Here is a 60,948-nt window from a genome sequence, read left to right on the forward strand (position 1 = left end):
GACAAGTTTCTGCGGCTATACCAGCGAGCCAGATTTAGCTCCACACAGATCAATAAAGTATTCATACAGTACGGGGGCGAGGATTGGCATAAAAGGGCTTTTTGACATATCGTTGCAGTGCCGAGTGCCTGGAATATCAATGAGGAGAAACAGTGGAAAACACCCAACAGACGAGATTAGAATGCATGATAGTGAAATGACGCTGGGGATGAAGCTCCCTCATGTTTCTCTACTAAGGTTTGTGTAAAGTAATGAATTCACTGTCATCCAGAAATTTAAAATTCATCATCAAACAGAATTTTTATACATTTTTAATGTTGTGCTTTGGAGCAGCTCGGTCCATTACAAAGAGAAATGAATCGTTTAATGGCATTCATTAGAAGTGGGGATGAACTGTACTGTGAAATAAGTTTGTTTTAGACATTAAGTGACGGTCAATTACTCTCAAAGCCAGTTAACCCAAATCCACAAAATCCTTCTGTCATTTGGAGAATTAGTTGCGTGATAGTAAAGCATCTTAAAAAAGAGTTGGGCATGTTTATCAATCCACATAAAAATATATTGTCACTTAAGTTTACAGATGGTTGGTTTAGATAAAGCGGGATTTGGTTCTTAAGCCACAATAAGAATTACAGCAGTCTTGAATTGCCGAGATCATTCTCAACATTCTATTTCGTCTTTATTCACAAAAGTGTATTTCCACTCAGCATTTAGCCTTTTTTATCAAAGAACATAATAGAGAAAAAAAATCCCTCCTGTGGCCCTTATACTCTTCCATACAAAATCACCAACATATTTTAAGCAAAAACATAGAAATGCAGCTTAGTACCACCATGCCATACTGTATATAAAGGGGACAATATCCTGCAAATGTGGCTCCTCTGTGGATGAAACAGCACCTGTGAGCTCGGTGCTAACCTACTTAGGAACGTTCTTGTTTGTGGTTGAGCTGTTTTTCAAAGTGTCGAATGGCACCCAGAGATGCATCGCTCCTGCATTAGTGCTGCAGGATTTTTCCAAGCTTTATCTCCTGGGAGAAAATCATTACCAGCAGCTAACAGCAGCAGTGGAAAGAAAAACCGATAGGCAAGGCAAGACAACTTAACCTGCAGTAATGTGATAGATTTAACAGGGTCAGACTGATAGCTGAAATTATACCTTTGAGGCAGTGGTGCATGATGCCATCTTTGGTAACTATTGTAGCTTCTTGTCCTTGAAGGCCACCGTAGCTTATGTACATTTTTGTATTGATTATTTGTATCAACTGTGTGTGTGTGTGTGTGTGTGTGTGTGTGTGTGTTCTGACCTAGTGCAACATTGTGGTGTATTTGATATGTTTTAATTGTGTTTGGACAACAATGGAGCTCACAGGCCTGATTATTTTTAGTAGATATAGTGACTGTTGGTTTTGTAAGAAATACACAATATTGAAATACAGCTTTACCAAATGTGCAGTGTCCAGCCTGGATAAAAGCAGCAGCTAACTGATGCATAATTTAGTTTTTGTTGCTGAAGACTATTACTGCAACGTGCTTCCATCGACAAACAGTAAAGTGACTGCAGTGTGTGTGTGTGTGTGTGTGTAATGTGTGTGTGTTTGTGTGTGTAATGTGTATGTGTGTGTGGAGGGGTGTATGTATGCGTGACCTCTTTTGTGAGCTTTGATTTTCAAAGTGAATCTGCAGTAACGGTGTGTGTGTGTGCGTGTGTGTGTTTGTGTGTGTGTGTGTGTGCATGTGTGCGTACGTGAGTGTGTGTGTGTGTGTGTGTGTGTGTATGTGGGTGGGTGCATGCGTGCGTGCATGTGTGCATACGTGAGTGTATGTGTGTGTGTTTGTGTGTGTGCGTGATGTAAAATACATCTTTTAACCCATCAGATCTCCCTCTTCAAATCAATAGCAAGCTGATGTAACCAACTCATCAGTCAAACAGTATTCATATTTCCACCAGTATGCATGGTACATACAGAGTGATAAGTTAAGCACAGGGTACACATTCATAACGCTGCCTCTCTGTGTCTCTTTAAGGATGTCGATCGTCAGCATCGTTGCCAGGGAGATCTTGGACTCCCGGGGAAACCCCACAGTGGAAGTGGACCTTCGCACAGAGAAAGGTGACTGCCTCAGAGCCTGTCTGAAAATAACAACAACTTAATGTTTACCAACCAAGGACGTTGTCTGCTCACATTCATCATGTCAGAAATTTGCCGAGAAGCGTTAAGAAAGCTTGGCAGCGCAACAGCATCTTCTGCTGTAATTTTAAATTGTTTGTGACATCAAACAACCTTCATTTGACCTCTGTCCAGATCAATCAATTCTCAGTGAAGGCAGGTTTGGAGGCTTCTTGTATAGGCATGTACGCTATAAACATGCTTTCATAACCCCACTGAGATAAAAAAAACAAAAAAACAATGCATATATGGTAACTTATAATTCTAAATAAATATATCTATCATTTATGAATTTGGCTACTGTAAATTCTAGTACTTTCTGACATTGTTGATAGGATTATTGAATAATATTGTATTTGAAAATATACAGAAAAAAACCCTCCATTACATAGCCAGTTGCTGGGAAAAATCAAAAGGTTGGATGTGTGTACTTATGAAACTGTCTTTCTGTCTTGTCTGTGTGTGTGTCTGTGTGTGTGTCTGTCTGTCTGTCTGTCTGTGTGTGTCTGTGTGTGTCTGTCTGTCTGTCTGTCTGTCTGTCTGTCTGTCTGTCTGTCTGTCTGTCTGTCTGTCTGCCTGTGTCTCTCTGTCTGTCTGTCTGTCTGTCTGTCTGTCTGTCTGTCTGTCTGTCTGTATGTCTGTCTGTGTCTCTCTCTGTCTGTCTGTCTGTCTGTCTGTCTGTCAGGTCTGTTCAGGGCTGCAGTGCCCAGCGGAGCTTCCACAGGGATCTACGAGGCTCTGGAGCTCAGAGATGGAGACATGAGTCGCTACAAGGGAAAAGGTACAAAGACAGATCCACTGCTTTTATATTTACACTCATCAAAAAGTTAAAGCTACACTACGAAACATTTAACCACAAGGGGGCGATAATACTCCAGAACATTGACATATAAATAAAATGTGTTTAACTGCAGAGTTTGTATAAATTTGTGGCAAGAAAGTGTAATTATATATATATAATTTATTTATTTTTACATATGCTACCCGTATAAAGAAGCAAAGTGGTGTATTTTCCAAAGTTAAACTATTGGTTTGAGGTTAACTTAATTACACTTTAAGCATTTAGAAAAGTCCTTTGAGCTATATATGAGTTTGTATAAATTAATTGTGGCTTCTGCACAACAAGGTTAAGATGAAATATGAACACATCTCAAATGGAACTATCCATCTTTCTACTAGCTCACTGCTTTTTTCTCTCTCTTGTCTAGTTCTATTGTTCATTCTAAAGTTACTGCAGGATGTTTAATGCCCTGTCATTCTAACTCTTTAATGTGTCTTCTCTTCTAGGTGTTCTGAAGGCAGTTGGACACATCAACGACACCCTGGGTCCCGCCCTCATAGCCTCTGTAAGTCAAACTATCATTCAGACAGTCTAAAAAACAATAACCATATTTAATTCACAATGTCGGCTAACCATTGTAAAGTCTCAGCAAATTCAACAAAACGGCATTGTACAGCGGGTGACACTAAGCCGAGATTTAGTATATCCATGTGTAGTGAGGATGACCTGATCATATCTGGAGTGGTAGAATGCAACAGTGCAGTTTGGGTCATTTCCAGCATCTTGTATATCAGAGAGACCGTTCGATCTTGTAACAGTAGTCTGTGTGTGTGTGTGTGTGTGTGTGTGTGTGTGTGTGTGTGTGTGTGTGTGTGTGTGTGTGTGTGTGTGTGTGTGTGTGTGTGTGTGTGTGTGTGTGTGTGTGTAGGGCATCAGTGTGGTTGAGCAGGAGCAGTTGGACAACACGATGATCGAGATGGACGGAACTGAAAACAAATGTGAGTCAAAACAGAGAGTTGTGTGTTGACTGAAACCACACAGTCCGTTTTTACCAACCAGCAGCTTAAAGGTGGAGTCAGCGATTCTAGAGAACGCTTGTTGTCAAAATCACTTTGTGTCAAAATCAGTGAATATTTTCTCATGATGCGCTACCTGTCCATACTGCGTGTGTGCTGAAAATGTCTGGTGTTAAAGGGGCAGTGTGTAATATGACATCATCAAGAAAGTTCTAGAAAGTTCTAGAATGCAACACTCCCTGGGTAACCCCAACCCTTTTGAATAATAACAGAAGCTACAGTGGCCTTCAAGGACAAGAACAATTCTAAATTCTAAACAATGCACCTGATGACATTCCAAAAACATGGATGCCTCCATAAGACTTGCCTGCTCAATTTACAAAATGCAATATTAATATTTGTAATTCTCCGATCAGGAGGATAATTCAGATTATTGGCAGAGGTGATTTTACACCAATGAGGACATATTTATGAATGAGGATATTGATTTTAGCTAATACATTACTTAAAATGTTACACAGTGTACCTTTAAAAAATGGGCATGTTTACACCTGCCTAGGCTCTGTAAATATGCCCATTCACAGAGCCTAGGCTGTGTATTGACACCAGATTTTGTTCAGCGCACACACACACACTACGGACAGGTAGCGGAGCGTGAAGTGATATTCATTGATTTTAACAAAAGGGATTTTGATCACAAGCATTCTCCAGAATCGCTGATGTCACTGGCATTTGGAAAAAAAAACGTTACATCACTAAAGGCACATTTGTCACAAAAGTGGCAACTAGAGAAATTAATACAGACGGGAACAAGACAAATAGATTGCTGTTCCAAACAGGTTCTGGCACGCTTTCAGGCGCTTAATAAATAAAAGCTCTGCTCATTTATTTAGTAACAATCAAGCCAACTAATCATTCCAGGCAGCAAGGTAAACAGCTCTCGACGGACAGACGTAAAGGGAGAAATTGATTTTCAACACATCACAGGGGAAAGCTGTCAGACTAATCAGGGGCTGAATGTGTTGTGAACATTTAATGTAATTTGTTTTTCTGGCCGTGTAGACAGAGCTTGAGCTCGCTAGATCTTGGACATTATTAGCACAGCAGTGCAAGTAAATCATTAAAAGGTTTTGTCAAAACTCACTCATTTTAAAAGTTGAATAAAATTAGAATTGTAATAAAAACTAAGAGAACATACAAAAAAATAACAATACAAGTTAAAAACATTGGTAAGACATTTGGAAGGAACACTTAAGGTAAAAACTGACATGAATATTATAATATTGATATTATTCTTATTTACAGCTCAGTTCGGGGCCAACGCCATCCTGGGCGTTTCCCTAGCGATCTGTAAGGCCGGTGCGGCAGAGAAAGAAGTCCCCCTGTACCGCCACATAGCCGACCTGGCCGGAAACACAGAGCTGGTGCTGCCAGTTCCCGTAAGACACACAGTCACTGACTGATCTAATTTTTTATTTTTTTTTAAGATATTTTTTGGGCATTTTCTATGCTTTATTGATAGTGTAGGGACAGAGTTGAAATGGGGCAGAGAGGGGGGTGACATGCAGAGAACGACCGCGGGCTGGAATCGAACCCGGGTCCGCTGCTGGCCTCTTTTTTTTAAACATTAGAATACCACCTTTGTTGCATCAACTGTGAGACTTACAAACATTTGACCAAAAACCAAAAATAACAGCAAACAATTTTCAAACCACATATTTAAGATGTATAATTGTCTTCTACTCTTCAGGCCTTTAATGTGATCAATGGAGGTTCCCATGCCGGTAACAAACTGGCCATGCAGGAGTTCATGGTGCTTCCTGTAGGAGCCGAGTCTTTCAAGTAAGAACAATGACATACATCATTTATTTAGCATTTTTCTTCAAATTTAATATCTAAGATCTATGTATCCATCTATCTATCTATCTATCTATCTATCTATCTATCTATCTATCTATCTATCTATCTATCTATCTATCTATCTATCTATCTATCTATCCATCCATCTATCTATCTATCTATCTATCTATCTATCTATCTATCTATCTATCTATCTATCTATCGCACTTTAACTCTCTCACAGTTGAGGAAAGGGTCTAAGGGTGTAAGGGTCTAAGGGCAGGGTGTCATATGTGGAATGTAAGGCCCACTGAGGCAAATGTCTATTTCTGATAATGGGCCATAGAAATAAAACTGATTTGATTTGAAGCTGGTTTGTTGTTGTGTGCTCTCAGGGAGGCGTTGCGGATAGGAGCGGAGCTGTACCACACTCTGAAGGGCGTCATCCAGGAGAAGTACGGACAGGACGCCATCAACGTAGGGGACGAGGGAGGGTTCGCTCCCAACATCCTGGAGAATAGCGAGGGTAAGGAACCTATCTATCTATCTATCTATCTATCTATCTATCTATCTATCTATCTATCTATCTATCTATCTATCTATCTATCTATCTATCTATCTATCTATCTATCTATCTATTTTACCAAAATAAAACTAATGAAATACAAGCAGTAGTGCAAAGAAAAAAAATATATAAGATAAAATAAAAAAATAAAAAAAATAAAATCTCTCTCTCTCTCTGTCCTCAGCCCTGGAGCTGCTACAGACAGCCATAGAGAAAGCCGGTTTCACAGAGAAGGTTGTTGTTGGGATGGACGTAGCTGCCTCAGAGTTTTACCGTGAAGGGAAATACGACCTGGACTTCAAATCCCCACCGGACGCAGAGAGACACATCACCGGAGAGGAGCTGGCTGAAATCTACCAGGGCTTCGTCAACAACTACCCAGGTAGCCTACACTATACTGTAGGGGGAAAACTAGTGCTGTTTACTACAAGTGAAATTAAATGTGCTTCGAGGAACTATCAGTTTGTGTTTATTCTTGCACCCTGTTTGGACAAAAGCCGTAGTGTTTTTACTACGCCAGCTGTTGTTCCTGGGTGAGCGTACCATGACAAAGGCATAAAGAAAAACTATATAAAAATAGCATTCTTTGCACTGATGGTCTCGTTTGCTGTTACACGTCATTCATGATCATCAGAGCAAAAAATGAGACTGTTTCAGAAATATTCCAAAGTTCCTCGTAGCACCTTTAAAAGTAGAAATTTAAATCCATGGTATAGAGCGTAACTTCTGCTCCTAACTTCTGAATTCTGGGGCATCACCAGTTAGTGAAGCTCATAGGCTCCACTTTGTGTCAACTCGTTTGAGGATGGCTTGAATGTTACCGACATCTTTAATAAAAAGTTACGCACTATATTTTTAAATAAGTAAAAAAAAAAATGAAAAACTGCATTACCTGGTTTTATATATGTTGCTTTTATTTTTAATATTCAGCCAATGAGTAAAACACAATAACTAAATCTTAACTTTTTCCCCCCGTCTCCTGCGTTCTCCCCTTAGTGGTTTCCATTGAGGACCCGTTTGACCAGGATGACTGGGAGGCCTGGTCCCGCCTGACGGCCCAGGTTGGGATCCAGGTTGTGGGGGACGACCTCACCGTCACCAACCCAAAGCGGATAGAGAAGGCGGCAGAGGAGCGCGCCTGCAACTGCCTGCTGCTCAAAGTCAACCAGATCGGCTCCGTCACAGAGGCCATCCAGGCGTACGTCTGATCTCTTTACATGTCAAACAAAGGTTTTAAAGTGGCTACGAGGAAGTTTAGGTTTGTGGTAGTTATGGCAACACTACCACTTCTGTGGACAGAAGTGGTAGTGTTGTGACTGCTGTTCCTGGGTGAGCGTACCTAGAAGACATTAGTATAATTATATAAAATAAGTATGCATGCCAGGCCAGTAATTGGCGGTGAAACTTTGTAGGAGATAGCCCACAGATAGATAGATTGTGTAAACGAAAAGGCCAGAACGTAAAAACACTTTTGCGTACGATGTTTAAAACATTGCCTTATAAATGTCCACACAGCGAGGCTCAGCTGCCAAACTAACGGTCACTCACAGAGAAACACACACACACACACACACAGAAACACACACACACACACACACACACACACACACACACACACACACACACACACACGTCAGTCACATCGCTCGTTACCCGTCAGCTGTGTTGACCTTGTGCCAGAGACGAAGAGCGTCAAGCTGATTTACAGGCGATAAATGAAGGACATGAAGTCTTTAGAATGAAGATCAAACTGTCAACCAAACGTTTTGAAGCATCTGATAGTCACATACGTATATGGCATATTTGTTGATATCTTTGTGGAGGGAGTATGTGTGTGTGTGTGTGTGCGTGTGCGTGTGCGTGTGTGTGTGTGTGTGTGTGTGTGTGCGTGTGCGTGCGCGCGTGTCTGTACTTGTAAAGGCATCTTTGTGAGGACTGAAGCTTTTAACCACCGCTGTGAGGAAATTTTTGGAAAGTGAGGACATTTTGTCTGGTCTTCACTTCTTCAAAGGCCTGTTTGAGGGTCAGGATTTGGTTCAGGTTACAATTTGTTTTAGGTTAGGGTCAGTGTAAGGGTTGGGGTTAGGCATTAGTGATTTAGTTGTGATGGTCAAGGTTAGGGGCTAGGTTATAACTTTATACTGTATGTCATTGAGTGTCCTCACATAGATAGAAGTACAAGGATGCGCGTGTGCGTGCGTGCGTGTGTGCGTGTGTGTGTGTGTGTGTTATGAAGCCATCAATCACCACAGTGTCGCTGGTTCAGAGCGGCTGAAGGGAGAGGCGCGAAGCAGGAAATGATAGAAACGGAGCGGATGACAGTAAAGATGATGTATCGCTCCCGTCACATGTGTCGTCTATCTCATATATTCTGATATATTAAATCGAACGACAGCTTGTTAAATCTTTGTAATCCTCAAATTTGACCCCAGGCATCAACACTGTCTTGGGTTTAATGCTGCTGGAAGGTTAACGTGCCAGATGAGCATATAAATCACTATCTGATTCATTAACTAGAACAGGGTTGACCTTTAGGAGTCAAAAACGGGCTCTCACTCAATCTGCAGACTCACCACTCAACGTGATCTGTTCTGGTGTTAGAAATAGGTTCTGGAAGAGGGACGCGACCTTAGACAAAAATAATATTTATGCAGGACATCTATTCGACACCGCAGATTTTATCAGTAGCAATAATGTATTTACCTTCCTTTGGAGCAAACAAACAGATCTTGTGACTTGTGGTTTTATTCTGCGGTGTAGAATGCATGGGACAGAAGGCCTTAGTGTTACTGTGTAGCTCTGTTAAAATGAGCAATGAATTGTATTGCAATGCATTCACTTGCAAGTCATTTCTAATGTGATATACGTTTGTAGTATTTGGTTTGTCGTTTGGTTGACTTAGTTCTGATGATTACATTAAAGCCTCTGGAAACCTGGTCAAGTACAAATATAATATCAATATATGATATACAAGTTGGGTGTCTCAATAAGCTTTATACAAATATGAATGTTCATAAATATTTTAAAACCTACTTGCTGTTTTACTTGCTAGAATCTCAGCCATTGTTTTAATATAATGTTCGGGCAGAGAACTGCTGTGATTGGTTCAAAGAACTTAACGTGTCATAAGAACCACAGCATAGGCGCCTTATCTAAACCAAATGTCTGTAAACATTATCAAACTTAAATGACAACATCTTTCGTTATGTCTCCGTCTCTCAGCTGTAAACTGGCTCAGGCCAACGGTTGGGGCGTGATGGTCAGCCACCGCTCAGGAGAGACAGAGGACACCTTCATCGCCGACCTGGTGGTGGGACTGTGCACTGGACAGGTACACACACACACACACACACACACACACACACACACACACACACCTGTACATGCACACACACACACACACACACACACACACGGACACACACCTGTACATGCACGCGCACACACACACACACACACACCTGTACATGCACACGCACGCACATACACACAAACATGCACACACGCACGCACACACACACACACACACTTCAATTTAATCGTCACATTCCAGTATTCACTGCTATATTCTCTGGACAAAGTTTTGTTCTTGGTCATCATGTTTTGGCTTGTCTCTGTGTTGCAGATTAAGACTGGCGCCCCCTGCAGATCTGAGAGACTCGCCAAGTACAACCAGCTCATGAGGTCAGTGTCTAAGTGTCAATAAGGGGAGGGGGGGGCATTAAAGGTGGAGTCAGTGATTCTGCAGAATGCTTGTTGTCACTGTAGCTAGCAACAGTCTTGTTATAGAGCATAGGCTGTGTATTGACACTGGATTTTACTTTCAGCTCACACACAGTACGGACAGGTAGCGGGATCGTGAGGAGATATTCACTGATTTAGACAAGAAGCATTTTCCATAATCGCTGACTCCACAACTCGACCACGTGGGCTCTGAACATTTTGAACGTCAATAATTGTATTTCCTGCATTATGAGCTCACATTTTAAATTGTATTTCAACTTTCAACACTCCGACTTTTCTCTCAAAGTGCATTTTGAAAAAATAAACTTCCTCTTCTATGCTCTTTCTCTCCAATGGCCTAATACTGTCCTGTACTATATGTGGCAGTAACCATCCAACATGGCTCCCTAACGTGCCTACTCTGTCTTAGCGTAGAGCATCAGAGAAAGCTAATCGACGTGACAGTCGACAGCAGCGTCAGTGTCACCCCATGTGTCCAAGCCAGTCAGCACTAGGAACAGGGGAGTGTGTGTGTGTGTGTGTGTGTGTGTGTGTGTGTGTGGGACGGGCCCAGTCCTAATCTCATGGGACTGCTGAGGATATGCAGGAGAGGTGGAGGGTGGAGAGACTTAAAGGCATTAGCCAGCGCTAAACGCTAATCAGAGAAGTGAAGCACACACACACACGTGGACACACACACACCACATATACATTATACTGTCACTGTACAAGTCGTGAAACAAGGAAAGCTACGTAAGACTATTCTAATGATTGAGCATTACCATAAAGTACATCTCAGGGACAAGAGAGGCTGACATATGATTTGATATTGTGACTTGCTTGCCATCATTTTCTCTCAAAAAACATAATGATTCTCTCTTGCCGAGGATATTATACATGGCCGTATTCTGTTAGTACTTTTAAACCCTGTCGCACGGAAATTAATATTCTATCGACCAATCAACGTACTGCAGTATGTAGCTCTAACCTCTTGGGACCTTTTGGGACCACTTGGTACCCCAACCAAAGGGTGACAAAAATACGTAGGGTATGTTACCGTTGTTTTGGTCACCCTTCCTAACGTTTGACAGTGGAAACGTGAATAATTGCATGCGGTACCGTACCGATCCGAACTGAAGCACACAGTGAGAATGAGGCCAAAGGGACATTACAGTGCTGGGGATTAATCAATCTTTGTCATTGCAGAACATTTTTATTATTATTTTTTTTTTTTTACCTTTAAATATTTTTTTCCTCATTTCTTCCGTGTAGGATTGAGGAGGAGCTCGGGGACCAGGCTCGCTTTGCAGGCCATAACTTCAGGAACCCCAGCGCCCTGTGAAGAAGACACACACACACACACACACACACACACACACACACACACACACACACACACACACTGACAGAAAAACATGGAGCAAGCCATGTACCATGTAAGAACACACATTTATCATGTAAAAAAAAAAACACAAAAGACCCAAGCAAAAAAATTAAAATAATTAAATAAATAACTTATGCACTGGACTTATAGGTAGGGAGATAATGCTGTATGCACGCAACACACACACACACACACACACACACACACACACACACACACACACACACACACACACACACACACACACACACACACACACACACACACACACACACACACACACACACACACACACACACACACACACACACACACACACACACACACACACACACATAGAAAAAAAAGATGCAACACATGCTCACATTATGCATAAAATATGAAATTTATAAGCCAGACATGCACTGTTACAGTAGTCTTAAAGGAATAGTTAATGTACAGCCAGAAGTCAGACAGACCTGCAGAAATAAAGATTATTGTTGTAAAAAAGATAAGATAAGATAAATACGTAGAGATATAATAGACACATATGTAGACTGAAGCACGCAAATGAAAGAGATGAAAAAAATATCAGAAAACTTTAAACACCAAAAGAGGACGATACATTCGCAGAAAGATACACCTAAAAAAAAAAAAAAAAAACGTTTCAGGGATAGAGTGGGAAAAGAAACACACACACACAAATACCTGAACACTCACACACTCACCTGGACACTGAAGTACCTGCACTCAACCCACTTCTGTCCTCCAATGTCCCCTATTTTTGTCTCACTTTTCCTTCTTTTTTTCCGTGTCTATTTATTATGTTCCAAGTCCACTTTTTCTTCTGATGTGATTCTGATTGTTTGTCCGTTATGCTTGAAGTCCCGAATTTGTCCTAAAGAAAATAAAAACAAACAAGGGAAATGCCCCAGATCCCTTCGTTCCTTTGGTTCCCCCCCCCCCCTGAATGTCATTAGAATAGCTCTGTGTTATAAAAGAAAATATAGAATAAAAAATAAAAAACACTGAATGCTTGTCATTGAAAATAATGTGAAAATATGTGAAATAAAAAAAAGATGTTAATTTACAATTTCAATCACATTTGAAAGGCGTTTGTCTTTTGTGTGTCTTTGTGTTTCTTCTTTAGTTCAGTTTTTGTTATTTTTTCAAACTAATATACGTCATGAATATAAGGAATACGTTGAGAAAAATATTAAAAATGAAATCATGAGAATTAAAATCATAATTGTACGAGGATAAAGTAAATATATTATGAGAATCAAGCCGTAAATAAAATTCTCACAGAAAAAAAAATGTAATCGCAGTAAATTGATGGAATTTCTTAAAATGTTTTGAATCGCTATTGTAAGAAGTTAAAATCACAACATGTTAAGCCTGAAAGAGAGGAATATCTGTAAACTGCAACAAAATCTGTCAGACGAATGTAGTTGATAATACAGTACAATACTTACCTCTATATAATGGAGTAGAAGTATCAAGTTGCATTAACGGAAATACTCAAGTTGGACTGACTTTTTGTTGATTCTACAGGGCCCCCTTTGTACAACAGCAGCTATGGTGGTGCGTTTGTTTAGGAAGCGAGTGAAAGAGACGGCAGGATGCATAGCCATGAGGTCATTTATGTGACTGTCAGATGAGTTATGATAATGGTGAGGCAAAACACAAACTTAGATTCAGTACTGTTCATTAGCACGGGCTTTTCCAGTCTGCCTGCTGTAAATCGTTTGGTCTGAGTTGGCGGGGATAAAAATAGCGTTCTGTTAACTGATGGTCTCGTTTGCTATTACAGGTCATTTGTGATCATCAGAGAAAACATGAGACTGTTTCATAAACATTTAAAATTTCCTCGTAGCTACTTTAAAGTACAAATACCTTGAATGACGCGAAGACAAGGGATAAAACCAGCTGATTAAAATGAAACGTGCCAATAAACGCTGACGGAAACCTTTCAGTATTTATTTATTCAGTTCTTCCATTGGTCACACCCTCCTCCTCCAGTGTTAAACACACAGCAGCAAAGTGCAGTGCAAACTACATAAAGCTTCAGTGAACTTTAAGTGACATCTTCACAGTACAAGTTTCCGAAAAGCTAAGGGCCGTCATAAAGATATAGTTCATATATAATTTGTAGATATATACGTACATTCTGTCCGGAGTGTTTATTGTCAAGTGCCCTAAAGTAAGTCTGTTACCATGGTGAGATAGAGAGTCTATCATTAATACAACATTACAACACTGTTAATAATCTGTCTGAAAACACACAACAAACTGGGCTGACTGATCCTGTGCTGGAAATAATATCTGCCTTGGAGGACGCAAATTCTTTTCTTTGTTTAATTCACCCACACACATCAGCACAGTCAAAGAAACACAGGAAATTCATATGACTCATTCAGTAGCATATTCTCAGCTAAGTGATACACTCTGTGGACCAGTCAGCCCAGTTTAGAGACACGCATTGTGACGGTCTAAATAGCGTGGTGTTTTCGTGTGCATTGGTTCCTATGGAGACCTGTCTGTTATGCTTGTGCGTTGATGATGTCGACAAATTCCGGTTTGAGTGAAGCTCCGCCCACCAGGAAGCCGTCTACATCTCCCTGGGACGCCAGCTCTCTGCAGTTAGCTCCAGTCACTGAACCTACAGACAGAGAGAGAGAGAGAGGGGGATGGGGTTATGTGGTAAAATAAGCCTGAATTTGAACAAAACATGCAAATCAAATCAAAATCAAAATCAGTTTTATTTGTATAGCCCAATATCACAAATAGACATTTGCCTCAGTGGGCTTTACATTCCATACACCCTGCCCTTAGACCCTTAGCTCGGCTGAGAAAAAACTTTGTGTAAGAAACGAGTGAATTGAAAGGTGGAGTCAGTGATTCTGTGAATATCTCCTTATGATCTGCTACCTGTTCGTACTGTGTCTGCGAAGACAAAGACATCCAGTGTTAATACACAGCCTAGGCTCTGTAAACGGGCATGTTGCTAGCTACGGTGGGGCAGCCTTGTTTACATATACTTTGTTTACATACCAGTTTACAGAGCCTAGGCTGGGTATTAACATTAGATTTGTTTTGCACACACACACAGTACGTACAGGTAGCGGATCGTGAGGAGATATTCACTGATTTAAAAAGAACGGTGAAACTGCAGCGAAAGCAACAGATCTGCACTGACCTCCGTAGATGATGCGCACAGAGTCGGCCACGTCGTCTGAGATGTTGGCTCTGATCCACGCCCTCAGCTTCTCATGGACCTCCTGAGCCTGCACACACGCACACGCACACACACACAGAGAGCAAACACACACCCAAACACATACACACACGCGTTAAATTCCCTGCTCTGTCCACTCACACAGGTTCAGGTTAAAAATTCCCCTGAGGATTTGATAAATGATTTTAGGATGACATAAAGCATCCTAAAATCATTTTTCACACACACACAACTTTCATCTCCATTTTGTCAAAAAACTCTCTCTTATTGTTATAAAGACTATGCATACAATTTGCATTTGTGCTTCTTTCAGCTACAACCAGGTGAATTATGTGTCAAATTCAATAGTGTTGATGCTGATTGGAGTGAAGTGAGGAAATAGTTAAGGTTACCTGTTCAGGTGAGGCTGTCTTGCCTGTGCCGATGGCCCACACAGGTTCATATGCCAGCACCACTTTGCCCCAGTCCTTCACGTTCTCTGGAACAAAGAAAACCCCATAAAATGTATAAAACCAAAAAAGGAATTCCTGATTTTTAACACAATGAGAGAGGAATGTTTGCACCGAGCAGCTGAACACAATGAGGTCTATATACAGTAAGTGGACAGGGATATGACCTTACATTTATATCACTGCAGTTTACATGTTTTGGATGGTGTCGTATTATATCACGGTATGAAAAACTGCACAGAATGTCCACGTGTACAAAATTATTTATTTCTCAGCCTCTGTAGCAGATGGAAACATGAATCATGAGAAAGCTTAAATCATTGGCGTCAATGTGAAATCACTACCTTTGCCCTAAAGTATATTAAAAAAATGTAAAGATCAAAAAGCAAAGAAATTATGAAAAATTACTGTTAAGCTGTATATTCACAAATCATACCCTAGTTTGTTTTAACAAACAACTAAAAAGAAAAAGAAAATTAAAACTCATGTGACATGTCGTGTTGCATTTTGTCGGCCATGTGTTTTAAAACGATGTCATCATCCAAACAGCACAGACGTTGCATCCAGTCTAAACGGGTTAACACAGGAACACCACGACTGTGTCTCAAGAAATATCCCTAACAGCAGAGACCACTGACCTATTTACATTTTAAATCAGTCTGCAGTGCGCCCTACTGTGATACAGGAGTAGAAAACTGGCCAAAGCATCCAGAGATCATCAATATAACCTGAAATAGCTAACTGCAGAATGGTACTTGTTCTTCTCAGACTAAAAAGGGAAAAATATGAAGAGGTATGTATTTTGATATGTTGAGTCTTCATAGGTGTAAAAATAGAATCAGTGAATTCTCTTCATAATGTAAAATCAGCAGAAAGATGGTAAGAGTACACCGGAGGACCAAACCAGCCATACTGTATATATATGTATATGTATATATATATATATATATAGGGGAAGGTGGGGTGATTTGTGCATTTTGGAAGTTGCAAAACCCCTTGTTTCTAGAAAACCGTGGAAGAAATTGGAAATGTGACCACATATTTAAGAAGAGCCATCCATTTGACTCATCCTGTAAAGAAGGGAGACACAAGGAATAAGATATAAGCACATTTAAGCTCAAAAAACTGTGTTTTGCCTTTCAAAGTAAAATTTCCATGATCAAGGTTTTTTGATTATTGTGTCTGAACAATTATAGACACGTTTGAAAACATTTGACACATGTTTTAGTGCTTTGGTATGCTACACTTTGAGTCTATATAGTTAGCACAATGTCAACCCTAAATTGCTGCATCATGCCTATTATCCAAAATTCTGGGGATGGGGTGATTTGTGCGCAAGGGCCTGGGTGAGTTATAAGTAAGTAAGTAAGTAAAATGTATTTATAAAAGCACATTTAGGTAAACAATGAAGGTAAAATAACAATAACCAAAATAAAAGACGTAAAGCCCATACATCCACATAAACACAGATAGTAGTGCAGAGGTAAGTAAGTAGTGCAGAGGTTAATGGGGAGGAAACACCAGGGTGTACATATGGGTTTTGAGCCTTGATTTAAAGGCAGTAATGTAGGGGGAATCACATTTGTCAGGTGGCAGTTGGTTCCACAAGCACGGAGCAACTAGTGCAAAGTACATTTCTGAGAGTTGTGCCAGTGGCATGGCTGTATACGCTGGTCACCAAAAGAAAGTGATTGTCTACAGTAGCTCAGAAGAGAGTGACATCTCAATTCCACTTAACGACACCACTGATGAGAGTTCAGATGGCCAGAAAGATGATGATGGTGACTTTGTCATTGTGACACAATGACAAAGTCACCATCATCAAGACAAGACAACTTTTTTTCCGAAAGCTATATTTCTTAAACAGTTTATTCCAGATCCAAAGTTTTTATTGCCAGGGATGCACAACATCCTGAAATATATGTACATATTTGAGTTGGAGACTTAACTGTCAAGGCCTCACTTTAAAATCACTTTGAGTAAAAAGTTGCACAAATCACCCCACCTTCCCCTATATACATATATACATATATACATATATACATATATACATATATACACATACACATACATACATACATACATACATACATACATACATACATACATACATACATACATACATACATACATACATACATACATACATACATACATACATACATACATACATACATACATACATACATACATACATACATACATATATATATATATATATATATATATATATATATATATATATATATATATATAATAGCATACTGGAACATACATTTAAAAATGTTAATAAGAGAAAGACAAAATAAATCTAAAGAAAAAAATTATTCAGGGAAAATGTTATTAAATTATCAAAATATTTAAGTTTAAATTTAATGTCTTTTGTTTACCTGCAATAACCTGCGTCTGTGCATAGACCACTTCCTCCGTGGTGCCGGCCTCCCGCTCCTCCAGCTTCTCCCCGATACAGGCGATCACTCCCAGGTCACTCTCCAGGGCGTGGGCCACCTGGGAACCAACAACACAACAACAACACAACAACACACACACATATCAGTAGGGCTGTGGATCTATGGGAATGATTGGCACCACCACCTTACATATTTCCGCTCAATTATCATTTCCCTTCAGTAGTCAGTCTGGGCCTGCGGTATATTCTTAGGTTCTCTCCAGCCAGATTTTTGCCGGTCCAATCAGTGAACAGAGGGAGTTCCTTAGAAGCCATTGCATAACATAACGTCACGACCAAACATTATGCGATTGGTTGGCAGATCCAGAGTGGCACTGGGCAGATCCAATAGTAACTTTAACAGACACCTGCCTTCAAGTGAGTTAACGTTTGTCAATTGAGCGATTCCAGAACTTCTGTACAAATGAAAAGACGTACGATGATCTGGTAGGACCAGGCTATGGGAATCCCACAATTCCATAAGATTTGAGTCCGATTCTTGGTGTCACGATTCGATTCAAAATCCATTTTCTGGATTCAGTTCTAAGGAGGACTTTAGGGTCCACTCCAGTCCACTGTGTTCTATGAGGCGTTGTGGCAAATCATTAGCCTGGCTCCGCCCGCCTACCTACTTCCGCTCAATTTTCATTTCACTTCAGTGAAGTACGATGGTCTGGTAGCACCAGGCAAAGCTCTATCTTCATTTTATGTCTATTTTAATGTGAAGCCTGTAATGCATGGGATTTTAAGTCAACATTTGACAGTGGAATACTTATAGAACTTAAAAACGTCTTTTTTTTTAAATATCTATTTTTGCAATTTATGAATCAATTCAAAATCTCAGAATAGGAATTGCGAAATGTACGTTAAATCGATTTTTATCACCAGCCCTACAACTCAACTGCTGTGTGAGCGACATGTCGACACAACCGACCGAGAGAAGAAAACGCTGCTGGATTTATAGTGGAAGCTTTTAAATGTGGGGGAGGCAGGTGGAAGTAAAACAAGCCGCCAGAGGAGACAGAAGATATAAATCTGCTTTAGTGGTTAGTGCTTTTAAAACTGCTGCTGTGGAGCTTTGGCCAAGAAATCCAGCAGAACCTCAAATCAGGTTTAGTTTCATCAATACGCCACTAGAAAAGGGTTGTTTTTTTAGGGTAAATAATGTAGCTAAGTTTGCAGGAAATCCTGGATTGCATTTTTAGAGTCAAATGTTTTGTTGTTGGCAAAAACAATGAATATTTCCTCACAATTCGATAGCAACAGATTCATTTTCAGCACACAAGTACTTTGACACACACACACACACAAACACACCTTACCTTTTGGCCAATCAGCTCGTCACTTTCCCCAAAGACATGGCGCCGCTCAGAATGTCCCAGGAGCACCCACTCGACCCCGCAGTCCTTTATCATGGCCGGGCTGGACCAAAAGAAATGTTTTGGTAAATTATCATTACATTTTTTTTAGCCTTTATTTATACAGGTAATCTATTTTTTTATACTATTGTAATGTGTGAATAAAGACATGTTATGGAAGCAAAATACACAAATATCTCAAAATCGTCCACTGCTTGAGAAAACTGTCTTTTTGTTGTCATGTCCTGCCTTGACATGCATTTCCATTCAAATCCCTACAATGTATTTATCTTCAAGTCTCTTCAATGAGACAAAAGTTACCTTAACTTGCCTCTGCGACTGTCTATCTGCTAAATAATGAATGCTAGTGCTGAGCGAGTGGGTGAGCTACCTGATCTCCCCTGTGAACGCTCCCTTGGACACTTTGTAGCAGTTCTGAGCAGCGACACCGATCTTTGGGTCCAGACTCGACCGAGCTAAGTCCAGATAGATGGAGGGAGCAGAACACACCACCTCTGAAAACAAAATATATTATAGTTCAACTTGACTTTAATGTTATATCGTTCTACGTCTATTTGCACTATTACTATTTTAAAAATATATTTTCTTTAAAAAAAAGCTTGTTGTATATTTGCATTGTCTTTGTGTGTGTATTGTATATTTATTTATTTGACATCATTGTAAATGAGTCACCCTCAATTGATCTTTCCAGGATAAAGAAATTAAAAATTAAAGAAATACACATCACAGTATACATTTGTTTTAGACTATTAGTTGCTTTTACGTAGCCTACAAATAAACGGTAAATAAAGAAAATAAAAAAACAACAACATTGCCTATTCATACATTTTAAAGTAGCAGAAGACAGGAACGTCAGAGGCCTTTATGAAACTCATCACATGACTCCCAATGTCACGGTGTCATCAGCATCCTCCCTGTATATCTCTGTGTGTTTCCACGTCACACTTTATATGCCTGTGGGCTACTTTATTAGTTACTTTATTTTCCTTTGAATCAGACAGTAGCCTAGCCCAACAACCGAACACTGACGCTTTTAATCTGCGCGTTGTAAACCTCAGGCAAACCATATTTAAATCACTAAGTAGCCTACCGGTCTGGTCGTGAAGGCTGGCGGTGTTTAGTGTCGTAATCAGCTCCTCTAGACTTTCCTTGTTCCCGTTCATTTTCCAGTTTCCTCCAACGAAGAACCTGCGGCTCGCCATGGTTACTGTGGCCGACTTTAGGTGGCAGAGACCCGGGTAGGAGGAGAGATAGAGGTGGCTGCGGGTGATTGTGGTGGTATTAGGATCAGCTGATTAGAGATGACTGCAGCCGGTGTGTAAGCTGCTTCAGGTGCTGTCGGAAATGTCAGCACCCACAAACATCCCTTCTTTTCTTTCTTCCATTTCTTTATAATGGTAACTCGATGGAGCATTACCGCCACCTACTGTCGTTGTTACATTTTACTTCTTGTGATGAGTGCAGTGTTTTGTAGATAGGTGAAAATGTGTCTTACATTTTAATATCCAAGTCTTTAATTCCTTCACGTTCCTCCAAGCCATCACACACATCCCTTTGTTAAATCCTAATATGGTGTCTTCTACTAGGTGTAAGTCTCCTAACTATTAACCCAGTTTGTTTTATCAACTGAAAAAATACTCCACTGCTTGGCCCACTTGGCAAATTCTTTAAAGTATTAATATTAATATCCTGTACTCCATTCTGTCTCAGCTCATCATTCATGTGTTGTCTCTTCTTGACTGAATTGTGTACACTCCATTATTGCATGCACTATTGTTTCCTCTGTATGACAGTGTTCACATAATCCGGTTGGATGTTTTAATATTATGCTGAGTGTGCTATTTTCCTTTTCTTTTTCTTCTTCTTTTGTGGGTTGCAACCATTCCTGTTACTGGTGCATACAGCCACCAACTGTACTGGAGCATGCAATAAAAACCAATCCAAATTACTTTAGGTTTAATTATAACAACCTATTTAATCACAATTTAAAACATTAATAAAAAAAAACTATTCACCTAACCCTATTCAATAATTTGGCAGTAATATTTATGTACACAGTGTGTTCTGTGTGCTTCTGCTGATGTGTGCTGACTGACTTTACTATTGAACTTTCGTCCAGACTAATTTGTCCTACAAAGCTCAAGAGCTGCAATGACATCACATCGGCACATTTATACACGTTCATGTAGAAAACCATGAGTGTAACTCTGTCATATAGTATTCAACATGTTCAGAACCAAATCATGATCCAAAGTTCCAAACACACAACAATATATTGTAATGGTGGATTTCTTCTCTTACTGCACTCATGAACTAGCCTGGCACCGCCCGCCTACTTACTTCCGCTCAATTTTCATTTCACTTCAGTAGCCATGAAGTGAAGTAGGATGGTCTGGTTGGACCAGGCTACTCATGAACTATTAGCAATAGAAAATAGTAATAAATAATAAAAAGTAAGTAAGTCCATTCGAATGATCGAATACACTTTACGCCGGACACCACCCAGAGTAAACATTTAAATAAATTGTCTTTAGAGATTTTTTTATTAATTTATTTTTACTTATGGATAACTAGATATATAGATAGAAATACCTGCTTCTCCTTTGTCTTAGCATCCTTGGAAAGTTGTGTCCATCTGAACAGGTTAAGATCCTCACTAGCCAGTAATATAAACAGCAAACACACAAACACACTGACTCTGACATGGTGTCAATGCAGAATTCTATGTTTATTAGAAAGATTTTCAAGAAACATTTTTTGTCTTTTTACAGAGGAACTGCACACATGTGTAAAAGTCCTACAAAATGCAGCTGAACCGGAGGGAGTAGAATACAGTGTACAGGTCTTTACAGAGAGTCTCCCAGCCAGGCTCCACCCTTCAAATCCTTTTGTTCGATCCCGTATATCATCGGAGGGGAAACGGCAGTAGCCATCTTGGATAAAAGTCTGCTTGTTGTTAGTTTGGGACCCAAGATAGCAGCGTTACCACACACGCGCACGCACACACACACAAACACACACACACACACTCCATATACCGTACTATGGATATGTGCGACCCCAAAAAAAAAAGAAAAAAGAAAAAAAAACACTGTACAATAACTCTCCATCCTAAAGCATTACACTATAAAATACAAATAAATGTACATGTTAATATTTCATCTAAATAAGTGCAGGTCAATAAAAATAAATCTGTGATGCTACAGTCATATTTTCAATATCCAAGTCTTCCACTTTCTCTTTTTTCTTCTTGTCAAAAATCTATTTGTGTTTAATTGACATTCTCAATAACAGCTCCTCCTCTGCTCGGTAATCATGAATAACGTGCTATTCTTTTTTAATGTTTTTATTATTCTTTCCGTTAAATCGCCTGGACAACAATAGAACTCTGTATCTCTCTCTCTTTCGAGCACAGCGGGTGTGCAATTGTGCACTGTTATTTTTATTTTATTACCTGATGCCATTTATACAACGCGACTCACTCTCCTTGTCTCACATTTTGCATACGTGAAATGAGGAAGAGGTAGAGAGGGAGAGAGAGAGAGAGAAAGAGAGAAAGATCTGTGCACAAATAGCCTCCTAAACCAACTTGTCTCCCAGTTAATATTCCTTCCATATCTTCCATACCCTTTCCCTCCCTCCCTTCCCCTCCTCTTCCTCTGCCCCCTGCCCTTGTGCGGGACGCCTCAGTTCCACAGTTTGAGCATGCTGTCCCAGGAGCCTGTGCACACGCCCATACCGTCAGCGGGAACGCCAGTGCAGCTCACCCTGTTGTCGTGCCCGGACATCACGCCTGGGAATGAGAGAAAGAAAGAAAGAAAGAAAGAAAGAAAGAAAGAAAGAAAGAAAGAAAGAAAGAAAGAAAGAAAGAAAGAAAGAAAGAAAGAAAGAAAGAAAGAAAGAAAGAAAGAAAGAAAGAAAGAAAGAAAGAAAGAAAGAAAGAAAGAAAGAAAGAAGTTATTCACCCAATCACCAAAGTTTGCATCTGGTCTCAGTGGTGTTTCTTTTTTTAAGGGTACAGAGCGTAATATTGGGAGTATATTAGCGGCATCTAGTGGTTTCTGAGATTGCAATGCACCCTCCCTTTCGGAGAGTTTACAGAAGCTACGGTGGACTTCAAGGCCAAGAAAACTAGAGACTAAACTAGTGCCATACTGAGAAATACAGGGAGAGTTTTGTGGAGCTGATAGGCAACTTTGGGTGAACTCATTTGGCATCTACTTTAGATAGATAGATAGATAGATAGATAGATAGATAGATAGATAGATAGATAGATAGATAGATAGATAGATAGATAGATAGATAGATAGATAGATAGATAGATAGATAGATAGATAGATAGATAGATAGATAGATAGATAGATAGATAGATAGATAGATAGATAGATAGATAGATAGATAGATAGATAGATAGATGGATAGATAGATAGATAGATAGATAGATAGATAGATAGATAGATAGATAGATAGATAGATAGATAGATAGATAGATAGATAGATAGATAGATAGATAGATAGATAGATAGATAGATAGATAGATAGATAGATAGATAGATAGATAGATAGATAGATAGATAAACTGAACAACACTCACCGACTCTCTCGCCCTTCAGTGCGTCCCACACGTGGCAGTTGAAGTCGTCGTATCCGGCGAAGATAAGGCGCCCTGAGTTGGACAGAGCGAGAGACGTGACACCGGCAGCCAGCGTGTCGTCCTTGTAACCGATCACCTCCTGGTCGGCGCGCAGGTCAAACATCTTACAGTCGCTGTCGTCAGAGCCGGTGATCACTGCGTTGTCATTAGGGAAGAACTGAGGGCGAAATTTAAAGAGAGAAAAGAAATATGAAACGTTTTGTGTGGTGAGGATGATCGAAGCAAGAAAACAGAAATACACATCCAACGTGAATATGTGACAAAGATGGTATGAAACCAGCAACTTGCATTGATTCAACAAAAACGAAAAAAATGTCATCTCAGTTGCAGGCTGGAGCAAACATTATTCAAATGCAATTGGAAGGAAGACTCAAGTTCAAAAACCAGGTCAGAAATGTGTTTTAAAGACGGGGTTTGAAAAATGTAAAGGAAAAAGATCAACAGTAGATACCATAGCCATAGACCGAAGACAATTTAGGGGACCAAACATGTTGCTAAGTATTGAAAGTGCTTGCATGTCGCCCTCTTGCACACGTTTATAAAGTGCTGATAGCCCTGTGTGTGTGTGTGTGTGTGTGTGTGTGTGTGTGTGTGTGTCCCTGTTTGTGTGTGTGTGTGTGTGTGTGTGTGTGTGTGTGTGTGTGTGTGTGTGTGTGTGTGTGTGATGTGGGGGTCCTCACAGCGATGGCGTTGATGTCGCTGGTGTGTCCGGAGAAGGTCTGCTTGCACTGTCCGTCCCGGATGTCCCACAGCTTGGCCAGAGAGTCACAGGCTCCGGAGATGAAGGTGTTCATGGAGCTGTTCATGGCCAGGGACATGCAGTCTCCAATGTGGCTGGTGAAGATTGTCTTCTGCTTGCCAGTCTCCAAGTCCCACAGACAGCTGCAGAGGAGACAGAGACAATTTAACAAAAGCAGGGAAATACTCTCATATAGAAACGTGTGTGTGTGTGTGTGTGTGTGTGTGTGTGTGTGTGTGTGTGTGTGTGTGTGTGTGTGTGTTTGCTGTCGAAACCAGTGAATATCTCCTCACAATCCAATGTGTGTGACTGTGTGTGACTGTGTTTGTGTGAGTGACCGATAGCTGGACAGCTGAGCCTCTCTCTGTGGACATTTGAAAGGCAATGTTTTGGACCGGGATCTGATGTGACATGAAATGAGCCCATATGGTACACACTCTACCTGCTACAACACGGAGCTCCCCGGCTTTTCTAACAATGTTCTGCAGCTGAAGGCAAAATGCTCCATGATCAACTCACCAAGTGGTGTCACCAGAGGCTGTTAGGATCTCAGTGTCGCTAAGGAAACGGCAACAGGCCAGGTAACCTAGGTGAGATTAGGAGACAGAGTTTAATAATAAAAAGAATTCATTTTATTTATAACACTGACCTTACAGTTACAGGCAAAATACAGTTAAAACAGGCAAATATATGTCAAAACAAGTGAATTGCACATAAATAAATAAAAATTTTAAACAAAAGGCAATTTGCTAAAACCTGGTACAAAACATCTCTCCTTGCTCTAAACAAGGATCATGTTTCTTTTGTACATTGTCACTGTTAAAATAAAGTTACATTACATTACATTAGTGATGGCATTGAGTGTGTGAGTGTATATGCTCCTGACCTGTGTGTGCGTCCAGCTCCCTGAGTGTCTTGGGGCTGGCAGCCTTGATGTTGACCACTGTGCACATGTTGTCCAGACCTCCACTGGCCACCAGGCCTCCAGAGGGGGCAAACGCCACACTCATCACCCACGCTGACTTTAGTGGGACAGCATTCAACTGGGAACAGAGAGAACGATTAGTTTAGATTATTATTTACAACATCTAATATTGGGCCTCATCGAAAGGGCTGGGTGATATTGTGCCTAACAATTATACCAAAACATTTTTAAGGCTACTATCTTCACACAAAATATCTATCTTGATTATTTCATAATTGTCATAAGGGTCACCACTAAATGAACTCTGCAGTATAAATACAGTCTATACATAGGGTGTGATCTTACCTTGTTCCCTGTGTAGGTGTCCCAGATGAGAAGCTTACCATCCTGTGATGCACTGATCATTGACCTGAGTTGAAAGATGAATACAATCATCATTATAATTTATATATTTAACATAATATAGGTTTTATGCATTGTTATGAGTTAGCATGTTTTAAATGGTGCTGTGTACTTTCATGATATTGTTTCTAGAACATTTGTTTTAATTGTTATATTGTAATTCAACATAGCTATTAACAGAGGTTAATCCACACCCATGGAATGTTCTCCAGCCAATCAGAATAGAGTATTCACACAGACTATGGTATAAAGCCAATATAAGAACGTGTGCAGGACACACAAATAAAAATATGTTCTTATCAAACCAAAATAAGTGGCCTTGTACCATCTTGACAATAATTGAGTACTGTAATTCAGTGCATTTAATAACTCTTGTAAATGTTCATTGTTTTACATTGTCTGTTGATCAAATAAAGAGCGAAACAAACATAGAAAAAGTGTGTGGGGGGGGGGGGGGGGGGGAAGGATTTTAAACCTGATACGCAGTAGTGTACAGCCTCTGTTTCCTCACCTGGCGTCAGCTGACCAGTGCATGGAATAGATTTTGGCCAGGTGACCCTTGAGTGTCTTCCTGAGCTTGAGCTGCACGCGGCCCACTGTGTCCACTCCTCCCGATGCTGCTGTCATGCTGCCATCGTTCACAGCCTTACGAGCCGCCTAGTGGCCGCACGGGGAGTAGCACACAGGAGAGAAAACAGAAGATAAGATAAACTCCTCAGCATGGACTCTCTGTGATGTTTAAAAAGAAATTGTATTTAACCTTTGTTTTATTATTTTAAGTCCAATTTAGATTAAGAATCGCTTAAATATAAATATAAAATACATAACATGCCTCTGTGGAGGCTTTGAGTTGCCTTGTGTCTGAATTGTGCTCTATGAATAAACTTGCCTTGCCTTCAATTTACATAATTTCACCTGCTGCGGTCAGGTGGCCATAGAAACAGATTTTTCAGTTAAAGATTTTACCTTTGATAGTATTAAGATAAGTGTTAGCCTGCCACTGCTGGAAGTTATTTCACTGAAGTAGAATGGTGGTAGCCTACTATTTCTATTTCTAGCACTGTAACAGAGTACCAGTAGTAGTGGTGGTAGAGGTAGCATCCTCAACAGTAATTGTATTAGCTAACAAGATGAAGTGTAATCCACTTATTGACACTGAACAATGAAAATCATGTATTTCCACCTTTGTGTATGTTGGACTTTTCTTATAAAAAATGTAAAGTATTCCTTTGTCACCGTCATCTTCAATTTAACTGATCACAGTCACCCTGCATCTGCAAGTCATAATGTAATTATGAGCAGTTAAAAGCAGAGGTGAAATCAACATTTATAGCCTATTTTTAAAAGGAAATACGTGTGTGTGTGTGTGTGTGTGTGTGTGTGTGTGTGTGTGTGTGTGTGTGTGTGTGTGTGTGTGTGTGTGTGTGTGTGTGTGTGTGTGTGTGTGTTTTTACAGCTATAGTAATGTTTGTGGTAATCGGGCCTTGTGATTTACTGCTCACCTCAATCTGTGTACGGAGGCCATCGCACTCCTTTTTCAGGGCATCAATTTCAGCTTTCTCAGCTGCCATGGCGACGTTTGCTAGGGGATGTTACCGACGGAAAGACTGGAAAATGTCACTCTGAAAACAGACAGACAGAGAGAGAGAGAGAGAGAGAGAGAGAGAGAGAGAGAGAGAGAGAGAGAGAGAGAGAGAGAGAGAGAGAGAGAGAGAGAGAGAGAGAGAGAAAGAGAGAGAGAGAGAGAGAGAGAGAGAGAAAGAGAGAGAGGGGGGGTGGATGGATGGGGAGACAATTAGTTCATGAAATATTTGATAACAGTAAGATAAAATATTTCAAACTCAAATTTCGTCATGTACGGATAAGTTTAATTTCTATTGTTTTTTGGCCTATACTAATAACTGAAAAGATCATTTGTTGACTGTATGTTTTACAGATTTTTATTATTTATCTCAACTTAAGCCGTCACCAACAACTCCTGCAGGAATGTATCCTACTGCCTTGCTTGGAGAACAGTATGGTGCCCCTAATGTGGACGTGAGACCAGTGCAGTAAACATTCTTGCGTTGCCAGCTTGATCCTGCAGTAGCCTAAGTGACAGGTAGAGAGATACACAGCGATCCATTGACCAGTCCGTGCATCACTGGCTGACCCCGATACCGTCATCTGGAACACTGGACCTCTTACAACACCAAGTCTACGGCAAAGCTTACACACATACCTGACAGTTCTAATCCCCTCACTCCCCTAAACTAAAGCGCTAATACCGTTAGCTGGTCCAGCTATGATGCACACAGGTAGAGTAAGGGACATATAAGAGATGAAAAACATGGTACAAATTGGGTAAGAGTGTGCAAAGAATAGGAATCATTGTAAGTATAAATGTAGGAGTGACTGGGTGGAAAAGAGAAGAAAAAGACACATTTAATAAAGGGATTTGTACGGAGATATGAATACTTTAGGAAGTAAAGAAAATGATTTAATGTATCTGAAGGTATAACAATATATTTGTAGTGCAGAATTGAATATAAAGGCAATCATTTCTGAGTGAAACAGCCTTGTTTAAGTTGAGAGAAATCAAAAAATCTGTAGAACATACAGTCAACAAATCGTCTTTTGAGTTCTTATAGACCAACTCTAACATGGGACTTTAAGTTGTTTAATGCAAGCTGTTGCATCAGACTTCTTGGAATGTAATTTTTTGCACTTGTTTTTGCATTTTTCAGATTAAATTCATCTTTGAAAATGTGGGTAATCATTTGCTCACTACCATCAGCGTTATAAGGTTTACTTTCTGGGTGTCCTTGGAACTACAGTGGAACAATGTACTTGGACTTTTTAAGAATCAAACTTCAAATCTCCACCGACATCATAATTGCAACAAGCGATTGTCAAAAATAACCTCATTGTCTTTTGTAACTGACTGACTTTTCTCAGGCCTTGCCTTGCGTGCATTAGTCCACTGTATTGGCCTAATACTCCATAATAGGATACTGACGTCTGACTAATATAACAGCAGCTACCTCCATGCACGATGCTGCTAATTGGCAAATAAACTAATTCTACCTAAACCTTTGCATGTAGGGACATTCTGCAAGAGTACACACTCTCTTTAACTACTGATAGCATGACATTAACATGAAATAATTGATACAAATGATCATATGTCCTTGGATGAAAGAATTCTCTATTTCACATAGAATGAACCACTGCAAACCTGCAGCCGGACTGCACAATTAACAGAGTAGATCATTAACTATCAATTATTCAAACATTTAAGTTATTTATCAAACAGAAATACCAAACATTCCCAGGTTCTTACTGCTAAATGCTGAGGATTTGCATCTTTTCTCAGTTGTATCTTTACGTTTCATTGGATTAAAAAAAGCCATTATGACAAGCTGTGATTGCCATTTTTCTACTGTTTTTCGACATTCCATAACCATAACCATAACCATAACACTAACCCTAGATAAAAGACCATCTTTAGGTTTTCAAAAGGTTTTGTGGATTAAAACATTAGTGCAAGCTGTAATTATTTTCTGGACTTTTGATAGACTGCTGTTTTATTGAATAATATAAAAATGTGTAAAAAAAATTAAATAAAATTAAATGCAAAGTTGCAGCCCTACATCTACGTCTTGCAAGATGTATAGCAGTAGAGGTGAGGAGGTTTCAGGTTGTGGCCTACATGCAGCGAAGGTAGGAGCAGTGTTGGGGGGTTAAGGTGGCCTGCTACACGGCTTTAAATCCCGGCCAGGAGATCTTACGGGAAGATGTACTGCTCAAATCTCCTGTCATCCGATTACTGACTGCTCTTTACCTCGGGATCAGAGAGAGAGAGAGAGAGAGAGAGAGAGAGAGAGAGAGAGAGAGAGAGAGAGAGAGAGAGAGAGGTAGAGAGAGAGAGAGAGAGAGAGAGAGAGAGAGAGAGAGGTTGCTGTGGACAGTGTGAGATATGGAGGGTCTGTAACAATCAAATGCCAGCAACTCTTAAAGATCCCTCTCACCTACTCTTTGAACTGTTGCCATCTGGCACACACTAAAAAAGCAAGTCATTTTTTTACTCCTGCCATCCACTAAGCACTTTGCTGCACTTTAAACATTAATATATACATTTTATATGTACTTATGTTTTACCTTGCTATCCCCCTGAATGTCCTGTGTCTATATTGTTTATTGGAATGCCTCACTTTGAGTGTCTAAAACTTTTTGAACCCTGTCCAAACAGCAACCATAGAATATGCACACAACCTAAAGCCTGCTGAGGTTTGGGCCTTGTGCGATAGATCAGGCTGGAGCTTACTGCTGCCACACCTGAGGCACCAATCCTCTTTGGCAGCTTCCCTAGAATCTAAAGATCACCTTCAAGGGGTTTAAGGAATCATTGCTTTGGCACTGATACATTACATTGTATCTGTCACAATATATCAATGCTCCCAGATGCCTTCAATACATATTAAGAGCATGTAGAGTGGAGAAGTCATCTTTAAATGAAAGCTATAGCTGCTGAGTTTGATGAGAAAACTCAACCCTGAACATCGGTAAAAAAGCGGTTGTTTCTCCAAAGTGACTGCACATGCACAAACCTGAAGACGCAGCTAGATTGCAAGCTTTGCAGAAATGTGCGAGAATCCTCCATCAGTGTACAAGATTAATTCCCAATGTTCTGCCTTTGAGCAAAAGTCTTCTGGCTTCTGTTAATTGAGGCATAAAGTAACTTAACTTAACTTCCTGTTTATTCAAGTCTCACAAAAGCAAAAGTCGGTTTAAAATCAGACAAAGTCAGATGATGTCAGCTTCACACTTCTTCCAAACTTTCTCCAATAGAAAGAGAAAGTGCAAGAAATAACTCAAAATTATAATAATATATCTAATATATCTAAATAGGAAACTCACCTTTTTCCCACACACAGCGTGGAGCCTTCTCTGCTCTGTTAGATCCCACAATCCCAAAGCGCGCACAAACCACTGCCTGCTGGCTCCTCAGACAGACTGCTAGCAGCTTACCTGAAAAACTCTCTCTTTCTCCCTCTCTCTCTCCCTCCCTCTCTCTCTGCCTGAAGAACAGATAAGGATTGGAGGGGATGAGGAAGATAAGGGATGAAGGGATAAGCTCAGCGATGGAAATAGGAGAGGGAGAGAGAGAGACTGGGAGAGGGGTAGCATGGTGGAGAGGAGTTGGGTAAACCGATTGGAGAGAGAAAAATTGGGTTATAAGGTCAAACGACAGGAGCAGGTAAAGAAATGAAAGAAGGAGGCGAGAAGAGAAAGGGAACAGGATGAATGAGAGAGTACTGGGAGGAGGGAAAGAAGGAGAGATGACACATACTGCTGCACAGAAAGAAGGCAACATCAGCACATCAACATGCACGTTAATTAATATGAAAGTATCTGCATCTCAACTGTATACACTGCAATATGATAAATAACTTAATGTCAAGTTAATCTGAAATACATACATGCAGGCATGCATGTACAGTATGAATGTATGTAAGCATGTATGTACAGTATGAATGTATGTAAGCATGTATGTATGTACAGTATGTATGTATGTACAGTATGAATGTAAGCATGTATGTACAGTATGAATGTATGAATGTATGTATGCATGTATGTACAGTATGAATGTATGTAAGCATGTATGTATGCATGTATGTACAGTATGAATGTATGTATGCATGTATGTACAGTATGAATGTATGTAAGCATGTATGTACAGTATGAATGTATGTATGCATGTATGTACAGTATGAATGTATGTAAGCATGTATGTACAGTATGAATGTATGTAAGCATGTATGTACAGTATGAATGTATGAATGTATGTAAGTATGTATCTCATGTTTATTTATGAAGAAATAAAATAATTTGCATCTATATCCAAGCAGTTTTAATGAGTTTCAGGTATAGAAGTAAAATGACGGATAGATAGATAGATAGATAGATAGATAGATAGATAGATAGATAGATAGATAGATAGATAGATAGATAGATAGATAGATAGATAGATAGATAGATAGATAGATAGATAGATAGATAGATAGATAGATAGATAGATAGATAGATGGATGGATGGATGGATGGATGGATGGATGGATGGATGGATGGATGGATGGATGGATGGATGGATGGATGGATGGATGGATGGATGGATGGATGGATGGATGGATGGATGGATGGATGGATGGATGGATGGATGGATGGATGATGGAATGTATGGATGGATGGATGTATGGATGATGGATGGATGGATGTATGGATGATGGATGGATGGATGGATTTTATTCATCCCCTTGGGTAAATTCAGATATAAATTGACAGAATATAAAATAGACAAACAATATAAGTGATGCAGGATGACGAGCAACTATTCTCAGGGTGGAGCCAGCATTGTAACGTTTGGCAGCAGTGTCCCATCATGGCGACAGAGAGGTGACATTGTGACTGTGACTCCTGGCATTGGACAGTGCATCAGTGTGGGCTGGATAGTGTGGTGGGGCAGGGGGGAGGGGGCAGAGGGGACAGAGGTGAATTGGTTTGCCAGAGCTAATGAGCTGAGCCCAGTTAATCGGGGTCTAATGGGATATCCGGGGACGGGCGATCTCGTTAGGGAATTAGAGCAAAACCTGCGTCACACCTGACACACGGCGAAGAGGCAGGGACCACAAGTGGATCAAGAGTCAAACGAACAGTTTCTGTCTCAAAGTGAGATGTCAGCTGTTTGGGACACTTGACAGCTGCTCTTTCCGATGATGGTTTAAAAATGTAAAGAAATAGTTCTACCTTGTGCTTAAGGTACAGTGTGTTAGGAGTATTTTTTGTATCATCTAGTGGTGAGATTCTAGATGTCAACGCTCCCTTGCTAACCCCTCCCTTGGGGGGAATTTACAGAAGATACAGTGGCCTTCAAGGACAAGAAGCTAGTTACGAAAGATGGCATCATCCACCACTGCCTCAAGTATTTCCATAATATCAAGTGATGAGGTGAAGATGTATTTAGTTGTTTATAGTACTTCTTCTATGTCTTCTAACAGATGCATTTCCCCGGGACCACGACTTTTAACTTTCACTGACCAAACCATCGGCTCTTAAATGATTCACTCTCCACGAAGTGTGTGTGTGAAATGGTCAAATCAAAGGTAGACAGACAGGCAGAAATGCAGCAGGTCAGGTATATTTGGCTGGCGGTAGTGGGACGGGACAGGAGAGAGGTTGTGGTTCGAACCCAGAGTGGAAGGAGAGCAGCTATTGGTCTACACTGGGAGATGATCTGGTTAGCCCCGCCCCCTCGACAGCCTATAATCTGACATGTGAATTCAAGAGAAATGACCATTTTTCCTTTCTTCTAGGAAAGGTGGAAGGCGGTCAATACAAGGGTAGTAATCTGATGTATTGAGATTCTAATTACAACACATATGTTCCATTTATTTCTTGTTCAAATTCTCCTCAAGAATTGAGATCAAAAATCAAACTTTTTTTAACTTAAACATTTGTTCCATATACAGTTGCAATTCAAAATGTTGGATTGGAGCAGTTGCAAATGTGCAAAGAAAATTGCTATTTCCAAAATCAGAAGTAGCATGATTGCTTTGGTTAAAATCCTCAGCAAAATGAATGCAATGTAACTTTTGCAGATACAAAAATAAATGTCTACATTCTTTTTCACACCATGGAATTTTGTCATAATGAAACTGAATTCTAAACTGAGTTAGAAACCTTGATGAACAAATCACTGGCAATAGTCAAAAGGCGATTTCTGCGTTTTTTTGCCCGTTTTTGTGTGTGTGTGCGTGTGTGTGTGTGTGTGTGCGCGTGTCAGCACACCAAAGCCCCCAACGGCCTTTTCAGTCAGCATTGGAGCATTCATGAAAACTGAGATGCTAAGAGGAGCGTAATAGTCTGTTAATAGTCTGTGTAGTTGACGGCATGCCAGTGGCTCAGGTGTTGTAGGCCAGATTCTACTGCAGCCCTAAGCCCAGAGTCTGGTCCTCATTGGTTCAATATCCTCCTAATCCACATTGTCCTTGTGCATGGTGCTGAGATGATCAGTGATGTTTGGTGGAGGCCTTTAGATCATGCTCGCCTCGCCCCACGTCTAGTTTGTTAGTAATTGATGCAACAGGTTTGGAATCTGGCCTGGTGACATCATGCGGCGACATCACGGTTAGGCAGTCTTCGGGAATTGGCTTCTTCCGTATTTTTGGGTTTAAATCTTACATGTTGCACTTACATGTGGCACTTTGTAGTTTGGCTTTATTTGAAGCTAATGTAGTTGCTTGATTCTTACTGTTCTGAGTTTGTACTGTACCTTTTTGATTGAATGCACTTATTGTAAGTTGCTTTGTGTAAAAGCTTCAGTGAAACTAAATGAAATGTGTAAATCCTGCAGGATACATTATGGACCGTGTGTTCTGCCAAAGTGTCTCCAAGCAAAGGCATAACTCACCTGTTGTTGCTCAAATATATTAATCTACAGACACTGCGGGCTGAGTATACTCAGTATTTAAATCAACCTATGTGGTTATGTTTTCAGAATTAGAAAAGGTGTTTAAACATTACGCACATGTTCAAGTATCTACATGTAATACTTTCTGTTGATGAGATTGTTCCTCCTGTTCATACACGACCATTGGAGGTGGAGTCAGTGATCCTGGAGAATGCTTGTCAAAATCAATGAATATCTCCTCACTATCAGATTCCTGTGTGCGCTTAAACAAACAAACAAACAGTGTTAATACACAGACTAGGCCCTGTAAGAGGGCATGCTATGGTCGGCCCTTATTGTTTGCATATCCTTTGTTTTATAGACCAGTTTACAAAGCCTAAACTGTGGATTAACAATTTTTTTTCAGTGCACACATAATACAGACAGGAAGTGGATCGTGAGGAGATATTCACTGATTTTGACTTCAAGCATTCACCAGCATCTCTGACTCCACCTTTACGAGACCTCTTCTTAAAGCACTTTCAGCAGAAGTGAAGAGGGACAGAATCCACAGCCGTCTGAGTTGACCTTTGGATGAACATAAGGATCAGCTTCACAAAACACACATGACCGTTTTGTTTCCACCAACAGTGAAATCAAGGAGGATAATGAACATTGCAAGTGAGTAAATACACCAGACAACACACTGAACCACTAGCTAGTTATCAATGGACTTTAGGATACTACACAACTCAGCAAATAAAGGGACATCACCTGTTTGATATGTTGATGTACCAAAAACAAACATGTGTTGCAACCAGCTGTTTGCACGGTTAACATGCATTGAAGCTTGTGTTAAGGCCAAAAGAAGAAGAAAACAATATAAAAGACTCTCTGGGACACTTTTCCACCTCCGTATTTTCAAAAATAAAAAGTATTTGTTCTTAGTCTGCACATGTTATGCCCTGATATTGTACATTTTCAATCACCTTAGTTTCCTGCATATTGCACAGAATGTGCTTAATATTGTACATTTTCACATTTGGTACCATTCGGTTTTGTCTTACTTTTTGCACAAATTAGGATTAATGTATTGTATCTATTTATCCCTTGTACTTATTGCACTGTGGGTCAGTTTTGGATTCCTCGTATGCCTGGCACGTATTGCAGAAATTGACAATAAAGTTGACTCAACTTTATAATTACATAGTGTTGGTAAAGAGCCAGTGTGTGTGTGTGTGTGTGTGTGTGTGTGTGTGTGTGTGTGTGTGTGTGTGTGTCTCTCTCTTTCTCCAGTTAGGTGTAGGCCTGTAATCCTTATTGGCTCTGACAGAAGAGGGCTAGATGACTTCCTGATAACTCCCTGTGGTAACGAGCTCAGGAGTAGCAGCAGCACAAACCGTACTCTCAACAGCCCCCCCACCCCCTACACACACACACACACACACACACACACACACACACACACACACACACACACACACACACTGCCATGCACCACTAGCACTTTGGCCTTAGCCTTTTAGCCCACTTTGACAGGACAGGAAGTGGACAAGATGACATGGAGGACAGAAAGCAAGTTACCAATACTAGACATGCCCTACAGTTATGTCATCGAATAAAACAGTTATTTTTAAAGTCTGGTGACCCAATGTGTGTGATAAGAAAAATGCTATGGATGGATGGATGGATGGATGGATGGATGGATGGATGGATGGATGGATGGATGGATGGATGGATGGATGGATGGATGGATGAATGGATGGATGGATGGATAGGTAAATTGTAGATAGAAGTTGCAGAAGAAATGTAGAAGAAAATATAAAGTATATCTAATGCATTTATCATCAGCAATTAAAAGACTTTAGTTGCTCTTCATCATATTGACAAAAGCTTGGTCACGTAACTAGCGCCACCTGCTGGGCAACAACAACAACAACAACAAGCAGAGGAGGAATGACAGACTGCAAATATTCACAAGTCACACTGAGTTGATTCATAGCTTCCTCGTTATTTAACAGAAATGCTGCAAATTTCAGATGGGCTTTATCAGACCCGCTCCACTGACATGCTTATGCTTTATGTCCCACAAGCCCGGTCTGAGCTGGGAAAGACAGCTTTTAGCTTCAGTGCCCCCGACTCCTGGAACAACTTACAGCAACAAATTAAACTAAATACCTTCATATCTTTTAACCAATTTAAACAAACTATCTTAAATCTGCCAAACTCTACCTGTAACTGTTTTAATTAGACTATATTGTGCTTTCACCCATTTAATTTTAATTGCTGCCACTCTTCACCACTATGTAAATGTTTCAATTGTTTTTTTTTTCTCTCTTCACCTGTTGTTGTGTATTTGATGTTTTTGCATTGAATATTGTTTATGTATTGTTGAACTCGACATCATTGTAAATGAGGGTCACCCCTCAATCGGTCTCTCGAGGATAAATAAAAGTTAAATGAAAATGAAATGAAATATGTTTCTGTATTTATAGCTTGATTACTTTTTTCACTATTGTTTTATATTTAATATTGGCTATTTGGGATTTTCATATAAAAGAGGAAAACTGGTAATTATAAGCTAAAACTACGCTGACTGAGAAAGCTCAATGCAGGAAGAAATTACACAGAATTAGAGCAGTGTGAAGTCTTTAAAATACTTTGATATGTTTTAAAGTTTTCAGAAACATATGATAAGTAAGGTGAGACGTTAAGATAGAAAACAATGAACTTTTATTTATTCATTTACAAGTTCCACAGGACACATTTCTGCTTTTGATTCAAGTTGCCTTGTAAAAAGAATCAACCGAGCAACTCTGACAAGTGCTTCAAATTCAATTGATTTATAATTCTTACATCACAGACACATTACATCGGACATTCCTGCTCAGCCACGAGTGACATCGAGACAATTTCATTATGTAGCATTAACATAAATGTAATATAAAAAACACTTCATTTATCGCTAAAAAGCTAATTTCACATATGTATAAAAATCAACAAAAAGATTAATAGACGAATCCCTGTACAATGAAACGGAACAATGTAAAAATTTTACCATTGATGTGTTATATAAGGCACATATACATTGCAAAGGCACGCGATTGTAGTGGGGTTGAGCCCTCAGGGCCACCATAGTAAACTATTGTTAATGCAACACTTTAAACCGCGCTGGAGTCCAGTGTTCTCTTCCAGAGTGGACCTTCCCATCTTTTGTCACAAATACAGAAAAAGGGGAAAACCCAAAATACCACAGATTCATGTTAGGAAAAAGTAACGATTGCATGTCCATCTTGAAAAAAAGGAACTTGAATGTCCGATCTAATTAAATGTGAATTTAAATCGGAGATGGAAAAATACTTATTCATCAGCCTTTTGAACTTTGGGTTTTAGGAGAAAGCCGTTCATATAGCAGTATGTTGAATCCCGACTACTGTATATAGCTACTGATTGATTTGATTGGTCAGAGAGTGGCGTTGATGTTTCAGTGTGGTAAGGCAGTGCTAGCGCCAGGGCCCATTTCTTTCTCACATATGAAGGGAAGGTACATGGAGCAGGGTGCGTCATACCAGCTACGGATCGCCACTCGCTCCAACACTTCTGTTTTCACGATGTAGCCACAGTCCTCGTTGATGTGGTTGTTGGGTTCACCCACCTCCCAAAACCTACAGTCAGGAGAGAGAAGACAAGAGAAAAAACCCTTTGGTCAACAATTCATGGATACACATTAATACTTTAGTGTTAAAGGTAGAGTCAGTCAGTGATTCTGCAGAATGCTTGTTGTCAAAATCGTTTTTTTTTGTTGTTGTCAAAAACAGGGAATATCTCCATGTGGTCCGCTACCGGAACTGTTGATCACTTGAGAAAAAATAGTGTTAATTCACAGCCTAGGCTCTGTAAATGGGCATGTTGCTAGCTACCCTGATTTGCATTGAGAACTCCATCAATTACTTAAAATGAAAGACTTTATTCAGAAGCAATTTGATGTAAAAATAAAACAACAAAAAAGCACACATTCCACTTAGTTCAACATGTTTTTCCAGAGAAGCTGTTAGTGGCGATAACAAAAAAAAATTGCAACGTTGGAACAAGTGGGTAAAGGTTCTAGGGTTAGGATTAAATCTTACAATACATGTCAAATGACTCAGTAAGGGCAAAGCAGAACCAAGACAGAAGAGGAAACAATAAGAAAGATCGCAGCATGAAAAGAGGAAGGGAAGGAATGTGGGGGGCGAAAGAGGAATGTTAACAGGTTAGTCAGCAACACATTTAGGAAGAGAGATTAGTCTGAAAATAGAAAATCTGTTGACTTGGCACAAGATGGGTAAGAATCTTTGAGGGAATAAAGATCTAGAATGAGAGAGAAGTGAAACTCAAAATTGATGATTCTGTGACAAAAAGTACATTAACACTAGGGGCAGACAGATGGAGATTTTTCATGTATCTTATATTTTGTCTTGTATCTTGTACAGCACTTTGGTCAACTGATGTTGTTTTTAAATGTGCTATAGAAATACATTTTACTTTGTTATTAGCATTAATCATGTACTAAAAAAAAATTAGGAAATATATTTTCTAAACGCAACCAACATTTTAATTGGATACTGCCTAACCCTAGTTTCTAAAAAAATGTTTGACTATCCAACAAGCAGCTCCGATACACTGGCTGCTAATATGGCGAAACAATAAAGATCCCTGTTGGTCTCCAAGCAGCAATAGGCTTACATCAGCTGATGTTTCTTTTCCATGGAAGCCAAAGACCTTTTTTTGGAGTTCCTTTTTCAGTTCCACTGAAATATTTTCTGCCAAAGGGATGAGTCGTCAGTGAAATGGGAAGTTTGATCGAAAGATAATTAATTCCTCTTTGTCTATTTCCCCTTTTCCTTGGTCTCCTCATTTGACCCCTTAACCGTCACTGTGCAGCGCATGTGGTCAATGTCCAATGGTCAGTGTGTGCGTGTGTGTTGCTACACACTGTCTGTGATTTTTTTTAAATCAGGAGTCAGGAGAAAAAAGGAGTGGAGCCACAATTTGGGCAGAAATTACTACAACTCTCTTCCTTGGAGTAGTTGATTTATTCACCAAGGTTTCTGATACCCAGTCTTCCATATCTTTAAATAAACGTTTGTATTAACTTGTGGCAAACTTTAAAAAAGGAGGCAGGTAAGTCATGACAGCAGTGCTCCTTACCCTCCCACCAGCGGGGTTCCATCCACCCATACCCACTGGTCCTCTGTGCGTCCGTCTGTGATCCCAAACCAGTAAGGGTTCCAGTGGCCTCGGGGAAGAAGGTCCCACAGAAAGCTCTGAGAGGAAAAACACCAGGAAATGATGAAAGTATATTCAAAAGACACATTCATCTCTGATTTAAACACTGTACATGTGTCTTGTTAATTGTATTATTGTTGTTATTTTTGAACTCTGTCTTGTTTGGTGACCTTTGGTGCTTTGAAAGGCGCCTATAAAAAATTTAAATAAAAAATGTTTGCACAGTAGAGTGCTAATGAGAGAGGTTGACATTTGATTAGGATATCCGCATCTTTCTGCAAAAAAGGATTCTGATGATAATGAACGATTCTGAAACATCCTCACATCGTCTTGACCGGAGTCTTTTCAGACGTTAACAATGACTCTGAAGTTCCCTGCTCTGCACATACATTCAAATTAAAGTTGAAAAGGATTCCATTGTTTTTTTTTTTGAAGGAGTAGTATGTAATTGTTTGTTTGTGGACGTCTATCAGCGCGGGTTGATATGACAGAAAGTGATCGATATCCAACGCAAAAGTCTGTTACCAATAGCGATGGTGATTTACCCGTAACAATGGTCAGTTATCGATAAATATCACGCTGTAGAATGCTGTGATTGACCAATCAGAACACAGCATTTATCAACTATTACTCAGTCCCCTTTACCCTGACACAGTTGCAAAGTGTTGGAGCTGTTGACATGTTGAGAAGGTTTTTGAACTCAATAGAAACAACGTGAAGCATCTGATAAAATATCTTCTCCTGTAAGAGATTCACTCAAAATACAAACACACACAAACTCTAACGCTGCACCTCTGGACATGGCAGTATTGTAATCTAGATGCTGCTTGTGGTTAATGTACCTGCTCCTCTGCTGTGTGGATGATGGCCAGGTAAGCTCCTTTGCTCTCACAGTAGGACTTGCTCTCGGGCCAGTCCCGCGTATTCCTGGAGATGAGGTAGCAGCTGCTGTTGAAGAGATGCCAGTCCGCAGGGCAGACGATAGGTGCCTTCGTCGTAGGTTTGATCACCTCAGGAGCTGGGGACACAAAAAAAGAGAAAGAGAGAGAGAGAGAGAGAGAGAGAGAGAGAGAGAGAGAGAGAGATTAGGCCATACATTAGTGCAGTGTACTCTGGATTTTTATACAAGGAATCAAATGCACACACCACTTTCAAACAGTAACTGCAGTGCCACTGTAAGTGCTAAAATGCATCAAGGACTATGCTGAAGATTGCCGGAGCAGCTAATCTAGTCCATACCTGTCATCATTGAAGATGCGTCACTCAATAGTAGCCAATCAAATCGATTGTTTACTTGACGGGAGATGTGGTATTGGTGTTTTTGCCTGCCATGTCTCGCCTAAACTGAAGACTGCTGTACTAAATGTTGAGAATCATGTGACTAAAAGAAAACCCGCATACAGTATAGAGCGGTTGGTCTACCTTTAGTCACCATCATGGCAGCCATTTTGGCCAGCAGCTCCTCCTTCTCCCCCTGCAGTTGCTCTTTCTCCTGTTGTAGTTTAGTGATGGAAGAGGCCATAGCCGACACGTTGGTATCCTGCGTCTGCTTCTGCATATCTGCCGACCCCTCACCACCGCCCTGAGGCTTGTTCTTATCTGTGGAACATTATAGACAATGAATGGACGTCTGAGTTAATGGATCCCAAACATTCAACTCAATGAACACATATGAGGAGGAATGCTTTTAGAAAGAGACAATAGCAAGCAAAGCAGACAAGACACCTAAAAAAAAACTTAAAGCTATAGTGTGTAACTTTTTCATATAAATGAATGTTGGTTCCATTCAAGCCATCGCCAAACAAGTTGACACAAAGTTGATTAAGCCTATAAGCCCTACAAAACTCTCTTTGTATTTCTCAGTATGGCAGTGTGGCGCCTGACACTGGCACATGAGTTCAAAGTGCCCATTCCAGTTCAGTGTCTATTCTACTGCCATGAAAAAACTTGGGGGCCACAGACGTTACGCACTATAACTTTGAGTGCAATTACAAACTGTGTATTGGTATAATAAATGTTTAAGAATGATTTTGTTTTTGGGAACAAGCAAGAACAGATTCTCCACATTAAGATTGGGTGGAAAACTTTTAGTTTGTAGTTTAGTTTAGTCTTATTTAAAATGACAACACTGAAACACACATGCTGCACATGCCAAACATAATTGTAGTTGTTAAAGCATTCTCAAAGATAATTTCCTAAATGTTATTATTTTGCCACAAGTTCTGGCCTTAGCATATTAATTCATCTACAGCTGAGTTACCCCCGTTTAAATCACTGAAACATCCATACGTATACAGTATAACGTTTGCCTCTGTTTTCCCACTCTGCCTGAGCAGTTTAGTGATCACACAAATAGCAGAAGCAGTTCTTAAGCATCTTGCCTGTTTCAACATAGAAGCACACACATGTGCATATGAACACAAGTAAACTATTGGCAAACATTCCCGAATCAGTGTTGCAAGACCCAAACCACTGTATCCTCTTTTTTTTTTGCTTGCTCTGCAACTTAGAAATCACTGTTTTTAATGATTTTTTTGATTTGTAGAATTTCACAACATTTTTGATTTAATATGTTCCTGTCTAGTCTCCTGAAATGTTTGGTAGTGGTTATTATAAACAGAGAACAAATGACTTTGTTGACGGTGAATGTGGGTAGATTTTACCAGCAGAAAAGAGCAATATACATGGTATCTATCTACTTAACTTAATTATAAAATGTAATGACGTTTTAATGACTATTTAAGATCCAAAGAAACTGATTTGGGTAAAAAATTTTTTGCCAGAAGCTAAATATACTCAAGATACATTTTGTCTTGATTTACCACATAAATCAATACATGGAAATTGTCTTTATGGGGAGATACAAAACAGTACAGAACGTGATGTTACCTTTCTTAAAAATATCTTTAGTTTTTGCCCTGAACAGAAATGGCTCTGAAAACTCTGTTATCTTAAAGGTGAAGTAAGCGGTTTATTTATATCAATATAAGTGTTAAATCGCTCTTTATTCATACAGTAATCACTTACACGATGTGCGCGTTTCATAAAGCCAATCTCTTGCGACACATGGGTGAATGTTTATGCGCCTACAATGGCGGAGCAGGTAAAAATCCTTCCCAATGTCTGTTTTGATGGTTTTTATCATGTTTTATCTCACTTATGGATCTGAGATGATGCTAGATAACTTGCTGCTCGAAGACCGCAGTGCATTAATGTGGTGACGTAGGGACGAGCGAGGGGACTGCTAACTGCAGTAACTGACAGGAAGTTAGCTAAAAGAACCATTCCGCTTACTGCACCTTTAAGTTAAATGTCAGATTATCATCAGGATATAAAACACATGATACTGCTTTTTGCTGACCCAAATAAAACATGTTCGTCCTTTTCTAACATGTTGAAATAGTGTCAGCTTGCAGTCTTTTCCTGTTCCTGTACAGGTAGCCTATTGTGAGGAGATATTCAATGATTTCGATTAATAGCGATTAATATTTTGACAACAAGCATTCTCCAGAATCCCTGACTTTACCTTCAAACCCTGAAATGAAAGACGTGAGTATTTGTCAGTTTGTGAACTCACAGTGTGCGCTGACAGCTATGAGTGAGATGAGCAGGATGGCACACAGTGCTGCCAGGCAGAGGGTGGCCAGCCGGTAGAACCCAGCACCACCCGGTCTGGGGATCCATCCAACCAGGGAGCCTGGGATAGCTGGAGGAGGCAAAGAGGGAAAGAGTGTTCATTTATTTAAAAAAATATATATAATTTGGCTGAATATTGCACAATTTGCGTTGTTTGCTCATGTTCAAGTTAAACTTGTATTTTGGGGCATCTAAAGAAACTGTTTTCAGTTTTATTCAGCACACACACACACACACACACACACACACACACACACACACACACACACACACACACATACTGTATTACAGACAGGTACTGGACCATGAGGAGACATTCACTGATTTTGAAAGAAAGTGATTTTGACACCAAGCAACCAGAATTTCTGACTCCACCTTTAAAGGCTGTTCATCTTTTACTATCATTAAACTACTTTAATGTCTGCTCTCAACTGAGGAAATGTGTTTCACAGTGCATGGTCACCCTGGTCCCTAAGTTAACATTTCTTGAAGCCAAGCCTTTTATCTAAAGAGAGTCTGATCTGCTCTGTTCGAACTTGTTCAAATCAAAACATGACAGAACAGTTTCTGGGGATGTGTGGGAAATCCTCATCAAATCAGAGAATAAAGATGTAATCCTACAAAGATTTAAGGATTTATTCTTTATTATTATTAAGGGGTGTGAGTTTCAGGAATATACAGCACATGGATTGACTTCCATGACATACAGTGAATGCAGTAGAATGGCCATAGGCAGACTGTCTGTATTTGGTTGATGATCCCATGTTTCTTAACCCATGCTTTTAACCAGTCGTTCAATTTGATCAACTCATCAGGAATTAAATTAAAGAAAGAGACCACAGACACTTCAAATGAACACATACACCGTCCTTTCCAATACTATACTGATTGAATGGCCAAGTTATTTCATTATTTAGCTACAGTAAATGGTGATAAGATGGAAAACCAAGCTGAATGTTTTTCAAGTTGTTGATTTCAGCTTCCAAATTTATGATGATTTTATAAAATCTTGTGGACTTAAAGCACTGTTGACACCTGTTTTGTTTCATTCTCAAGTGATTAATTCTATATTGTGTGGGGTTTTTTGTACTGGAATTATGTTGTATTGTAGGCTACATTGTAATTTTTATTGTAAAGGGGAGTTGACACCAACCACCTTCACCCAGTTGTGTGGAGCTGATAGGCTTAAACAACTTTGTTTCAACTCGACTGATGTAACCGACATTCATGTACACAGTACATTTTGAAGTGTTAAAATAACACTAAAAGAGTTAAATTTAACACCATTTCCGAGTGTATTTGGTCCCACTCAGAATTGGAGTTAAATTAACTCTCTTCAAAGTGTTACAATTTTAGAGTTAAATTAACTCAAAATAGAGTTAAACATACACTGTATAGTGTTATTTAAAGCCTTATAGAGTACTTTCTACACCCCGTCTTTTAACTACCGAAATTGACACCAACACTAGGAGGCATTCTACTCCAGCTGTTGTTATATTAACTCAGATAGAGTTAATGGAGTTTGACACTGCATATTTAACACTGGGGAATTTACTGTGTATATGAAAAAGTGATACGCACTATAGCTTTATCATTTTTCACGCAAAAAAACATAAACATTTCTAAGCCCGAGAAATGTGCTGCTCAGTCACCGAGGGCTTTGGGGAAAGTAATTTTCTGACATTTATTAATCTAAACTTGAATCAAAATAGACCTAATACAGTACAAATAATCTATGTGGAAAATATTATTTGCTGGAAGCTTTTACAATAAGTGTCATTAACAAATGCATCTTCATCTTCGATTCCTGATAGTTAACCTAAAACACTGGAGTATATCAGAGCAGACTCAGACTGCTAACAGAGTTGTATTGCGACACAGTTTGGGAAAAATGTGTTTAGAATTAGGGTTACATAATAATGTGGCTGGGTTACTGTCAATAGGCTGGGACACTGTCAATAGGCAATGTAAAGCCCATAACACAGAGACAGAAACAGACCACATGAAGCGCAACATTTACTCAAATGCAAGACAAAAAAAGAAAGCAATACAAACACGTAAACAGTTTCAATTCCTCAGTTAAAGTTAAAGTTTTCTGGTGAATCTTTACCGCTGTTCCCCAAATCTGGCCTGGGGTTGAACTCGTCGTTCATGCCCTCGTTGTCTATCAGTTGGGAGTACATCCCTTCGCGGCCCGGGGAGCTGCCAGTGGTCGTCATTACAGATGCGATACAAATTAAAAGAAAAAAAAAAGTATTTAAAATAAGCTCATAAAGCTTCAGAGTTGAGCAAATCTTGCAACAAACTCCTCCTAAGCGACTGTTGATAAACTGCTGCAACGAGTAGCCACAGTAATTATTTCAAAATAAAAGTCCTAATAGCCTAGATAGATGGCCTGTGTGTGTGTGTGTGTGTGTGTGTGTGTGTGTGTGTGTGTGTGTGTGTGTGTGTGTGTGTGTGTGTGTGTGTGTGATTCCGATTTTGATTCAGTGTGTATTACACATTGGCAAAAAAAAGCAAGTCTCCACTTCAATTTGGGCTTTTATTGTGAAGGCACATCCTGCATGTATTTCGGTGATGTGTTTGACGTTACTCTCTGTTATTGTGCCACATGTTTTAAACATCCGAAACCTCAGGGGACCTGAGACATTTAAAAGTGGATTCATGGGAAAAGTTTTCAGTATTTGTGCCTGTCAGGACTTGGGACACAGGCATCTACGGGCAGGTAGGCCTATAGGCTACACCTGGGGCCTATTGCATAAAAGTGGAATTAAGATATCCAGGATGATCGATAAAGCCCAGGCCCCCAGGACTGTGCCTTCTCCGAGCAGTCAGCATGGACATGTGGCCAACCCATTGGTACCACTGGACCATCTGAGTCCTTAATAAAGATTATTATTGCATGGTTGGGGGAGGAGCTTATGCGGCCCGTAGGCAGATTTCCCTGTCCACACCAGTACAAGCGGCGAACAAGATTGTGTCTCTGCAAAAAAATTCTGGACATCAATCATAGGCTCATACTTATCTTTAGACCATATACTATTAAAATTGAAGTTTTCTCATTTCAAAACGCCACCTCAAGCGTTTTATTAGCCCAACGGCTTTTAACGGCTTTCAGTTTTAATTCTAAACATTTTTGTGCGTTTTTAAACACATTTATTAATACATTTTAACATCTTAATCCAGTGTTTTAATCCTGCTTCCTTTAAGCATGGATAGTAGTGACTGAGTGTGCAGCGGAGTGAGAAAGATAGGCAGACAGACCAGACAGACTTGCCCAAATGATTGACTAGTGAAATGTCATTCACACACCCACTGTTTTTTCACTAGTGCCTCCAATGTCCTGCTGGAGGAAAATAGTAGCCAGCGGAGAACCAGACCCTTCTAGGGGGGTCCGGCCGGGGGAGATCTTTTTTCACCTTTTTAAAGTGAAAAGCATGAATCTGGTGCACTTTGAGAGGAAAATTAAGAGGCTAAATATGAGGAATTTTGTGTGAACAAATAATTTGGAGACACTGGGTCTGATGAATTAGAAGCTATCGAAGAAAGACATGGATTTTCCATAGAAATATTAATTTAAAATAAAATAGATGTATGCAGGGTCCTCTGTGTTGGGCTTGGTGCTCTTTTTCTTTAACAAGACCTACTGTATTTCTCTGTAATATAATGAATGCATTTAAATGCAGTGAGAGGAACGAAGCAGAAGAACTCTTGTCCAGCTATGCTGTGATCTTAATATAAAAAACACAAACTACATTTTTTTTAATTTTTTTTCACATATTCATCCGAGCCCCCCCTGCCATAACCCCGCGCCCCCCCCCCCCCCCCACAGTTTGAAAACCACTGATTTATATCATTTCATCTTAATGTAGGCCTAATTATAATTAATTTAATTATAAATGGTTCAGGTTTAAATATAGGTACCAGGTAAGATCACATTTCAATCTTTACTTTAATTATTCGCTTCACTTTACACTTTCTTCTGCATTTTTGTCTGAAGAGCAATTTAGTTTCACTTTTACCTGAACACACCCATATTGAATACTTCATGTTTATGATGATATGTGTATATTTATACTCAATGTATAAGCATGCTTTGTTCTATAGTGTCTCACTCTCTGAGGTATTCCTTCACTTCATCTTCTGGAGTCCCAAACTTCCCAGAGTTTGTGGCTGTTATGATGGTTGATGAACAACTGGTGGGTTACTGCAATAGCAGCACAAGGATAGCAGAACCAAAACAGGATTGGGTGAAAAAGCGTGCAGAAGAAGAACCTCAATACAAGGAAGAGATCAACCATCAGTGTGCTGAGATTTGGCCTAAAATGGCTAAAGCCGCGATGTATAGTGTGATGCAGCGCCTCAACCAGAGTGGAGGTACAGTATGTATTCCCTTGTTAATGCCAACATCTTCTCCATTTTAGATATGAAGGTAAAGGCATCCTCTACTGTACTACTACAGGGCCTCAAAATAAAAACCTGCTTTTACAAGAAATAGTTATTTATGGAATCTGTCTGGTGACATTGGTAAGAAAGAAAGTTAGGTGGACATGACCTATTAATGACTTTTTAAGAAATTGCTACACCAATGTATTGCTTTGGAACAGGTGGGGTTGGTTACCGTTCACTTGAACAGATACTGTCTAAATTATACCATTTTAGGGAACTCTATTGTCTCTTCAATAACAAAAATGTAATTTAAGAAGACAGGTATAACCCAGAGTTTTGCACCTGGTTGGGTAACAGTGCTGCTTTTATACAGGGTCCCAAAAGGAAATCTGTTCATAATCTTCATTTTGGATTATTAACAGTTTGGTGTGTGATGTTTCTTTTATTTTAGTGCTGATGTCAAAGTTAGAAAACAGGTATCATCCTTTGCTCTACTACAATCACTTCTTTGGTATCCCCCATTTCCTGATGCCTCTTGTGATTATTTTATTTTTAATTTAACCTTTGAACTGGTAATCTCATTGAGACACGTGGTCTCATTCTCAGGAGAGACCTGTTCAGACAACAACAGTAAAACACAAAGTTAGAATGACAGGACCTGTTTTTTTCAGAACAGCCAATCAGGGTTGGGTCAGTCAACTCTGAGTTTATTCACTCCGCCCTCTGGGGTTGGAAATATTAATGAATGCACAATACGTTAAAGAGAGGAATTAACTGGGATATTGTCTCAGAAGAACTCCTATATAATCATCTTGGTAATTCCGAAAAAAAATTAGGCAAACATTCTTTCTCTAAATAAATGTTATCCTTTGGTATGACAAGCAAAAGTGTGTTTAAGGAAAACGTTATGTGCACAGTTTCAGCATCAGCAAATGTAGGTGGAGGCGTGGCACAACATTTCTGACAGCGTTTTATGTCAGCTGTATATCAAATATTTAGGCGATTGGTTCTTAAATCATGTAAACAGACCTTTGCTCCTTTTGAATGGTGAATGAAATATGTTGTGTGTGTCTCTCTCAGGTGTCCACATTTTACAGAATACTTATGGCTGTGAATGGGATGATGAGACTGGAGAAGTGAATGCTTTTAATCAGTTTGCTTATGATGGAGAAGATTTCATAGCATTGGACCCAAAGACATCAACATGGATCACTCCAAACCCACAGGCTGTCTCCACCAAACTGAGATGAGATGCTGACAAGGCTAAAATTAAAAATAAATTGTTTTACTTCACTCATATTTTCCCTGAGCAGCTGAAGATGTTTTTGGTCCAAGGCAAAAGCTCTCTGCAGAGAACAGGTATACTACCACAATGTTTTATACAGTATACAAAACAATGTTCGTATAGCTTGCTTGGGCTGTTGGCAATTTATTATTACTCTTATCACCCGTGATATCAGTTGTCCCAGATCCGGCCTGGAGCTTGCATAAATTCAGGGCTGGATCCTTAAAACTGACCCGGGCTGGAGTCCATTCTAATCTGAGCCAGTACTCAGCCAGCTCCTGATTGAATTAAAAATCATTCTGTAGTAGGCTATTATGCACTGTATCTTGATTAATATTCAGTTTGATCCACACCACCATCTGACTTTCTAATTAAAAAATAAATAAAATAACAATAAAAGGTTTGTTATTTATTTTTGACATTTCCGCGGTAATAAAAGTAACGGGCGATCGCTCTTGATAATATGATTCTCATATGGTATTTACACAACAACGAACGCACGGAAGGTTATTGTTCCCATCCGAACGAGTAAAAGACCAGTGGACAAGCTTGTATGTGTCTCTGTTTTGAGATTGTTACCTGCAGTGAACACCGAGTGTCTTATTTTGAAAATTAACCGGAGGTTTTATTGTTTTGTTGGCGCCTGTGTTCCTGTCTATCTCGATGTGTTCTGTGCTAAATTGATGCGGTGAGCTCCGGTGTGAGTACCAGATTAGCCCTGCGTTCCAATACCCGTTCAACATGCCCTCGTTCACTTTCCCTAGGCACTTGCCCTCGGGGGAATCCCCGCCGCCATCATAAGTTTCGTTCCAATTGTCTGGAAACTGAAGTGAACTTGGTGAGATAGACCCTCGGAGGACTGAGTGATCGAGTGAACATCCATGGTCACTCCGAGGTGGATATCACCCACAGTGCATTGCAGTTCGTCTTCTTCTTCTTCTCCTTTTATTTTCCGGTAGACTGTATGCTTTTAGGGACATCGCGGCCACCCGCAGGAGCGGCAGGACAAATATATATATAAATTAGGGCTGTCAAATTAACGCGTTAATTTTGATTAATTAATCACAGAAAAATTAACGCGATTAAAAAAATTAACGCAGATTAATCGCACTTCTATAATGCCCTTTGACCCGGTGCAAAAGTGGTGCGTAGCTGCACCGAGCTGCACCTGAAGCAGACACAGCCCGCGCGGGTGAAAGGGAGAAAAGTAAAGAGAGAAGCAGGGGGCCGAGGGCTCTATAGAGCTGTTAAGCGGAAGTGGCGGAATTACGGGGCATGGGACCTCTCGGCTGAAAAAAAATGAATGGGAGTCGATGGAAAGTAATCTACTATTTTCTGGTCCCAGTCATTAAATGCCTTGGATTACATATATGTTTTGTATGGGTCTAAATGATAATTTTTCATGTGAAGAGTTTGACGGTATGTTGTATGATTATTCGTCTAACGGCTATTGAAAAAATGTTACGAGAACAACTACAAGTCTGGTCGCCTCTGTGACGTCACCTCAACACATTCCCTCCACTTCTCGACTGACAGTGCTAATGCTAATGCTAATGGCTGGCGTGGACAACGCCAACAATCTCCCCACTCGAGAAATTGAAACTCTCCACATGTCCACTTGTGTAGTGGTTTTCGCCACGCTGAAGACTTTTGTCTTGTCATTGAAAGAAGGCGGTAAAGTGCATTAAAGACACAGCCATGTTTCTGAGCTAAGCGGTGCGAGTGGTGGTGACGTACATCATAAGTGTCAAGAGCAGCGAAGAGCTGTAGTCCACAAAAGCGCTCTGCACAAAACCTGACCGTATCCAGCTTCTACTCGCTAAATTGTTCCATTCTTTGCACGAAAAAATACCATCTAAATCCATACAAAACATATGTGTTATCGAAGGCATTTCATGACTGGGACCAGAAAATAATACATTTCTTTCCATTGACTACCGTTGTAATTTTTCGAGCCTAGAGGTCCCATGTCCCGGAAGTAAGCCACTTCCGCTTAACAGCTCTATAGACGGTTTAATAAGCATGAAGGTAGGAAGACAACTTACTTTATTCTCCGCAGCCAGTGTCTGTGCATTATTGATTTAGTGGGTGCAACAATGTAGGCTAGGTTCAAAACAGTATCTCTCAATCTTTCTCCCCGTGTCTCAATTTTGTTTGCTAGCTGTCTCGTCGTCCGCGTAAACGTGTGTGTGTGTGTGTGTGTGTGTGTGTGTCTGTGTGTGCGTGTGTGTGTCTCTGAATATTTTTGCCTATGAGTACGACGATGGTGAATGAATCGGCATAAGCATCTGTGGCAGTGCAGCGCTGTCTGTTGTGGAGACAGAAGTTACGAGAGACGGAGAGAGAGAGAGTGAGAGAGAGAGCGAGAGAGAGAGCGAGAGAGAGAGATAGAGAGAGAGAGACTAGCAGGCTATACAGCTGTTTATAAACAGGTATAAAAGTGTCATAAAAGTATGCGATTAATTTAGATTAATTAATCACAGAGCCTGTAATTAATTAGATTAATTTTTTTAATCGCTTGACAGCCCTAATATAAATATATTCCAAAACGCCTCAATTAGGCTATCCTATTTCCATAGGAACAATCCAGTGAATGTATTGCTGTTTACACATTGCTGCTATAACACCGATGGCTGCCAATTATAGGACTATTTAAAACAAATGTTTTTGGTTGAAACTAACATAAATAAGAAAATAAGTCGGAGCAAACAATTTACATGTGTAAGTAACAATATCTTGATAATCCGAGTTACCGTGTCGACATTCAATGTTTGTTATGCTATGGAAATGGCTTTCTGCAACATAGGCTACCTTAGCAGAATGTTATAATTCTGTGTTATTTGCATTCAGAACTAACTGACGGTCCATTGCGACTACAAGGGCAAGTGGGTTCCATTTACATCCCCCGCTCCTCCCCCGCCCAGTCTCCCTCCGCGCTCCAAGTTCCCTCCGTGCAACGTATGCTGGTACGCAGGGCCGCCTTAATGCACGGGCTTACCTGGGCTGAAGCCCCAGGGCCTACAAGGATCAGGGGCCTCTAAAAAAAAAAAAAAAAAAATTTTTTTTTTTTTTTTTTTTTACTGTCTCAATATAGGCCCCTGATCTAAGAAGGCCCCGCACATTGTCATTTAAATAAATTATTGACTGGCTCATGATAGGCCCCTGATCTTAGGGGGGCGTAGAGAGATCAGGGGCCCATCATGAACCAGTAAAGAAAAAGGAAAAAAAATCACATTATTTTTGGCCTACGAAGATCAAGGGGCCTATCATTCACCAGTACATTTTTGTTATTTTTGTTTAAATAACATTGTTCGGGGCAACGCAGATCAAGGGCCTATATTGAGATGAGCCATTAAAAACAAAACAAATAATTCAAAGAGAGAAGTGGCTTTGGGATAAGGGATTATAAAAAAAAAATTGGAATGCTGACTGACTGGATTTTTTTAAACCTGTATATTTTTGTTTCTGCTTTTTGGTATTTATGTGTCTCCAAATGATTTCAGAAAATAGCTCACATAGGACACAGTTGATTTAGCCTTAGTTTTCTTCTCAAAGTGCACCAGATTGATGCATTTTACTTTAAAAGGTTCAAATTTTTCTTCCGGGGGCATGCCCCCGGACCCCCCTAGAAGGTCCTGGGTCCCCACCGCTGTCTCTTCAATAACTTGGAAAAACACAGTAACCAACCATGTGTGTTTGGTTATTAAAAGTCACCAGACCAGGAGGGGGTTTAAGTACATGTTACCTTAAGTGATTTTGTATTTCATCAATAGAGATATTGTGGTGTAGACTAACATGGCTTTAACGCATCTGTATTGTAAGACCGCCGCCCGGGGGGGCCTACAAAACCTCTCAGCCCCAGGGCCTAGTGGCAGGTAAAAGCAGCCCTGCTGGTACGTCATACCAAGGGCTGAGGGGAAGTGAACGAGGGGAAGTGCAACTACTAATGGAATGCAGCTATGCTCGGCTGCCAGATAAATTTGTGTTGCATAATGATCACGCACTTCCTGTACTACGCGAGATCCACTTCTTTCTTACGAATCTATTGCAAACTGCAATCTATTATAATATTATCATTCACAATACAAACATTACAATAAAGATAAATGTAGAAAGAAAGTACGTGTAGTTTTCGGAAAAAATAGATAAACTATCGTTCGGAATAGCAAGGGATTGTGGAATACGTAATTATTGTCCCCCAGATCACAGATTACAAGAGATCTCGCGAGAGCGTTCAATACAGCCCGAACATGAAACTTTTTTCTCAGTTTTATTTAATAAAAGGCGAATGCCAAACTTGTAAGCTTAATGTTGGTTTTAATACAGTAAATACATTTTCGCTTCAGGAAAAGGTAGGGAAAACTGTTTTTTTTAAGTTTATTTGAATATAATTTACAGGAAGTGCGTCATCATTGTGCAACCCGAACTTATCTGGCAGCCGAGCATATCTGGTACTCACACCGGCATCCAGCAAAAAATAGAAGCAGTGCGTATTTCACCGGACAGCTGGAGCAGCAGCGGAGCAGAGAGACGGTGCAGCGGACGTGGTGGAAACTCACCCACTGACTAAAGTAAAAAATGACAGCTCCGCTGCCGTGCTGGAGCGGAGAAGGACCGGAGAGGCAGCCGGTGGAATTCGGCCTTTAGTGTGTGTGTGTGTGTGTGTGTGTGTGTGTGTGTGAGTGTGTGTTTGTGTGCTGATTGCAGGGTTGGAGTCAGGTGTGTGGTAGTCAGGCACCAGCATCCACAGTTTCCAGCAATCACCTAATCTTCTGCTTTGCAAAGAGCCGCCTCGACGTTCTAGACTTAGCCAGATTGTAGACTCTGTTCACACGGTCATGCACTCTTCATCCTACTTTCCTGTTTGCAGTTCTCCCTGCATGTTACCGTTCCTAACATCAGTTTTCTTCTGCCACAGTTCTCCCGGCCTGACTGCATCCGCCAGCTCCAGCCCTCCCCAGCTCACACTCTGAGATTCCCCTGCCTGCCAGCCCACTGCCTGATCTCTCAACCCCCCTTTGTTAAATAAACTACCTTGAATCCAGTTCTGTCTCTGATCATGAGTCCAACCAACCCAGTATTAACATGAACACTGGATGTAGAAGAAAATAAATAGCTTGTAGCTTTGTAAAAGGGGCCTTCTAACAACTTAAACACTGGCTGTGGGGGGTGTACAATATAAATATGTAATATCAATGCAGGGGCAATTCTGTCAAACTTCATAAATCAAACTGTGTTAGGGTAACATGATTACTTTCACATTTTGTTAACTTGCAACCCAATCTCCACCTCTAATCTATGAGGCAAAAGGTGAAGTAAGCTAAACATGAAAACAGGTTTTATCTAGAGGCAGGCCTGCCCAGACAAATGACTGGGCCCCTTTACAATGTGCATGATGCGCTTATTCCTACATAAACACATACCTGTACACAGGGCCGTTTCTAGCCAGTTAGATTAGGGTGGGCTACCTGAAATAATAGTGGGCAGAGACACCGACGATGCTCGCGCTGCGCGCGAGTGAGCGGAAATTTTGTGCTCTTGCAAGATCTCTGCACCTGCTTTTTGGCACATTTACTGTAACATTTACTGTAATGTAAGCTTTTAGACACACCAATGCTGTAAGGGGGGGGTTTACCACTGCTACCAGAAGCTTTCCTCATCAGTATAACAACCATCTGCTACCTTCGTTTAAAGGCTAAATGTGTAATTTTCTAATTTTCTTAGAAAATAATAGATAACATATACAGAACAATTTCAAAGACACCTCAAAACTTGATGACATATCACAGTATCTCTGAATTGAAAATACACTTCTGCTAGCAGAAATACTGATATTAAGGAATTTTTCGGGGGTCTAAAGCCCTTGAAAGTTCCCTTTTTTTTCCTTTCTTTTCTGGTACCCTGATTTATGTCCAGGTCCTGGCATCACTGAGCTTGCTAGGTTAGCTTGCTCATCATCAATGCATGCAACGGTTTTGAGGGGGACAAAACGACCCATGATACTTTTAGTTTTTCAATATAAAATGTGATATATTTTACCCAAGTAACAATGAATAAAATGTTTTCTTTTATATGTTTTCTTTTTAAATGTTTTATATATATATTCTTTTCTTAGCAGCAGCGGACTTTTACTTTGCTGTGTAACCGAATCACTACAGCAGAAAGTAAACAGAGCAGCGTGGGACAGAAACTGAAACTGCCCTGCCACCAGTCTACCGTCATTCTGTCCCGGTTCTCTGCTGCAGCTCCAGCGGGGGCTGTCTCTACAGACGCTCTTTCTCTTTCTGCCCTTTGAGCATCCCTCTCAATTCTTCATCAGTGTATTCCGGCTCATACAGGTACGGTTCGTTGGATACAACAAATTCCTCATAATCGTCTTCAAAAGCAGACGCATTGCTAAGTCCTCCAAACGTGGCCATATCTTGTTTATTGCATAGGCTAATACAACTCCTTTGTGCACTGTACTCTACGTCTGTAAGACAGCAGCAGGTAAACAAACTATTATAGAGCCTGTAACCTAGGTATTAGTCCGCCGCTGCCACAGCCTACAAGGAATAAAGTCCCTCAAAATGCAATATGCGAGGTTGGTTTTATTTCTAAAATTATTCTATCAACACAGACATTTACATCGATAGTCTGGCGTTATAATTGATTGGCCTCGGGTGTACTGTGGAGTGGGTAAGACTGTTTTAGTAGCAGGCTAGGTATCCCCCCGATGCCGTGCGTTAGCTTAGCACGCGCGCACTCTGCAACTAGAAGGACTGAATTAAATGTGTTGAAAACTGTCTCCACTGATAAAGAACACCAAGGCTAACTTGGGAATAAGGCCCTATGTCTAAAATCCTGAACTACCCCTTTAAGTAATCTGCAAAAAATAAAAAATAAAAATAATTCTCTCTGGGCCCCCCCTGGTGGCTGGGCCCTAGAAAGCTTTCCCACTTTCTACCCCTTATGGGCGGCCCTGTCTAGAGGAAATATTGAGAAAGAGAAGACGAAATATCAAGAGTGACAAAACAGAAACTGATTATTCCATTACTATTCTTTGCCCTCCTCTATACCTGCTGCCTCAAATACAATCTGCGAAGTGTGTGTAACATGACCCAATGGGTTTTAGACTTTAGCAGCAAATAAACAACTAGCTTTAGTGGAAGCAGGAACAGGTAGTGCTGTGAGTGTTTGTGAGTGAGATCAAATTTCTGAAAATACCATAACGATAAGTTGCTCTTCCTGGTATGTTATGGTGTATTGTGCCCCAAAACGGAGCCTTGGTTAAGGTTAGGGTTAGGGCCTTCCAGGAGGCGCTGTCTTGAAGGCTCTGATGGCAAACAAACAGATTCAGTTTGAACTACAGCATGGTAACAATGGAAGATGTACATTCATATATACATTATAAACATATTCTTAATGATATTTATGTGTTGGTTATCTTATTATGCATTGTGCATGGCTGGTGTCTTACTTTGTACACTATAAATGTATTTTACTTATATGAGCTCCTTACTGTTTTTGATCATGCACAAAACCAGGAACTCAAAAAGACCAAATAGCCAGACTTCACACGAACTACACTGAACATCCCTCTGAGGCCAGAGTTCTAGAGAACACAATGAGTCAATGACAAAACATGACACTCCCACAAATGTTTAGTGGGTGGAGTTAAAAGTTTAGCCCCTCTTCAATCTGCGAGCTGCAGTCAGGGGTACTTGGACAGAAGGCAAAATACCTGAAGCTGCTCGGTCGGTTACCTTAACGTCTTCATTCAAACAAGATGAAAAGTGTATTTTTGTTGCTTCTCTTCTGTCACGTTTCATCACCAGGTAAGATCACATTTCAATCTTTACTTTAAATCTTCGCTTCACTTTTCACTGAGATTTGCATTTTTGTACAAAGAGCAATTTAGTTTTACTTTTACTTGAAAACAACCATATTGAATACATCATGTTTATGATAATGTATATTTATACTGAATGTATAAAATTGTTTTGTTCTATAGTGCCTCACTCTGTGAAGTTTTTCATAACTGCATCTTCTGGAGTCCCAAACATCCCAGAGTTTGTGGCTGATGCGATGATTGATGACCAACTTGTGGCTTACTGTGACAGCAACACAAAGAAAGCAGAACCAAGACAGGATTGGGTTAAAATGGTTTTAGAAATCAAAGAAATCAAAACGAGAGCTAAACATTGTGGTCAGGATGAACCTAACTCATTCAAAATAGATTTGGAACTGTTTGAACGGCACTTCAACCTAAGTGGAGGTATGGTATACATTATATCTATTTCACCTTTCAATTCTTAACATTATTAGTTGTGAAGTAAGAGTAAGTAAGAACACATTGTTTATCTCTTTCTGGAGTATATTCGGTTTAGAATTTTTAACATAAATGTGTCTTAGTTTTTCTGATAATGGCAGAACTTCTGTAAATTGAATTACCTGGAAATAAAAGTACATTTTAAAATTCTCGCTCTCTCTCTCTGTCTCTCTCAATCTCCCTCTTTCTCTCTCTCTCTCTCTCTCTCTCTATATATATATATATATATATATATATATACATATATATATATCACAGGTGTCCACATTCTACAAAGTATGCGTGGCAGTGAGTGGGATGATGAGACTGGAGAGGTTAATGGTTTTGTACAGTATGCTTATGATGGAGAAGATTTCATGGAATTGGACTTTAAGACATCAACATGGATCACAAAACAACAGGGAGTCTCCCCCATATGGAACTCTGGCACAACTAGAATAAACAAATTTAAGGAATTCTACACCAGTGAACTTCCTGGGGCCCTGAAGAAGTATTGGCCCTTTGGAAAGAACTATCTGCAGAGAACAGGTACAATCACATGACCTGAAGTTGTTGAAGCCTTATTTGTTACAGTTACACATGTAAGGGATAATGTATAGCGAACGGGTCACTTGCTAGAAATAAAGACCGTCAAGCTGAAGCAGGAGCCCGACGCGCAGTGGAAGCTGTAGAATGTAGAATGCCGTGAATGTAGAATGCCGTGATTTACATAGGATTCTCAAAGTGCCATGTAATAAATCACAAAAACAGAGGCCCGCGATCTCCACTCTCATTTGTCTATTTTTTAATATCTTGACAACAAGCACACAGATGACTACTCGTGACAGTATACGTACAATGGGCCTACATTACTTCTCATGACTTTGGTGATCGTTTGACATTTTCCTCATCCAGCAGGTCAACATTATAACTAAACTCACTCAGTGTTATTTCACTGAATAAGTGCAAATTTTGTCAATTTAACATCTTTTTTTATGGGTTGGCAACGAGTGTAATCAAATATTCATTGTTTACAGACAATAATATTTGGTCATCCACATATTTTCCCCGTATATTAAGATGTGCGGACACATTTATGCTGTTGACCACATCAATGACATATTTACATTTTTGATGAGATTTTCATTTAGCTCAAAGCATTATTAGATTAGCTTTTAACTTTTGTGTATTTACACTCTATTTCTTATCTTGATTTTTTTGTTAATGAATATCTTAATTTTCTTTTCCTTTGTTTTATTTACTTTCCTGTTCATTCTTTCTTATCCTTTTTCCTGCCGAATTTCCCTGTCTCTTTCCCTCTCTTTTTATCTCTACCTCTCCATTGTTTCTCTCCAGACCTTCCCACAGTGTCCCTCCTCCAGAAGACTCCCTCCTCTCCAGTCAGCTGCCACGCTACAGGTTTCTACCCCAACAGAGCCGTGATGTTCTGGAGGAAAGATGGAGAGGATCTTCATGAGGGCATGGAACACAGCGAGATCCTCCCCAACCACGATAGATCCTTCCAGATGAGTGTTGACCTGAAAGTTTCACCTGAAGAAGACTGGAAGAAGTACCAATGTGTGTTCCAGCTCTCTGGGGTGAAGGAAGACCTCATCACAGAACTGGACAAAGCCGTGATCAGAACCAACTGGAGTAAGAATGAGATTGTGCTGAGGTGTTGAATGAGATTACATGTCTGTGGTTTGCTGAATATTTGAATTTTTGTCTGGGTAATTCATCTTTTAAAAAAAAGTTTAAAAAAAACATGGCCTCTCTGGGAACCATCACCTGAGAGAAGGTTTGTGTGTCCCTATGAACCTGAGGGCTGTGTTGGCTGGAGCCAATTGGTCTCAGGCAAGGAGCCCGACTAAGAATCGTTCACACAGACTCCATGGAACAACACAAAAGAGTAGAGCGACTCTTCCTGTCGTCTGGAGCCTAGTGCTCCCCCAGCTAAGTGGCACTATGTTGGGGTTTACCCCATTGAACCAAAGGGTCGCTTCCCTACACCTCCGGGTTGTGGCAGGGTGGGGGGTTAACTGATGTCTGTGCATATGCACCAAACAGCAGCTCAGAGTTTTCTGCCTTTTGAGCGGAATCCTGCATGGGCTCCGGCAGAGGACTCCGTAGTTCTGCTGGGAGACTTTAACGTGCATGTGGGCAATCATGGAGACACCTGGATAGACATGATTGGGAGGAACAGTCTCCCTGATCTAAACCTTAGATCTGAGGTCGTTTGTTATTAGACTTGTGTGCTAGTCATGACTTGTCTATAATGAACACCTTGTTCTCACATAAGGATGCTCAAGTGTACGTGGTAGTCAATGAGGTAGTCAAACAAATCCACAGAGGCAAAGCCCCAGGGGAGATGAGATCCATCCAGAAATTTTGAAAGTTCTGGGTGAGGGGGACTGTCTTTGATGACACGTCTCTTCAACATTACATGGACGTCTGGGAAAGTGCAGAATGAGTAGCGAACTGGGGTGGTTGTTCCTCTGTGCAAAAAAAGGGGGACCAGAGAGTGTGTGCAAATTACAGGGGATATGAAACTTCTCAGCCTCCCTTGGAGGGTCTGCTCTGAGATGCTGTAAAGGACAATGCAGATTCTGTCCTGGCCGTGGAACAATGTACCAGCTTTCACCCTCACAAGGATCCTAGAGTGGGCCTCGCAGTATGCAGAGGCCCACTCTTTTCAGATTTCCTCAAGGCCATAGAAAATATAAGAGCATTATGTAAATCATATTGTTTTTACCACAAATGAAATGAATGGCTGCCTATCCACTCCTTGCTTATGTTGACAGTACATATCATTTAAATTTATTTCTTTTTGTGTTTGCTTAAATTAATAATTGTATTCTAACTTAAGAAAATCAACTGGTACTTGTTTGTTTTGTTCAACAGAGAAACAGCCCACTGACATGACCGTCCCCATCACTGCTGCAGTGGTGGTTGTTGCTCTCGTCCTCATCGCTGCTGCTGGATTCAAGGTCTACAGAAACAAGAAAGGTGACAGAGACTATTTGCTTAATTTACTTTTTACATACTTCAATCTAGTCTATGTTGAATTATTTTATCCAAGTTGCGAGATTAGAACAAGTGTCAGTTTCCTGCAGTTTGATCCAGACAACAGTAAGCGTTGATTCTTTCACTGAAATGATTTGTCTTTTGTTTTGATTTCAGCCCAATGTCCTCCATCTGGTGAGTAAAACTTACTGTTATTATATTTCAACTGATCGGTCACAATTTATATTATATCTTGTAAAGGGTTTCACATTGTTGGGCAGATTAAATTGTTTAAAAACTGTTTTGTGCATTTATTGTTTATGAAAGTTCAGTGCAGGATGACAAACAGTTTGTTTCTGACCTCACAGATCCTGCCAACGGCTCGGAGCTTTCTGACCCACTGAATCAAGAGACCTGAATGAAAAAACACACTTTGATGATTGAGTTAAAACACATGACGTGTCATGTTATATCACTTTGTTTATTTGTTGCTAGAGTTTCCTGCATCAAACTTTATAATTGATTTGCTTTATATGTAAATGTTAAATGTATTATTGTATTTCATGTTACACATTTATATTTGATATACTAGAATATCTGACTATTTTACGTTGATGCAATAATCTGTTTAATTTGTCATGGACACATGATACATTCTATTTTTTGGGTTCTAGAATGACATGTCGAGACTAAATACAGTGATAAAAATCTTCTAAAGGATCATTGAAACCATGTTCTTTTATTTGGTAAGAGAAGACACTGAACATATTTCATGAAAAGTTACTCATATGTGGAGAAAGAAAATCAGTCGTCCAGAGTATCTGTTCTTTGCTTGATGAATGAAGGATTTAAAGGCAGGTCAAAGATACGTTAGGCCACATGTCAGAGTATGTATGTAGTATTTCATGTTCTCACCTCTAGAACATGAAATACATTACTCTCTAACATTACAGTGCA

The 60,948-nt window shown here is 40.0% G+C and overlaps 5 protein-coding genes across 5 annotated transcripts; 2 read left to right on the forward strand and 3 right to left on the reverse strand.

The window, feature by feature from the left end:
- Positions 1-2,028: 2,028 nt before the first annotated feature.
- On the forward strand, positions 2,029-11,436 carry eno2 (enolase 2; the record flags this gene model as incomplete). Its single annotated transcript, XM_080045012.1, has 12 exons — positions 2,029-2,113; positions 2,856-2,951; positions 3,458-3,516; positions 3,880-3,949; positions 5,273-5,406; positions 5,718-5,809; positions 6,202-6,332; positions 6,556-6,753; positions 7,368-7,569; positions 9,594-9,702; positions 9,997-10,055; positions 11,367-11,436. 12 exons carry the CDS (start codon positions 2,029-2,031, stop codon positions 11,434-11,436), a joined length of 1,305 nt encoding a protein of 434 aa, XP_079901138.1.
- Positions 11,437-13,524: 2,088 nt separating this feature from the next.
- tpi1a (triosephosphate isomerase 1a) lies at positions 13,525-20,275 on the reverse strand. The gene is made up of 7 exons (XM_080045040.1): positions 20,063-20,275; positions 19,343-19,466; positions 18,916-19,015; positions 17,535-17,652; positions 15,088-15,173; positions 14,657-14,744; positions 13,525-14,119 (listed from the first exon to the last, which is right to left on the reverse strand). Exons 1-7 carry the CDS (start codon positions 20,172-20,174, stop codon positions 14,001-14,003), a joined length of 747 nt encoding a protein of 248 aa, XP_079901166.1. The 5' UTR covers positions 20,175-20,275; the 3' UTR covers positions 13,525-14,000.
- Positions 20,276-22,650: 2,375 nt separating this feature from the next.
- gnb3b (guanine nucleotide binding protein (G protein), beta polypeptide 3b) lies at positions 22,651-27,263 on the reverse strand (the record flags this gene model as incomplete). The annotated part of the gene is made up of 8 exons (XM_080044964.1): positions 22,651-22,765; positions 23,567-23,783; positions 24,307-24,508; positions 24,885-24,951; positions 25,252-25,408; positions 25,636-25,699; positions 26,204-26,349; positions 27,195-27,263. 8 exons carry the CDS (start codon positions 27,261-27,263, stop codon positions 22,659-22,661), a joined length of 1,029 nt encoding a protein of 342 aa, XP_079901090.1. The 3' UTR covers positions 22,651-22,658.
- A 9,573-nt stretch (positions 27,264-36,836) lies between these two features.
- On the reverse strand, positions 36,837-45,362 carry LOC307264579 (uncharacterized protein). The gene is made up of 6 exons (XM_080046013.1): positions 45,135-45,362; positions 42,966-43,094; positions 40,811-40,987; positions 40,231-40,406; positions 39,311-39,426; positions 36,837-37,785 (listed from the first exon to the last, which is right to left on the reverse strand). The coding sequence occupies exons 1-6, from the start codon at positions 45,241-45,243 to the stop codon at positions 37,605-37,607; spliced, it is 888 nt and encodes a 295-aa protein (XP_079902139.1). The 5' UTR covers positions 45,244-45,362; the 3' UTR covers positions 36,837-37,604.
- A 1,753-nt stretch (positions 45,363-47,115) lies between these two features.
- Positions 47,116-60,712, forward strand: LOC307264145 (major histocompatibility complex class I-related gene protein-like; the record flags this gene model as incomplete). Its single annotated transcript, XM_080045416.1, has 8 exons — positions 47,116-47,401; positions 48,494-48,661; positions 56,692-56,955; positions 57,268-57,537; positions 58,345-58,641; positions 59,890-59,994; positions 60,169-60,186; positions 60,360-60,712. The coding sequence occupies 8 exons, from the start codon at positions 47,116-47,118 to the stop codon at positions 60,407-60,409; spliced, it is 1,458 nt and encodes a 485-aa protein (XP_079901542.1). The 3' UTR covers positions 60,410-60,712.
- Positions 60,713-60,948: the final 236 nt, after the last annotated feature.

The sequence above is a fragment of the Ammodytes marinus genome, assembly GCF_949987685.1.
Source record: "Ammodytes marinus genome assembly, chromosome: 17".
Taxonomy (NCBI): Eukaryota; Metazoa; Chordata; class Actinopteri; order Uranoscopiformes; family Ammodytidae; genus Ammodytes; species Ammodytes marinus.

Bases quoted from the DNA above. Each gene is read 5' to 3' on its own strand.
- tpi1a (XM_080045040.1), bottom strand. From the start codon at position 20,174: ATGGCGAGCCGCAGGTTCTTCGTTGGAGGAAACTGGAAAATGAACGGG. The intron at 19,016-19,342 runs GTAGCTCACCCA...CTTTTGGTCCAG, and splicing joins GCGTTCACAGGGGAGATCAG to CCCGGCCATGATAAAGGACT. The intron at 14,120-14,656 runs GTCAGTGCAGAT...CTCTGTCTGTAG, and splicing joins TGTGCGCATCATCTACGGAG to GTTCAGTGACTGGAGCTAAC.
- LOC307264579 (XM_080046013.1), bottom strand. From the start codon at position 45,243: ATGACGACCACTGGCAGCTCCCCGGGCCGCGAAGGGATGTACTCCCAA. The intron at 43,095-45,134 runs GTAAAGATTCAC...TGCCTCCTCCAG, and splicing joins GCCAGATTTGGGGAACAGCG to CTATCCCAGGCTCCCTGGTT. The intron at 40,407-40,810 runs GTAGACCAACCG...TTGTGTCCCCAG, and splicing joins TGCCATGATGGTGACTAAAG to CTCCTGAGGTGATCAAACCT.